The sequence below is a fragment of the Euphorbia lathyris genome, chromosome 1 (genome assembly GCF_963576675.1).
Source record: "Euphorbia lathyris chromosome 1, ddEupLath1.1, whole genome shotgun sequence".
NCBI classification, from domain to species: Eukaryota; Viridiplantae; Streptophyta; class Magnoliopsida; order Malpighiales; family Euphorbiaceae; genus Euphorbia; species Euphorbia lathyris.
Window position 1 is genome coordinate 113,083,105 of NC_088910.1, and position 59,448 is coordinate 113,142,552.

General features: G+C 33.6%; 4 protein-coding genes across 4 annotated transcripts; 1 reads left to right on the plus strand and 3 right to left on the minus strand.

Moving 5' to 3' along the window:
* Positions 1-10,470: 10,470 nt before the first annotated feature.
* Positions 10,471-13,411, minus strand: LOC136213627 (uncharacterized). The gene is made up of 2 exons (XM_066002838.1): positions 12,369-13,411; positions 10,471-10,870 (listed from the first exon to the last, which is right to left on the minus strand). Exons 1-2 carry the CDS (start codon positions 13,277-13,279, stop codon positions 10,801-10,803), a joined length of 981 nt encoding a protein of 326 aa, XP_065858910.1. The 5' UTR covers positions 13,280-13,411; the 3' UTR covers positions 10,471-10,800.
* Positions 13,412-19,461: 6,050 nt separating this feature from the next.
* LOC136219142 (expansin-A7) lies at positions 19,462-21,824 on the minus strand. The gene is made up of 3 exons (XM_066006408.1): positions 21,635-21,824; positions 21,230-21,545; positions 19,462-19,774 (listed from the first exon to the last, which is right to left on the minus strand). Exons 1-3 carry the CDS (start codon positions 21,822-21,824, stop codon positions 19,462-19,464), a joined length of 819 nt encoding a protein of 272 aa, XP_065862480.1.
* A 2,539-nt stretch (positions 21,825-24,363) lies between these two features.
* LOC136210673 (PGR5-like protein 1A, chloroplastic) lies at positions 24,364-27,536 on the minus strand. Its single transcript, XM_066002044.1, has 11 exons — positions 27,291-27,536; positions 26,436-26,551; positions 26,236-26,332; positions 26,014-26,114; positions 25,681-25,737; positions 25,468-25,544; positions 25,291-25,342; positions 24,994-25,104; positions 24,807-24,904; positions 24,663-24,739; positions 24,364-24,577 (listed from the first exon to the last, which is right to left on the minus strand). The coding sequence occupies exons 1-10, from the start codon at positions 27,472-27,474 to the stop codon at positions 24,670-24,672; spliced, it is 963 nt and encodes a 320-aa protein (XP_065858116.1). The 5' UTR covers positions 27,475-27,536; the 3' UTR covers positions 24,364-24,577; positions 24,663-24,669.
* A 22,830-nt stretch (positions 27,537-50,366) lies between these two features.
* Positions 50,367-53,232, plus strand: LOC136210674 (leucoanthocyanidin dioxygenase-like). The gene is made up of 2 exons (XM_066002045.1): positions 50,367-50,915; positions 52,572-53,232. The coding sequence occupies exons 1-2, from the start codon at positions 50,410-50,412 to the stop codon at positions 53,134-53,136; spliced, it is 1,071 nt and encodes a 356-aa protein (XP_065858117.1). The 5' UTR covers positions 50,367-50,409; the 3' UTR covers positions 53,137-53,232.
* Positions 53,233-59,448: the final 6,216 nt, after the last annotated feature.

Consider the following 59,448-nt stretch of genomic DNA (forward strand, 5'->3'; position numbering starts at 1 on the left):
TGAGAGATCGGGAATATTTTTTGAGATTAGAGCAGACATGATGACGGACAGAAATAATCGTTTTCAAATTATAAGTACAAAAGAGGGAATCGAAATAACTTATCGGAATGAAAAAGCTGGGTCGTGGACAGAACCACTGCGTTGAAAACGATTACGGCAGACTCTGGTGCAATCTGGAAGTCCGATCGTCAACCAAGGTTTACACAGCGAGCGACGCACTAGTGCACTCTAGGGCGAAGCTTTGGAATAGCAAAATAATTAATTTCCCAGAGAAGAAAGCGTAATGAAGATGAAAATTGTAATCGGAAAGTTTTCTGTATCTCTGAACTCTGTAGAGTTCGTGTTTTATTTTGTGTAAAACGAACGTTGTAGTGGACAACGTTTTAGGAGAGAAAAACGTAATGGGTTGAGTAAAATCAGGAATAGTGGAGATAGGATTTTAACTTGTTAAGAAATAGTAAAAAAGGTTTAAAATATTTAATGCCCAAATAAAAATCGGGCCCAGTCCAGTCGGGACGGGGGCGTCCCGCGAACGAGCGAGCGCGCGCGTGTGGTTTATTTTGTAAAACCCACTAAACACAATTTAATAACTCCTCAAGCCCAACCCAATATAAACTCTTCAACTATCTCAAAAGTTTCTCATGTGGGATACTTAAAGTCACAAAAGACAAACAAAGGCTAAAGAGCCATTTTACCAAAATCTCCAACAACCATCAGCTAGGGTTTTGAGATCAATATGAGCTTCTACGCTCTCAACTGGGTAATTCGTTCTTTTAGTTTCAGATAAATTATAATCTCACTTAACCTTATCATTTGCAGCTTGACAAAGACTAATTGGAGTTTGATTAGAGCATAGAAGCCGCATTCAAGTCAGAACTTTACTGTAAATTTTTAATTAACTTTATTTCTACATGCAGATGTTTTTATTCTTGTTTAACTATTTTATTTTTTATTTGTTTATTTTGGTATATGATGGTAGATTCCAGATTTGGACCATTATTGGATATTCTAGTTTGTGTTAATATTGGTAAAAATAAAAGCCCTTTTTGCAGGATTTGCTATTCTGAAGAATACAGTGGCAAAAGGAGCTGGTAAGTGTATAATAATCTACAATAAATGTCGTTTAATGTTTCTGATTTAATATACAATACATTTATTTTGTTCCTATCTGTTGAATGTCAGTCATTATAACCAATGTAAATTTCTTGACCTCAAATTAAAAATAAGGAGTAGAGTTCCTAGTTATTAATGGTATGATATGTGAAGGTTGCATCTAAATCTTGTAACTGCATTTTAATGTGCCATAATTGGAATGACAACAACTCAATCCCAGATACTTATTTGGAATGTATGAATTATTGCATACTTTTAAATGTAGGGCGTAGGTGTCCCTAATGCCATGCTTTTTAATTAAACACTTTTAACTCTATTGCATTGCATTTATATATATGGGAATTAAGTCAGCTACTTATCATATTAATTACTTTTCCAGGTTCGGTTTGCATGAGAGAAACTTGGTGAAGGAATTTGTAGAATGAGAATGGAAGCCCAAGGCCTCGCTGCTGAGGGTTCTATTGAGAACTTGGCTAAGGAAGCCTAACGCCTCACCACTAGTTCTGTTTATTAATTTCCCAAGTTGTATCCTGTGCATATTCATTGTATATAAGGCAGATGTTAAACTAAACTTGGTCTGTAGAATTCATTCCCAATTTCCCATCAATATAAAATGTATTTTTTTTCATTTTCTATTTGTCAAGTTTGCTAATTGAATTTTAGATAGTTACAAATCAACTTTGGATGTAAACCAGATGGTGTCTGTGATATGGAATTGCAAGCATGTGGTACTCAACCAAGTGTAATAGCACGTGTTGCCAAAGAATTCATTTTCTGGGAAAGGCTGGATAAACTCTGCATGTCATTTCTCTCTCTAAAGGTACGAGTTATCATATCGGTAGTCATGTTGTTCTAGTCATGTCAATTTTGGATATAATTTTGTTTCATTTTATAGTATGTATATGTCGTCTGATCATTATTGCATCCACTTTTTTTTATGTTTTTTTACAGCTTTGATGTTCTTTCTTGACTACACATTTTTTTAGTGTCATCTTTGTTAAAAAGTATAAATCAAAGTGATTAGTGTTATTATCTTATCTTTTTTAAGAGAGAATTATTATCTTGTCTTTTGTTGAGCTTTATTGCATAGAGATGCATTCTAATTCTTGTTCCGGTTAAGAGACAAGGATTTGTCTTTCTCTCCTGACAATGAAGATTTTTGAATTAATTGAATGGGAAAATTGAGATATCCTTCATTGGTAATATTTTCTACTACCTTGCTGACATGCTTCTTCATGAGTCGGAACTTGGCTTCAAGAAGGTTCCAACTTTGCAGAATTTGGCTTCAAAAGATAATATAATATTTTGGATTTTATATTAATGTGTTGTTTTCATATATTTAGCTCCCTTCAATCCAAATTATATTTATTCATTTATTACATTTATTATTATTTAACTTCATAATAAAATATATATTAATTAAATAACTACTGACGGAAATTTTGTCAATATACCGTCGAGGATATTGACAGTTTACCATCAATAAAAATGTCAATATATTTTGACGGAAAAGTCGATCAAGAAAAACGTTAGCATATTTTGACAGATTTTTCCGTCAATATTCCGTCAGCATGGATTTCCGTCATATTCCATCAATATTATTTACCCACGCATGTATATTTGACTGTTTCTGTTCCGTCAATATTTAGTCAGTAAGGCACTTTACTGGCGGAATTTTGTAGTTTACTGACGGAAATTTCCATCAGTAAACGGATATTTTCTTGTAGTGACGGCTGTAGGTGCATGCTTAGGTCAAAAAGTGGATAAAACTTGCCAACCCATTTTCTATGCTAGTAGAACTCTTAATGATACTCAATTAAATTACACTACCACAGAAAAAGAGCTATTAGCTGTGATTTTTGCACTTGACAAGTTTCATTCGTACTTGGTGCTGTCCAAAATTATTGTATACACTGAAGTATTTGGCAAGGAGTTCATGTTATACACCAACCACCAAGCCCTCAAATATTTGAGAGTCAAAAACAGCTCTGAAGTTCTATGCATCCTAGATGGTCCGCTTTTATAGATAAGTTCCCCTATAAGCTTTTCCACAAGGTGGGTCAACAAAACAAAGTGGCGGATACGCTAAGTAGGAGAGTTGCTATCCTCAAAATAGTAGCACTTGAGCTAGAAGACTTTGAACACATCAAAGGGGATTATCGAGAGGATTCAGATTTCGGGATTATTTGGGAGAAGTGTAGAGATCGAACCAGGGATGGCGAGTATCAATTGTTTGATGGTTATCTCACGAGGATTAGTCAATTATGCCTTCTAGGCATGTTGATCTGAGAGAGAGTGATCCAGGATCTTCATGAAGGAACTTTGGGTGGACACTTTGGTAGATAAGACTTTCGAGGTCGTGAGCTCCTGTTACTATTAGCCAAGGTTGAGGAGGGATGCGACTTATATTATGGAGCGATGTGGGGCTTGCCAAACTTCTAATAGGAACCCACTGATGTGGGGTTGCTTATGCCTTTGCCGGTGCCAGAATCTATATGGGAGGACCTCTCCATGGACTTTGTGTTGGGGCTACCTAGAACTCAACAAGTTATGGATTCTATCTTTGTGTTTGTAGACCGGTTTTCAAAAATGGCTCACTTTATCCCATGTCGTAAGACAAATGATGCTACAACAATTGCTAAGTTGTTCTTATGGGAGGTAGTGAGGTTGCATGGAGTTCCTAAGAGTATAGTATTGGATAGAGATACGAAGTTTGTTAGGGGTATTTTGGACGTACCTTATGGAAAATTCTTGGCAATACTTTGAAGTTTAGCACTACCGCTCACCTATAAACGGATGGGCAAACGAAGGTGGTTAATCAGACCTTAGGCAACCTATTGAGGAGTAAGTGTCGGGACAAGCCCAAGATATGGGATTATGTGATTGCAAAGCCGAGTTTGCATACAATTCCATCGTGAGTTCCACTACACCTTTTAATTGTGTATATAAAGACTCCCAACCACCTGTTTGATCTAGGAGACACTCCAAAGGGGAAAAGAAGAGTATAGCCGTGTAACACCTAGCCAACGAATACCACCAAATGCACCAAGAGGTGAAGTGGAGCATTGAAGAGAGGAATAGCAAAGTAAAAGCTAAGGTGGATGAGCATCGAAGGGACATTCAATTTGAAGTAGGGGATGAGGTCATGATATATCTAAGCAAAGATAGGCTTGCAAGTACCCCAAGTAGCAAGCTTAAACCAAGGAGGTACGGTCCGTATAATTTGATTATATTGATTTTCCTATCTGAGATTTTCATTTAGTTCTTCCATATCTTCACTCATTATAAATCAAGAAAAGAAAATAGATTTTCAAGATATATACCAATAAACATTCAAATAAATAAATTGCATTTCAATATGTAATTAAAAATAGGTGCAATTTCAATGGAAAAAAGTTACAAAACATCTAAAATTAATGACATTAAGAAAAATTTGCAATAAAATTGGCATAATTATTGAAGATAGAACATAAATTGAGAACATTAATGGAAGATATTGTTCAAGTCTTCTAACAAACAGGTGCACTCATTAAAAAAAAAGTTACAAAACACTAAAATTAATGAAATTTAAGAAAAAAAAAATGTTATAAAATTGGTTTAAATGATTATAGAACATAATTGAGACCTATTAATAGAAGATACTATTCAAATCTTGTAATTATTGCAATTTGTCCTTTTATATGTATAAAAAATCTTACAAATGAAAAACACATGGTAAAGATAAAAATTCAGAAATGCTAAAGCAATTAAATATATAAACATTAAAATAAAATAAACAATTTCAATTGCCTTATAGGACCATGGAAAATACTGTGTAAATTTTTGAGATGACAAAAAGCAAAATGCTTCAAAATTTCTTTGAATAGAGAAAAAGGGTGGCTGTTAGTTTCTTTAGGGAGTCTGCGTTTTATTTCTAATATTTAGGTTAAAGAGAGAAATTTTAGTGGTATTTTAAAAGACCATGTTTTTTAGTTAGAGACTATTAATTTTTTTATTAGTTTTATAAAGTTAATATGAGTTGTCAATTTCTTAGGTTAAAGAGAGAAATTTTAGTGGTATTTTAAAAGACCATGTTTTTTAGTTAGAGACTATTAATTTTTTTATTAGTTTTATAAAGTTAATATGAGTTGTCAATTTCAATTAGTGGCAGGGACGAATCTACAGTGGAGGTAATGGGGGCGTTTGCCCCCACTGAGTTCTGGAAAGTTTTTTTAACCCCTCTGGTATAGTTTGGAACATTGGAGATTTGCCCCCTTACCGCCAGCAGTGAACTGGGAACCAGAGGTTGAAGAAAGGAATGAAATAGTTTTAGGGTTTTGTTTTAATTTTTTTCCTTTTCCTCAAGCAAAACGACAACGTCCCGCTTAAGTCAGTCGAAACTACATCGTTTTATTTAAAGTGAAGTGACACATAAAAAGAAAATCATATTAATAAAAAAAGAAATAACTCGATCCCCAATCCCAAAACTAGAAGAGGGAAAAATTGAATTCTGAAAATGAGATTCTTCAAATCTGAAATCCCTAAACCAGTCACCGGTCTTTCCGTTCGGTTAGTCCTTCTGTCAGACCGACGCCGATCACTAATCACCTTCCGTTGGATTTGAGCGCAAGTTCTTTGAACTTCATGGTAATTCCAATTTCATAAGTTTTTTAATTTTTAGTTTTATTTTCTTATAAATGGAGATAAATTAGAGGTTTTGGTTTTGGTTGAAGATGATTCATGAAATATAAATTAAGGATTTTGGCCTTTTAGGTTGAAGAGCTGTTTTGATTTTGGTTTTAGGTTGAAGACGAAAGAGATATACAATAGCTGTTTTGATATTGGATTAAATTAAGTTGTTTTATTTTCTAGTTTATTTATATTTTGGGTTAAGGTGCAAAAATACCCCTAATGAAGCATTAATAGTTTGATGAATTATTTCTGATAAGATTCATGATCGAGAAGACAGTTTGATAAATTATTTCTGAAATTGACCCAATTTATCAACGTTAGGGGTAAAATTGCTCTTGGCTACAAACGTTAGGGGTAAAATTGCACCATTTTAGACGTTAGGGGTAAAATTGCTCCTGACCCAAAATGTTAGGGGTATTTTTGCACCTTGACCCTTATATTTTTGTTGGGTTTTTTTCTTTTGTGAATTTACTATTTTATCTAGGGATAAGGTGTACAAATACCCACTAACATTTAAAATAATGCAATTTTATCATTTACACTCTATATGTGACTCATTTTATATAATTAGACGTGATATTATTTAAAAAAAAATATATTGTTGTTTTTGTACGAGTTGGACAAAAAAAATCTAAAAAAAAATTCACCGAATTTATAAATATTAAACCATCAATTCTATTATTAAATTACAGAAAATATAAAATCTTTTTTAAAACAAGCTGATATGCAATTGATGCATAATAAGAAATAAAAATATCGGTATCTTATAATAATTTCTGAAATTAGTCCAAATTGACAACGCTTAGGAGTGAAATTGCACAATTTTAAACATTAATGGTAAAATTACCCCTAGCGGTAAACATTAAAAGTATTTTTGCACCTTTATCTCTTTTATTATATAATTTGCCTCCACTAATCAAAAATTCTGGATTCGTCCCTGATTAGTGGTGCTCTAAAATTCCAGTATTATTGCTCTTTAAGACCATATCCAACTATCATCTCTATTTTACATACTCTATCTTTATTTTCCTCTACTTCATCTTTAAATATAGAGTTGTTACAGTAAAACTTCTCCAACTATCTACTCTATTTTACCTACTCTTTAAATATTTTATTATTATTATATTCATTTTTTACATAACATTTATATTCTTTATATTATTAATCAAAATATATCGATTTATTAATTTTTATCATGTTTTATAATTTAGTATTTCTAATTCGTGTAATGTTTTTATAATTCGTATACTATTTAAATTTTTTTCTAATTCATGTAATATTTAGTGTTTTTATAATTATAATTTAATATTTAAATGTACAACACAATAAAAAATCAAATAACACTACAATTAAAAATTAAATAACATGAATACTTCTAAAAAAATATATAAATAATAAATATACATGTAAATGTACAAAAAAAAAAATATACATGAAATTAATATTTAAAATAAAAACAAACATTATATAAAACAAAACATTAAATGAATTAAGAAAACTAATAATTAGATTTAAATAAAATAAAATAATATTATCTTGCCTTGCAGCAAAGATGCCGCAAGGCAAGGTGGTACTGCATACTGCATATATGCCGTAAGCAAACCCAGCTCCATTGGAGCTGGATTTTTTAAGGGCTCTCTAAAAATAGAGAGCCTTTGGAGATGCCCTCATATTCACATGCCTAAAAAATGAAAAAAAAAAAAAAAGTAAGTAATCAGGACTATTATTCATTTTTTACTTGTTTCCCCTTTATATTGTCAGGTAATAGAAAATTATGCACAACCAAATTACGCTATTTATGAAATGGTCAAATGGTTTAATTGAAAGAAATATTATAGAATAATAGAATTTTGATGCTAGGAAGCTCCTTATTATGCTTTGAAATCAGCGCTTCTAATTTCTCATGAATTTGTTGTCCTCTCAAAGGGAAAATACTTCATTAATGCAGTTCATAGAAAATCTTCATATTAATTCAATGTAAACTGACTTCTTTACCCGGATCTAAAAGCAAGCCGAACAACCTACAAGAGTTCCAAATGAAACCGGCATGTGGTGGCAGCCGATGGAGGAGAAGGAATGGAAGTTGGAAAGGTTGTGCGACAAAAGAAATGGCAAATCAGTGAAAAGAAGAAAGATGAATGGAAAATATTAATTTTGGGGTTTTAAATTATCTATAACAGATGGTTTACCTTTGTTGGCCAAGGCATACTTAAAAATTTCTCTTCCTTATTATGGCAATTTCAGTTTTAGAAAAGGAAAAAAGTCTTATGCGCCCAAACATATTTATTTCATAACATATATAAAGAAAAAAAAATCATAGATATAGAAAACATGAAAAGATTTATTCCAAAAATATTCAAAAATTAGTCATATATTTCACTTTAAATTGATCTTTGTGGCTTATTCCTAAGCAAGTTAAGTAACATTAAATGCAAAGTATGATGAAGCCAAACATACGATTTGTTCTCTTCATTTCTTTTATCTCTCTAGTATGGGTATCAACTTTTGTTGATGGTCCGTCTTCTCATTTTTCTCTTAGAAATAACATTGATATATATGTGTGTCTCAATTATATAAAAAAGAAAGATGGAAAAATATGCAGAAGATGTGCAACATTTCCAAGACGTTGTGAAAATGATGGATCTCAAGTACAATGTTTAGGAGACATTATTAAACAATTCAGAGCAAAGATTATTCCAAGGGATTGTGAATGCAAAACTTCCACATTCCACCTTATCTCCATCCCAATCACTTAATAATCGATTTTACAAATGTCGAATTGATTGTAATCAAATCTAAATCTCGGTATACAAGTTCAATAAAATAATATATGCCTTTATTTTATTTTTTAGCCTAATTAATCTTTTACTATTATTACCGTTGGTTAGGTAACTCTCCCTTCTTCACCCTTCTTCAATTGTTGAATTTTTCGTAGTCATTTTTTTTTTTGTTAAAATTCTCGCTACTTATTATAGGCAGTTTTTGTTTATTACATGGCAGTTCCTCTTTTAGAAAAAGAAGAGTGTTGCTATTTACCATCCTCTTTTGCCTACTTACCGCCCATTTCTTACCATATTTGCCCTCAATTTTTCTGCCTAAAAAATTGAAAACCTTTCTCTCTTTCTCTTGAGCAAAACAAAAAGTAGACGGAGAATGGATCCGAGAAATCGAACCTAAAACTTTAAATATTTAAATTTTAAAAAAAAAACTCAGAAAATATTCAAATTTTTTTAAAAATTCCGGAAATTTTGCCTTGACGGGCCAAAAGGCCCATTACTAGATAAGGGATGGCGCCGCCATTCATAAAGAACTGGCGGGTCATTGACCCGCCACTCCTTTAGGGATGGCGGGTCAATGACCCGCCAAGTTAAAATTTCTGAAATTTTGAGGTGTGTGGAGGAAGGGGTTTGAAACTTTTTTTTCAAAATAAAGGGTAGGGGCTAACATGTCTTTTTAGGGGCGATAAGTAGGAAAAAGAGGCGGTAAATAACAACCAAAAAAAAAAAAATCTTATATGACTAAAGATATTTATTTCATCAAAGAATTGCTGGTCACGGGTAAGAGGCTAAGAATGTTGACTATAAGCAAACCACTTTGACCAAGTGACTTTTTTTTTCCAGGGCTGGGCAAAGAAGGGAATTATTATGAAGAAGGGAATTATTATGTGCTATAAATTTGTGCTAGTTGCCTATGTACAAAAAGTTAAATATCATATTAAAATCAATGTTATAAAACTCGAACCGATTGAACCGTGAACCAGTCAAATCTCTAATTTGAGTTAAACTACTTTATTACACTTGCAACAAACCAAACAAAATCAGAATCAGTCTAGTAACCGGTATGACTCCGGTTTAATAATAAAATAATTCAACAATAGCAGCTCTCACCGCTTTAATTTGGTCCCTGTACTTAAGCTTTATTTATAGCACTATCTTGAATTGTTTTTGTCCAATGCTTCCGATGTGGGATAGTTTTATTTTATAGAAATACCAACATTAACACAGTCAATGACTTTTTTTTTTTTTTTTGATAAAAGGCAGCAAAACTTTACCAATATATTATTATTAATATAATTATGTGCATACAATGCACTTGAATATAATATTATTATAGTCTAGATTATATATAATTTATATATGCCATGTTGATGTTTGGATTATATATAATTTATAAAAATAATTTTAAAATAATTATATATATATAATATATATATCAATATTATTTATTTATTACGTTATTCGGTCCGACCAAACGATCCGTAACTCATCTTTAAATCTGATTTAATGTTCGGTTGGATTTTGATAAGATTGATTGGAATGGTGAAGCTAGCATGAAATTCTATTCAAACGGATGCATTAGTCAGAGTTCAGATTTGAATGCTCCGCCACACTACAAAGTCTAAGAACAGAAGCATGATTCATGTTCATTTTCATTCTTGTTTATTTTAAAATGAGTATTATCAAACATTTTGAGGCTAAGCTTTATGGATTATGTGCAGAGATTTATAATTCATTGCAAAGGAGCACAATTTTATCTCTGGATTAGGAATGCAAGTTTTCTTTCTCTTCCATTCTTTTTTATTGCATGAAAGTGTTGAAGCAAAAAAGTTCTCATAAGACCAAATTATTAAAGTTGTTTAGAACCACATTTGCCATGGAACCACATTTTTTTTTATTGCATGGAAGTGTTGAAGGAAAAGAGCTCTCGACCATTTGTCCCATCTTGACTGAATTAGAATACAATAGACATATCACATACTATTTTTACAAAAAAATAGAAGTTGTAGAAGAAACAAGAGATATTGAATAACTCCAATTTTAGAGTGGTTTGAGGTGAGTTCCTACATGAGGAAGCAACCTTGTTGTGGACCCAGACAGACAGCAAAGTAGATACATTTTCTAAGGTTCTGCCTACCAATGCCATCATCAATTGCTATGATTGTGTTTTTCGTCCCCTGAATTCACACTTATTCTTCCTTCATTTTTTAACATTTGAGGGTTGCCAGCCAGCCAGCTTCTAACCACAAAAGTTTCTTCTTTTCCTTCTTTTGTCATTGTTGATGTTCCTTGTATCATGCTTACTCCTTCTGCCACAACATCACCGTACTTTCTTTTTTAAACAAAATCATTCTTTACTACCTTCATATCTCAACATAGTCAATAATAATATATTACTATTTTTTACTCTAATCACTTATTTAACAATAAAGATTGGATCTTTCATTTTTGGGTCTTTGCTATTATTGCATAAATAGAAATTAAAAGCATAACCAAGCAATGGGTATAATACAAAATGTTGGAATTCATAATCAAGATGGGCCTTTCAAAGTTTTGTCCAAAGATAAAAAAAAAAAAAAGGGAAAATTACATAGAAATTCATCTTTTAAAAACTATTTACAACTATGTCAAGTCATAGTTTTGGATTATTTCAAACTAGTTAAAATCAGTACTTTTAATATATTTAAGGATTAGAATTCATAAATTAGAAGTTTAGAATATATTTTTTACGGTTTATGATTTATGAATTGGAGTCTAGAATCTTTAAATTATGATGTAAAATCATAATATATAGAAAATAATGACATATTAAGAATTAAGTTTGGTGATATGACTTAGTTGTAATTTTGTACTTAATTATGATATTCATGTAATTGACCAAAAAAAAATCCATCATAATGAGCAAAAAAAAAAAAAAAAAAAAAAGAGAGAAGAAAGAGGGAGAGATTGAATACTCACCACTCAAGTACAATTGAATAAAAATGTTTGATATTCCAAATTACTCAACCCCATCCAATCCAAATCAATATTTGTTTAATTTTCTTTGTTGTAATGTTGAATTTAATTTAACTAAATACACTAAGTTTACCTTAAATTAGTTTATTTGCCAAAAAACTAACCAATTCAAAATCAACCTAATCATAAATTTGGTTGCTTCTTTATCAAGTAGGGACAAATGGTCAATTTGGCTCCTAATCTTTGTTTGCAAGTGATTTTGTCCAAAGTGAACCTTAGCTATCAATTTAACTCAATTTATATTTGAAAAATTAATTCAAAAATATAATTAATTTTGATATAACCATCTAAATTTTGATGGTTTTGTCACTCTAAGATATAATCACACGTCTAAACTTGTTAGTTTTTATCATTTGACATCCTGAATTTATATAGACATATCATGCATCTAAACTTATCAATGTTCAACCTTTGATACCATTATTTACTGACATGATATAAACCGTGTATAAATGAAAGTTTGACTTGACGTTACCATGTCAACTTCAAAGTATGTCAAATCAGTAAATAAGTGTGTTGAAAATTCAAAATTGACAAGTTTACGTATGTCAGTAAATTAGAAATTTAGAATGTCAAATGATGAAAAGTGACAAATTTAAACGTGTAGTTATTTATTAAACCAATTTTGTCTAAATATCAAATTATGCCTAAAATTAAGAAATGAGAAGTTTTGGACAATATACATCCTTGTATACCAGCACAAATTCCAATTTTTTTTCAATATTATTACAGAAAGAATGATTATATATATATAAAAAAGGAATTAATCAAGAAGAAAAATAAGGTATGTACTCATGTTCAATCGTAGTAGGCAATGTCCGAGTAACAGAAGCAGTAGGTGCTCTAACATGTCCAACCATTGATACTTGCAGAGCTTCTTCTTCATAAGCTCTTCTCTCCATCTCTTCCATTTTCGCTTTCTTTTTCACTTTCACAAACATCGCCACCAAAAGCAAACACAACAAAAACACACCCAATACACTTCCCACCGTACTCCCCACCACCACTTTCCACAGGCTGATCTTCCTTGTCACCGTCGCCGGAGTCACCACCTGCTCCGCCGATTTAACCACCAACCCATAATGCCCATTCCTTGTCGTCACACAAACATTATTAGAAACATCTTTTAATGTCACTTTCCCATTATCCTCAAAACTAGCACACTTTGCCCTAATTAAATTACTGGTAAAGTTAGTGAAATTGATTGAAATTGGCTTTTCTCCGGCGATGATTTGGAGCTCAAAAGGGTTGCTAAGATTGAAACTTTTATCAGTACCAGCATTATAAGCTAAAAGACCTAAAATTGGTGAGACAAGCTTATACCCTTTTAAATCATAATTAGAATAGTACTTAGAAGATAAATTAACCCCCAAATTTTGGCTAATTAACATTACTCTCTCCACACATGGTTGAATGATCACACCAATACCCAGATTGAATTCCTTGATCTGAGCTCCATATCTGCGTAGACTGCCGCACCGGAATCTTGCTGTGTTCACTTTGATCCCGGAGAAGTTTGCAGGCAAGTTTATAGCTTGTACAATGCCTGTTTTTAAGTGGAAATCATAGGACTTGAAAGTGTAATCTCTAATGAAAAGATCAAGATTGTGTGATTGGGAAGAAGAATTGATGGGGTGAGATTGAAGTGTGAAAATAGGTGAAAATGATAGAAGAATTATCAAAGAGAAGAGAGAAGAAGGCATGATTTGTAAATGAAGTTAAATTAGGGAAGGAAGAAGAAATGAGTGATGTAATTGTGTGGCTTAGAAGGTAAACTATGAAGAAGGGGGGAAAAGGGGGAAGTTAATGATTGAAATTGAGCCAAGAAAGTAAAGGAATTGGCATGCTTATGGGATGAAATTGGAATGAGGGTTTAGTTTAATTTTTGTGTCTTAATTGTGTTGATAACATGTTTCCCACTCCAATAGCTTTGTGGGTCTCATAGTAGCTTAGTTGTGTTGTTTAATTGTGTGCTTTTTTCCCCAACTAAATTCACATGGAAAAGAGTCAACCTTGTAAGCATATCTTAGCTTTCTTAATCATTAGTGCTAATGGCTCTTCTACTTTTATTGTAAAAGAGATAACGTTGTTCTTTGTGACAAAAGAATGCTCACTTTTGATCAATAAGTTAATAGAAAGGAAACCTTTTGTGGACATTGGACATTTGACTTGGGGGGTATGGTATTATTATTATTATCTCTTTTGCAATTACACACATGAGGCAACTCATTTCACTTCAAAACTATTAGCTTTTTTATAATAGATAATGGTTTTTAAAATACTTGAAGTTTGAAGTAAGGTATATATATAAATTTCTTATAATGTAGCACTAAAATGGATCTATTCGTTACTATTATGTGCTTTTAAAACGATAAGCTACTAACCAAACTTTTCTCTCATCCGGAATGATGTCATATTCGAAGAACTACTCTACTTCCGAGATCCAATCTAAGAACCCTTTAATATCAAGTTTCCCTCCAAACGAAGGCAAATCCATCTTTAATTTGAAAGCATCGTCCCGGTCAAAACTTCTATCATATCCACCCTAGCATACTCAACATTCACATGTGGATTTCTCCTAGCAATATCAACATTTCTATCATGTTTAACATGTCCAACACCATCATAATCATCGAAATTGCTATCTTCATTATGCACAATAACAAAATTCAGTCTCCTTACCTCGTGAGCCCTTAAGCTGCCTTGATGCAGGTCATGTGGTGTCGGATTCCTCCTTGGTAGAGGTGAACATGGTGGTGTGGGTTGTCTTTGTGATTAGGGTATCAGAATCTCTTCCTTTATTCGTTGATGACCCCTTACAAGTGGTTGGATCATATTTTGCACTTATATCTTGAAACTCTCCATAGATGCTTTCATCTCCTTCATTTGCTCATCTGTTACTCTACGCCCTTCCATTTTGAGCTCGAGTTTGGTCCCTTAGTATCTCCCTCATCTCAGCTTTGAAATCATCCCTTTTCTTGTCTACAATTTCCATTGATTCTTGTGGTAGCCTCGATTGGACTATTGCCAAAAAAGTATTGGGTTAGGAAAACGATCGGCTCTGATGCTAATCGATACAGATTCATGACGATAGTGATGATTTTAATCTTAAATAAACAAAGAATGATTTCTTCACTAGCTAAACTAGTAGGAGTTAATCCCAAAGAAAAGTTAGAAACCTTATTTCTAAGATGAAATTTGTATTTGATTCTAAAGTTGTTTCATCCTTACAAAAAGAAGCTTAAATACCTTCCAAAACTATGTAAGAAAAGACCTAGAAGTCCTTACCAGGGTTACAAGCTTGTATTGCATAATATGGAAAAAAGAGGAAGGAGCTAGAATAATGATAAATCAGCAAATAAGCCTAAATGGCAAAACAGTAACTAAACTAGAACAGAATGATGGCAGACTTGTCTTCCTTGGGCACGAAGTTGGGCCACAAGACGTGTGGCTTAGACTCGGGGGCTTCAATCCGACGTGTCGGGAGGTCCTCTCAAGATGCCTTCGATATGTGCCACATATCGTGTTAAGACAGCCACACGTCGTGTGAATTAGTAAAAAAACTCCCGAAACTTTAGCAAACATTTTACACGATGTGTGAAGATCTGGCACGTCGTGTGGTTCCTTCCTTATGCAATCCTCCTCCAGCTAAATGGCTCACACAGCATGTGGCTAAGATGACACGTTGTGTGAACTCCCTTTCATGCTTGGTTTGGCGTTTGAAAGGAGATGCCATCATAAAAAAGGAATGACTAAACTTCATCCCATATCATTGATTTAAAAATTTTGTTTATACTTTACAACTATTTCCCTAAGAATCGATTTAAACACATTTTCTCTTTTCATGTGATTTAATATTCCGATGTGGGATGTGGGAGTATTTATAAAAGCTGAAAAAGCAAGGGTATGGAAGAACATTTTATCCCGCATCAAAAATTTGAAGCGCAAAAAAGGAGGAGAGAGTGTGCTATAAATAAACAAGTGAATGAGAAATTATTACCACGAAGCCTCTTGGTGTTTACAATTTTCACACTAATGGCATATTCCATTCCTTCAGTGTCCTTCCAACATTTTTTATATTAAATTTTTGAATAACCAGGGTCAAGTCGGTTCACTAATTTTATGTCGGTTTATTGGTTTATCCCGGCTCTCTAGAGGTTTATCCTGGTTCTCTAGACGTTAATTATATGACCCATAATTTAAAAAATCGGACTGAAGGTACTACTGGTTACGATTGAACCGGGCGAACCACGATCCGGTTTTACAGTGCCAAAAAACCTCTCCAACAAATAAACGAGACAATAAATTAAATAAAATGCTTCCAAATAAAATTCCACCTAAAAATCCATTCCGAACATTTCCTCAATCGAGAATAAAAAAAAAGATAGGATAAAAAAATCAAATTTAAGACTAACCTTTTAAGAAGTGCATGCATGTATATAAAACGGTGCAAATTTAACTCTTACGTTTTCAAGCAAGATCAATTTTAGCCATACAATATCGAAAATTAGAAAAAATTGGTTTAGCTGATATTTAATTGTCACTTCACTTCAGACCTTCCAAAAATCAATTATGTCTAAAACATTTAGTGTAATTATTAATAAAATTGCAGAAATTCTATTAAAATGCTAAAACCTAAATCTGCTACATATAAGTAATCATAATTTTTTTTTGTCAAACTTTCTTAAATATTTACTTTGTTATTAATACAGTTACAAAAAAAAAAAAAACAAAACAGATTCAATTTATCGACAAACTTGTTTGGAATGTCTGATGTGACATTTAAATAACAGTCAAACCAGTCTTTTCAAATTTTTAATAGTACAGAGTTAAAATTGATATTACTTAAAAACATTGTGTTAAATTTACATCATTTCATACATTAGGATTAAATTCGTACTTCACTTAAAATATTAAGGTTAAATTTGACCCTTACAAAAATTGATGGAGAATTTACTACTTATGCAGGCAACTAAATACATAAATCCTCCTTATCGGAGCTCGATTTTTTTTTAAATACATTGAGAGTAATGCACTAACCAATTAATTAACGGATAATCTAACCTGTGCCTTATGGCACAGGTTTATGCATTAATTATTCCTTATGCATTAATTATTTTTATTCCCTTTTATGTATTAATTACTTTTTTTTTTGGCGGTAAGTAATTTAGGTTACTTCTTTTTGCTGTAAATGTAGGGTAAATTACACCCATGGCTACTGAATTTTATCCATTTTCGCATTATAACCATTCAACTTCATTTCTTCCCGGTATGACCATTGAACTTTACACTTTTTAACACCGGTGGCCACTTAACGCCTCAAAACGACCATTAAAGGCTAAAAATAAAAAATCCAAAGCCTTAATGATATTCTAAGGAATTTTAATTTTTGAAATTTTTTCGTTTTGAGGTTATTTAGGTGTTGTTTGGTTAGGAGAGAGAAAGTGAATTTTTAGAGAGAGAAAGCTCCAAAAAATGTGATTTTCGAAAATAAAAAATGTGGTTTCATGGTAAATGTCCTTCTGAACAACTTTAATTATGCCTTATCCTAACCGGACCCTTCTGATTTTTGTTTTTTCACTCTTAAAATATTTTATTTCGAAAATCACATTTTTTTTGGAACTTTCTCTCTCTAAAAATTCACTTTCTCTCTCCTAACCAAACAACACTTAAATAATCTCAAAACGAAAATTTTCGAGAATTAAAATTCCTTAGAATATCATTAAGGCTTTGGATATTTTATTTTTAGCCTTTAATGGTTATTTTGAGGCGTTAAGTGGCTACCGGTGTTAAAAAGTGTAAAGTTCAATGACTATACCGGGAAGAAATGAAGTTGAGTGGTCATAATGTTAAAATAAATAAAATTCAATAGCCATGGGTGTAATTTACCCTACATTTACAGCAAAAAGAAGTAACCTTAATTATTTACCGCCAAAAAAAGTAATTAATGCATAAAAGGAATAAAAGTAATTAATGCATAAAAGGAATAAAAATAATTAATGCATAAAAGGAAATAATTAATGCATAAACCTGTGCCATGAGGCACATGTTAGATTATCCGATTAATTAATACCAAATGTACATATATATATATATATATATATTTTGCTTTAATACATTAGGAAACTCCAAATTTCGTCCAAAAAATTGATTGGGCATTTACAAATTATCTTGTTAGCTCTATGAACTTAATTAAAGTAATATGATTAAAGTTCACGTGACAGAATAAAATTAGATTTTGATAAATTAAAATGTATATATCACTTTAAATAAATTTAAAAGGCTAATAGATAAAGTTATGGGATGACAATGTATCTTAAAGGCCAATTAACTTTTTAGACTAAATTCAAAGAGTTCCTTACAGCTCCGTCCCTAAACCTAGGAAAGAAGGGCGTCTGCCTAGGGCTCAGGGATAAAGGTGCCCAAATATGATAATTTTTTGTTCTTTTTTTTTTTCAAAAGTATGGTATGTTAATTCATTAGAGTTTTAAATTAGTTTTAATTTAAAACTAAAAAAATCAATGCATATTTTTTTAAATCAGATTATTATCTCTATATTAATAAAAACGTGGACATCAATTAGTCTTTCCAAATTCTCTAATTAATTTCATATTCTTTCCAAATTCTCTAATAAAAACGTTAGGCATCAATTCCCAATTTGAGAGTTTTTTTCCTAATTATCTATCTCACCTAACAATCCCAATAAAATTAATAATTTAGCTCTCATTTAATTACACTCCAATCCTAAAAAATATTATACGGTAATATTGTCCTTAATCTTTAATTCACCAACTATATAAATAATCAATTTTCTTCTCTATCAGATTCTGAATTAATTTGGTTTGGTGATTTGGAAAAACGCATCAAAATCTTCCAATTTTAGGAACTTAATCGCTACAGCACTTTAAGGGAGGTGATTTTCAGATTTAGTTTTTTTTTTTTTTTTTGAGGATTGAGATTTAGTTTTCTGTTATCATGATTTATAGAGAGCATAAAATCTATTAAAACTATTTCATAATTATTAAATTCGACAAAAAAAATTCTTAGATGCACTTCTACTTCACGTTGTTGCCCACCAAATTCAATAAAAAAAAGCTTAAGCAATTTGACTTAGAATGCAAACCTCCACTTGATCATATATCTGTAAAGGTAAGAATTAACTATATTTATTGCAGTAATTTCATATGTCAAAATATTGCAAAACTAAATTTTGGGTCATTAGTGTTTAAATTTTGGTTTCATTAAGCCCTTTAACTTTGAAGGTGATTAATATTTATTAGAACCCTTCGCCTCTGGACCTCCAAAATCTCAGGATCGGCTCTCGTTCCTTATCCATTAAGTCTATTTCTTTTTTATATATCAATCAGTTCCTATAGAATAATATACAAAACTATTTTAATAGGTTAGATACATTATAATTAATCAGCAAGTTTGGACTAATAGTTAATTTAGTTAGCATCATATCATATGGTATTAATCATTACTTTCATACTGTAGGTAGCACCAACACCTAATTAAATAAATAAGGTCTTAGCCATCAAAAATATAATGTATAGATTTCATCTACTTGAATAAGAAATTGTATACTCTAAACTGAATAGAATGAATTTCAACAATAAAAAAAGAAATGCTTTCTACTTATAGTATAGTGTAGGTAGAAAACTTTAATTGATAGAAAATCTATTTAAATGGTGTCTAACAGCTTCGAACAGAGTAATCAAAAAAAATTTATATATATATATAAAAAAAATGTCACCTTCTAATTGCTCTTAATTTCATTATCATAAAATAAGAGTAACATACAATACAGAGAAAATTGATTAAAAACTATAATATATAAGCCTTATATATAAATTTGGTAAGAAGTGAGAATTTTCAGAGTAAATCAGTGAAAATTGACATTAGCCTTATAAGTCAAACCCACATTCCAGTTAGCAGGAGCAAGATTCCAAGCAAAAATAGTTTCTTTAGAAGTGTAAGAAGTGAGCTTGAAGGATAAAGATTGGCCTTTTAAAGTAGCAAAAGCTTGGTAAGAAGCACCCCAGTTATGTGTCATACTTATCCAACCTGTTTTAGAACCTTTGACCCACATGTTTGCAATGTCACCACCTCCTCCTACGTTCATTACATAAACTAGTAACCAGTACCCATTTCCTTGGAATGCAAATCTTACCCCTCCAATTGGTTTGCATGGTACTCTGCATCCATAAAATTGACAAATTAGATCAATTTTAGAAATAATTAAAAAGCATATATTTTTATTCTCATATTCTCCATATTCTCCATCAATGGTATATTAGTTGATTTTTTTTTTACGTTTTTTAAATTTCATAATAAAATTGGATATTAATATTTTTAAATTCGATGAAATATTTAGATTTTTTTATCCACTCACAATTTTTTTAATTTTTTTACATAAAAAGATTCACATATGCACATATGTTTGTGATCTGTTGCTGATAAGGGATAAATATGTATATGTTAGAGATGACAAAATTGATGACTCAGAAAACACAAATTGATGAATTGTTTCTCAAATTGATCCAATTTATCAATGTTAGAGATAAAATTGTTCATGATTGCTAGAGATAGAGGTAAAATTGCGGCATTCTAAACGTTGTGGTAAAATTGCTATTGAAAGTAAACATTAGGGAGTTTTTGTATTTTATCCCTTTATATTTTGAACAAATTTTTACTTAAGTGTAGATTTAACTCAATTTTTCATTTGCTAACATTATGGTTACTCAAAATTCATTCAAACCTTGATCACTCTAACAACAAATAAGGCTTATATTATAGCACAACTTTTAAAAAAATAAATAAGGCTATATTATAGAGATTGTGGAAATGATATTTCTAGAAAATTTTAATTCTTCATAGGGGGCGTTTGGTTCAAACTTCGGAATCGGAATTGGAATCAGAATGTTACGGAATCGAAATCGGAATGCATATTTCTTTCTTTTGTTTGGTTTAATCCGGAATCGGAATCAAAATAAGAAGAAATCAAAATTTATTAGATAATAATATATCTAATGGATAAAAAAATTAGAAAAATCATTCATAATAAATAAACTAAAAAAAATAAAAAATCAATCTAATATCAAGAACATTAAAAATTTATGATGAATTTTTTTAATTAAAAACACACTATTTGTTGGTTCAAAAGAAATATCAATTCACCATAAATATAGGAACATCAAATTTTTTATAAAAAAATAACTAGAAGTTAACGTGGTAGTTAAAAGAGGGAAGAAAAAAAATAAAAATAAAAACAAACCAATAAAGTGTAGTGGGAATCAACTTGATTAACATGGGAGAGAGAGGGGGAATGGTTGATTCCAGGATTTATTGGAATCAATTCCCATTCCATGGTTAAAATTAATAAACCAAACATTACAAATGTGAATAATCACATTCCCATTCCCATTCCATGGTGTTTTTAATCCAACCAAACACCCCCTAAGTGTTTTTTAGAGAGAAAGTGACTCTTTAAAAATAGAAAGTTGTCAAAATGGTAATTTATATATAAAAAAAATAGTGTTAAACAAATTTAATTCTTGAACTTTCTCATTTTGAAGTGGTGAACCATCACTTTTCTTGAGTGAGAAATGGAGATAATAATATTAGTTAAGATAGGAAAGAGATGTAGGTACCTGCGGAACATGACAGGGATAATGCCAGCCTTCCATTGAGCAATTTTCATGAAAGCAGGTTTAGACATGTCGAAGTGAGTTCTTGGAGGATTGCACCATCCTCCATTGTTTGAGTCCTCATTCCAATTGGGAGGGCACAAGTTTGTAGCAGTAACTGTAGTGAAAGGTACATTATTAAAGCACCAAGGTGACTGCACACACTTTATTTGGTAACAAGTCCCACAACCATATCCATTGTTAAATAACGTTGTACTCAATGCTGCTGTGTCTGTTCCATATCCATTTTGCATCAAATTCCCATAACCACATGCTCCTCCTGCATTGCACAATTACCAATTATTAATATCATATCACTGAGTTTTAACTGTAACTAAACTCCGATCATGATTATCTTATCTTGCTTACCCGTAGTTTCTGAGGCGGACTCGTCACCGTAAAAAGTAGCATGAGCAAGAGCCCATTGAGTTGGGTGATATACAGGCGTTTTAATGCTAGTATAACCTGCACCCATGGCTGTGCCCATAAATGCAAATGTTATAATTGCTACCAAATACAAGAAGCTAAGGCTCCACCATGAATGCAAAATTGAAGGCATGTTCTTATTTTGGGGGGTATTTTATGTTTCTTCTATGCCTTAATTTGTATTGACTTGAAATTGTTAGCATTTTATAGTGTTCTATTTTGCACAAAATTAATGCCTTTCGTGGCAGCACGAACATATACATCCTTGTTCATTCAAGTCAAAATGCTTATTAATTTTATATTACATTTAGGAATGATTGTTGACCTACGTGCTGGCAGGTTTTATCTCATTATTTTTTCACTTACTTAAATAGAATGTATATTGAATGAAATTGGCAAAAATCATCTTCACGTTTCTAATTATTTCAATTTGGAATGTACATTGAATTGAATTATATGTTTTACTGTTTGAAATGAATGATTCAATCCATCAAAATAAGAATGATTAAAAATTAGGCTTGTTCAAAAGCCCACTGACCCGTCCAGTCCGCTCTTTAAAGACTGGACTTGGACGTATATGTTTCGTAATAGGTCCTGCCTAAACCCGCTTAGGCCCGCATATAAAGTAGGTTGGGCTTGAGATTTGTCTCAAAATCCAGGCCAGCCCGACCCGGCCCGAAATTTTAATAATAATTTTAATTTAATAACTTTTCTAATTTAATACTTTATATTCCAAAAATAAAAATTTTAAATTTTTTCAACATAAAAATTTTCAAACCATATATTTTTTTAGAATTGTTGAACATGTACATATTTTTATTACTATTTTATTTATTACTATAAAAAAAATATTTTTTATTTAGCATTGCATTAATTGATTTTTATTGAAATAATCTTCTAAAATTTAGTTTATTGTATTTTATTATTTATATTTATAGTATAATTTTTTAGTTTAATTTTAATTTTTAAAAAATATAAAGATATTATTAGTTGGGCCGGGTTGGGTTTGTTTATCAGCAAGTTATATTCATTTATTTATTCTTATCTTTTATCCATTAATTAGAATATCTATGTTCTTTAAAATAGGGGTATGTATCGATGTGCTTAACCCGTATACAGAATCGAACCGATTGAATTCGGTTTTTCGGTTCGTTTTTTAACATTTCGGTTCGGCGTTAGTTTCATTTTTTTATTTCAGTATTCGGTTTGACAAAAAAACGTAAAAAAATCAAACTGCACTGAATTACATACATTCTATATTATTTTATATATATATATACAAATATATTTGAATTTATAAGTTTAATTTTGTTCACTGTTGTTGAGAAAGTAAGCTAATATGAATATATTTTGAATGTATTTCAATTTTTTTAATTGTTGAGGTAAATCTAATGATGAAATATATAGTGATTTTTATTTATTGTTTTTATTTTTTAGTTAAATTCGGTTTTTTCGGTTTAAAACCGAATCGAACTGAATATTTCAGTTCGGTTATATTTTGCTTTTATATTTTATTCGGTTCGGTGTCAATGTGAATTATTTTGGTAATTTCGGTTTTTTCGGTTCAATTTTGAACCGATTCGCCCCTAGTTGAAAATTAGTGTGAATATGGAGGATGTGTTTAACGGTGACAAAAACGATTTTTGCACTACTTCCATCTGAGTTCGATTCCTGTTATCGTTGTTGGAGTCCCCATTGGTGTAAAGGATGGGCAACATTGACCGATACCATACTGAAATTATAATTTGGTTCAGCTAATGGTTAGGTTCTATTTTAAAATTTGGTTATGTTTCGGCTATTCCTAAAAAAAAAACTGAATTATGTATATAACATAAATATATATTTTATATGTGTATTATTGTTCATTTTGTTTACTTAGTTATTTAACATATTTACATTTTTTTTTTAAACATATGGTGAAAAAAACAAAATAAGCTTTATTTGTTAAAAACAAAGTAAACATAGAAAGCACCTTACATTTAATATATTATTATGTTTTTGTTTCATATTTATTATAGATTTGAAAAGAATTATAAATTTTAGCTTATTATAATAAAATTTGGCCGGTCATTAATTAGTAACCACACCGATAAAATTAGATTCGGTTATTAATCTTATTTGATTTGCTTCAGTTGGATTTTCATCTTGGGAGATATTTGAGTTTGGTTAAATGAAAACTCGGAAAGCAAACCGTCCACTAATTAGTGAAGTCATTTACTATTTGACTAAGCCATAATCTATTCTAATGACATTATGAAACCTACCTAAAATGTAATGTTATTTTATGCTACTTTATATAATATAGTTCTTCCAAGCCGTCCACTACCATAATTCATTTTTTTAAGCAGAAAAGGGTTCAACAACAAAAAGAAAAAATCTTTATTTTTATTTAGTAGAAAATTTTCAAAGAGTTTATCCTAACCGACCACAAGCACAACCCCTCTTACAAAATTATTCCAGTGGTGAATTAAGGGACTATTAAAACATCTCTAAAGTTTAAAAGTCAATAGGATAATTTCCCAAAATGCAAAGGATCTTTGATGTATTGAACCTTCTTTTTTCTAGCCACATATCTCGTTAAGATAATCATGTTCGAAGTTTAGTCGCAGTTAAAAACTTCATCGATCCTGGCGGCACTATACAATATAATTACATTTTGCTCTGGAATCCTCTTGAATAAGGCTGTATTAGATTGATGTATTAAGCATTTACATACTTACAATTTATAAAACTAACACAAAATAAAGATGCATTACAGACTACACATCTGAAAATTCCATCTCCCTCTCCTTCAACATAACAAGCTCACACTCTTGACTTGCAACTTTATGAGTTAGTAGCAGAAGTATTTTGTGTCCCATAAATTGGATTTTCATCCTGCATTCACTGAATCAAAGGAACTCTTATATCAAGGCTCTTGGGCTAGCTGAATCAGAGGAAAGACAAGGTACATACATACATACATACATACCTCAAAATCAAGCATTGCTTCCTTCTGGCAGCGTAATCAATCGCGTCTTCGAATCATATATCATTTCAGTTGCACAACTGCAGCAATGTAAACATTACAACAAATGTATACAAGTAATGTGGTTGATAAGCAAAATTGACTTACTTAGCACATTTGATATTGTTGGTAGTTCCACCGCTCGAAACTGACAAAATGGTTCCGAAAAACGAGAGGTTCTCAGTTCCACAGTTGGGGCAAGGACCCTGGAAAATGATCGGATTTTCGTTACGTGGTATTCATTCATTTTTAGTAGCTTTTTGCTTATGAACGTACTAAAAGAAGCAGATTTTACCTTCAAGATAAGGAAGTCTTTTACAATTGTGTTTGTAAAAGCCTGAGATAACCAAACTATGAGAGGCACAGCAGCAAACCAAGTGAAGATGAAGCTGAATGGTTCCGGAAGCTGCAATCAAACGAACAGAACTAAATCACGAACAAAGAAGTATATAGCCTCAACACAATTTGCTTTCTCAATGTATAATTGCAAGCACCATCCAAGCAAAAAAGAACTTCATTATCAAGTTTGGCATTTGCTTTTATGTCATAAGGTTTAGAACAACAACAATACTAGTGACTTTTTTTTCTGTACCTCCAGAAGATATGTTATTTCAAATCCAGTCACATCATCCAAGAAGAAAAACCTGTTAGAACAGCAGGATCGTTCCACAATTAGACCTATCACAACCAACTTTTAAAAGTCTCTCTTTTACTCAAGGAAGTAACAAGGATTGAAAGTAAAGTATGAGAAATTACAAAGGTTGCTTACAAGCCTAGTGCAACAACAGAGGCGGGGACGTTCAGCAGCAACATCTTTAAATAGTCGACAGATAGATCACTGTAAACCTATGCGCGGAAAGTAGAGCAGCATAAACTTATGCAGGAATACAAAAACCGAGCAGAATCCGAGAACTCATAAGATAGTATATGGTCAATGCTCAAAAATACAAGCATAACAGGAGAGAAATGTAGAGCAACACACCTTTTTACTACGCAGACTGCATCGCGGACCTTCAACTACTATTTCACTGCCTTCTTGCTGTAGAAGAATCATGTTCAAACATATCAGTTTCATCTATATAATATAACTTGAGGATAACAGCATTTTGCAACTATATTTTATAGAAGTAGATGGATACGTATGCAATATGTTGTACAGAAACTGAAACGGACACCGGAAATGTTATTTCCAAAACATAGTCTTCAAAACATAGCCAGGAAACAGAAACAAAGACACGAAACACGAAAACACTAATTAAGAGCAGTTTCCATGCAACATAGGTATGCAATTAGACACAAAAGGCCAATAAAAAACCTTTAGTCTCAGCTTCAAATTATCAAATTCTTGATCATTCAGAATTGGTTTCCCAGCCACATAAGCCATTGAGGCCTCCAGAAACTTCTGTTCATCAGAACCTGTCATGTATAAATACCTCATTTCAGAACTTCATATGATTCAAACACTGACAAAGAGAAATGTTATTAAAGATATAGATACAGGTTAAGCAGTGTTTAGATTCCATTAATGAGTCCTTACTTAGCATAACAACACTGCTTCCTTCCCACATTAGTTCTTCCTTGAGATTATCAAATTCTTCATTTGACATTATAGCTTTTCCCTCATAATAAAACGACTGTTGAAGGAAACAAAAACAAAATTTCATATCTCAATAACAGTAAAGAGAAGAGAAATTAAGAAAAAGATTTGACTATTTTCATGTTTTAACTTTCACATACTTGCAATGCTTGAAGAAAGTCCTGCTCCATTTCACCTATTGATTTCTTATCTTTCTGGTCTATGCTACAGTATTGTAGAATTTTACTATCAACAACCTCATCTTCTCCAACCTGACCTGAAAACAACATCTGGGTTAGGACATGAATTTTCTGTAATAAAGCCAGAAAAGGATTGCAAGAACAATTGCATCTTAGAAAGAACAAACAAGGGATAAAGGTTCAAATTTTCCTTGGCCTTATTTAGGGAATTGTAGATTCCCCCTAACGTGTGAAATAGTAAAAATTTACTCCTAACATTTCAAAACAATATCAATTTTAACTCTGCATATCAGAAAATTTGAACGAGATGGTTTAGCCGTAATTTGAAGCATGAACTTCCAAATATCAATTATGTCTAAAATGCTTATTGTGTTACTAACACGGTTATAAAACAATTTGCCAAAATGTTAATCACTAACTCAGCCACATATAATTCAATCACAAAAAAACTACCAAAATGTATAAAATGTTTATTGTACAACTAACAAGGTTACAAACAACTTATCATAATTCATAAGATCCCATATAGCACTCAAATATTGTGAAATCAATCCGTAAGAAGATAAAATTGATCTTGCTCATTATGTTAAGGGTATTTTTACAATTTTGCAGGTGAAGGGTAAATCTACAGAGGCAAATTTGGACCTTATCACTAGAAATAAATATCAAAAACTAATAAATTAGTTAAGCTTGATCATTTTTCCTAAGACTGTACAATACAATTGATCCATTTTACCAAAAATTAGCAATAGAGTTGAACAAACCCTGGATTAAATTGAGATGGGTTATAATTAGGAAAGAGCATAGAGTGCAAACCTTGTTGATCAGCGGTGGCCTTAACAGGTGGAAGTAGAAAAAGTCTGCGACGAAGGGATAAATGTTTTCCATTGAGCAGAATCGATTGAACATTAGTAGAAGGAGAAGAAGATTTGAATGGTTTGTGAATAGGAGCAGAGGAAACACGAGGGGAAGTGAGAGAGAAGGCTAATTTGCTAGCCATAGGAGGAAGAAGACTGAAACAACGGAATTTGGGGAATGGAATTGTGAATACATTTTGTTTGGAGGGAAAAAAAAGACAGAGAGAAATGATATTAGGGATAAGGCAATGAACAAATGTGTGGAGGGAAATGCAACCATTTTTTCAAAAAGATCAATTACTTTGCTGTTAGGGCTTTCCAAATCTGCCAACTCATCATTTTTATTTTTTATATTTATTTTACAAATTTTTTTTTTTTAATTCATTTATCTTTCCTTCCACATTTTCATTTTAACAAAATGTTAACTCACCTGAAAACTAAGAGTATCTTCATTCTGCAATTAGTTTGTTTGTGATTACATGATACGGGTTTATACTGTCATATAAATAAAATTGTGGATTACTAAAACCCAGCCATGAATTCCCACCCCTAGCCCCATGAAAAGACCAAACTACCCTTTACTCAAAATTTGAAAAAACACAAAACCTCTCAAATACCCTACACACTCTTTGATCAAATCCGGACTAATTTGTGAACCAAAACATGGAGTGTAACAACAACCGTAAAGGGAAAGCGAAAATAATAAGATTTACCGTTTTTTGTTTTTTGATTTAAGCTTAAAAATTGAATCTGTGGGTGATTTTTTAAAAACGCCGGAATCGCAGTCGGGCGTATGAACATCACGCCCGACCTACGGTTCCGGCGTATGAATATCACGCCCGACCTGTGGTTCGGGCGTGAGGCTATCACGCCCGACCTATGGTTCGGGCGTGATGTTCATACGCCCGCACCATAGGTCGGGCGTGATGTTCATACGCCCGACCTATGGTTCGGGCGTGATGTTCATACGCCCGAGGGGTTTTAATTAATTTAATTAATTTTTTGTAATTTTTAGTTTGTTTAATTTAGTTTAACTAAATTTTTATGTCGTAAATTTTAGTTGTTGTAAATTTTATTTTGTTTAATTTAGTTTAACTAAATCTTTATTTTGTTAATTTTAATTAAATTTTTATTTTGTTAATTCAGGTATTTACGGGTTAAATTCAATAGCGGACTAATTTTTTTACGGGTTTAATTCAACAGCGGACAAATTTTTTTTACGTAACAGGTATTTACGGATTTAATTCAATAGCGGATTAATTTTTTTACGGGTTTAATTCAACAGCGGACTAATTTTTTTTACGTAACAGGTATTTACGGATTTAATTCAATAGCGGACTAGCTATTTTTTTTGCTCTCCCGACACGCGGGCGTGTGCCTATCACGCCTCACCTTGTGGTCGGGCGTGATAGCCCCACGTCTCACCGTGTGGTCGGGCGTGTAGCGATCACGTCCGGCCACACGGTGAGGCGTGGGCCTATCACGCCCGACCACAAGGTGAGGCGTGATAGGCACACGCCCGCGTGTCGGGAGAACAAAAAAAATAGCTTTTTCCTCCCCAAAACCCATGAAAGGGTATTTTCGTCCTTTCCCGGGACTAGGGGTGGGAATTTGGGGTTGGGTTTAACAACACCCATAAAATTTCAATCTCACTTTGAAATATATTTTATTCTCCAATTGTTTGTAAACGAGACTTAATTAATATTTTAATATAACATCATAATATTTATTATGAAGGAACCAATTTTTTTAATAAATTATTTAAAATATTAAATTACTTAAACTAATTAAAATTAATAAATTAACATCATCTTTGGTCATCTTTGGTCATGTGTATACGGAGCATAATAGGGTGGCTGACCGCCTTGCTACTGAAGGCCATACAAAGATATTGGGAGTTTCAACCTTCTCTTCTCCTCCGGACTTTCTTGTTTCGATGTTGTCTGATGACCGGGTGGGGGTTAACTTCCCTAGGCTAATCCCGGACTAGTTTTTTGGTTGTTGTTTTTTTTTATTTCCCTTTCCTACCAAAAAAAAATAAAATTTATACAAAAAATATGAGAGTAATTATAATAAAAAAATTACAATAAAACTCAAATAAAATTCAACATTAAAAAATAAGAAACAGAAAATATTATATTAAACATCACTTTTTTCTTCCTTTCTTTTTCCTTGTAGTTTTTTCAAATCTCTTCCCTAATCGGCTTATATGATTCATTGACCTATTGTAAATTCGTACATGGTTTTGAACATAGTCCTATGAGGTATAAAACCGAGTTTGAGAAATTTTAAACATTGATATGTGTTGTGTAAACTTGTTTTTTATGTAATGTATTTCATTATTGTATTGTTCTTGTCCCAATTTCATTGGTTACATATTAATTATATTAATAATTGTATTTATAATGGGAGGACTTAATTAGAAGACCTAATGGTATTTACTCTTAAGGAAAAAAATTATATACTTATTATCAAATAGATTGAATATTTTTTTTAGAGAAAATTATAAAATTAGGTGAAATAGGATATTTATTTACATATTTAACCTATTTACCCAACTTACTATATATCTAGACTATTTTTGTGTGACTTTTCCAAAATACCCCAACATTTCATCTTCCCCCCTTCCTATTCTTTGCACGGTTTCTCTTCCCCTTCCCGTACCTTTTATCTTCCTCTATTCCTTTATATTGCGAAATTTGCACCATTTTCTTCATCACCATGTCTTTTTCTTCTTCCTCTCTTTATCTCTTGATTATTCGTCTTCCTATTGCTAGAAAATTAATCCATGGTTCTTCATCTTCCTGTTTCTTCTTGTCTCTTGGTTTATTTCTTCTTGTGTGGATCGAAGAAATCGTTATTCGACGTTATTTTAATTGTTTTTCTGCGTTTATCATATGGTTATTGACGATTTTAATTATAAAATGCAGAAAAAATGTAAGTATCTACTGTTTTCTCTTCGTTTTTTTCAAAAAATCATTTCGCGAAATGGGCGTTTGCGAGAAAAAAGAGGCTGAAACAGAAGATTTTACTTCGCGAAAGAAGCTTTCGCAAAGTCTGCAAAGAGAAATATGAATTACTTTTACCTTCGCAAACTTCATGTAATCTGGTTTCGCGAAGTAAAATCGTCTTTTTTCTGTTATATTTCTCTTCGCGGAATCTTATTTCGCGAAGCCAAATCGTCATTTTTTTTCCTAATACGATTTAATTTTTGTGAAGGTGGTTGAATACATAACATCCCTTTCAAGAATGCGGTTTGCTGGGATGTAAGGGAGGTGGAAACCTGCCGATTTTTCTTGGATTCTTTTCTGAAACAGGGAGAAATGTCCATCGAGATTGGTCACATTGACTTTGAAATGATAATATTATGATTTTAATGTTGTTATTGTTGCAATCTTGTTGTAAATTTTGATAATGTTATGATTTTAATATTGTTATTGTTGCAATCTTGTATTAAAGTTTGATAATGTTATGATTTTAATGTTAGAATTATTGTTGCACGTTATGCCTTTTTTGTTATAAACCACTTCGTAGATTTCACAATATGCGAAGTATGTGAAGATAATACTGCTTAAAAACACATCTTTTACTTCGTATATTGCGAAATCTGCGAAAATGAAAGTTATTCTGCGTCTTCGCATGCTTCGTATATTGCGAAATATGCGAATTAAAATCATCTTCTGAAACAAACATTATCTTCGCATACTTCGCATATTGTGAAATATGCGAAGTCAGACGGAAGGGAGAAAGAAGAAAGACTAAAAAATATTTAAGTGTTATATATATTAAGGGTATTTTGAAAAAGTCACACAAAAATAGTCTAGATATGTCGTAGGTTGGGTAAATGGGTTAAATATATAAATGAGTCTCCCATTTGATCCAATTTTGTAATTTCCCCTATTTTTTAAGTAATTAATATTTGATATTAATTAATTAAATTAAAATTGAACTTTATTATTAATTAAACACTACACACTTTAATCAATATTTTTTTAATTAAAAGCTAGGAGCGGGAGCGGCATGCAGGACATTCCAACTAGGTTGGTATCCCCAACAACCACCTAAATCTGAGCCTAAATATAATAAGTAACGAGAGAAAAATGTCAGTACAACGAGAAACAAGCCAAATGGCTAAGCAAACCGATATAAGTCTCGGTCGTTAATGTTATCACTAATATAACTAGAATAAAAATTAGGATGAGTATCCCACCAATAAACATATGCGCTAATTCATCCAAAATTGGCAAGTGTTTCTGCTACTTGGTTTCCTTTCTGATACACATGTGAAATGATGACTGCCATACTATCCAACATAATCAAACACCTTCGCCAGTCCTGCCGCATAGTCCATGGTACCATGCCCTCTCCAGACTTCAGCAAAGACACCATATATATAGAATCGCTCGCAATCCAAAGATGAAACCAATCCTTCATAGTCTAGTTGTGGAGTATGGGCTCATCTTCCCTCTCCCTTTCTTTGTAACGTTTTGCTTGGGAATTCTTACTAAAGTTTTATTTTTCCTTTTTCAAAACTACGAAATTGTTTTTTTAATGGAAAAGGATATAACAAATTCTTCAAAAAAAAATAAAATAATAACAATGAGTTAAAAAATATTACGAATAAAGAATTTTAAAACAACGATCTCTCACTTTAAAACAAACATTTTAACCAATTCAATCACTTCAAATTATTGAAATAATACTACATCGTTTAATTATAAACCAATATTTGGAAGTAACAAGAGATGAAACTGTCGATATTCAAGGATGGAGCCGGTGGCCGGGAGGGCCCGGCCCACCGGGCTCTGGACTGGCTCCGCCTTGACTATCAATTTAAAATTTCAGTTCAATTGGTTATGATAGTCTTTACCTGTAATTTTAAGTTTTTAGTTCAATCGGTTCTATAATATGGTATCAGAGCCTTTTAGACCAAGTGTTTAAAGGTTCAGATTTTAACAATCTTATTTGTTATCAGATATTAATATGAATTCAGCCTTTAACTATGAGGTTAACCTTTCAGTTCAATTAGTTCCTTGATAAATGGTCTCTTACTCCGCATAACATTGGGGTTAATCATGCCCTTCAAATAAATTTAAGGATCTAAATTGACATCTTTAAAGTTTAGAGGATAAATGTTTTTTTTTTCTTTTTCAAATTGAGAGAGGGTATTTAATTTGTTTGTTTTTGTTAGCGGAGGTTTTAAATTGAAAAGGATATGAAATCATATGATGTGTGGGAACAAGGACATATATAAATTTAGTGAAGACTACAGAGGTACAATTGTGTTGATGCAGACAGAATATGTATTGTTTTGGGCTTTCCTTATTTCCTGGGTTTGGGCCTTCTGGGCTTTCTGTTATTAGTTTTCTTCACAATCACATGGGTCCGAATGAATGGTTTATGGTAAATGTTTAAGTAAATTATTACAACTAAATTATATTACCAAAATTAATTTTTAATATGTCACTATTTTTTATATATCATAAAATTGATCATTCTAATTTTAATCATTATAAAATTATATTCCGTATAAACAAACAGATAAAAAATAATAGAGTAACATGTACATTTTGTACTGTATTATGGTTGTTCTGAAAATTAAGATATGTTTGGTTAAAAATCTAAAAAGATAGATTAAAAGACCAAAAGGTTATCGGTGACAAAAAAGGTAGAAACCTTACAATGTAATTTTTAAAATGAGGGACTAAATAGAACATTGCGTAAAAATACGAGAACTAATAAATTATTTATCCTAAGATATATTAAAAATAATAATTTGCTTAATTTTATTGAACTATTACTTGATATAATTTGCTATGTCCCCATCCCCGTCCCCCATTTTTATGCTTATTATCCATCCTCGTCGGTTTGGATATTCGCTATTTTCGGCTAATTCCCTTTCCATTACCAGCCCCACATCAAACTAATAAAATTATCATTTTAAATATATTTTAAGCATTAGAGTTTATAAATTAAAAGTCGATGATATATTTTATAGGATTTAGAATTTATGAATTGGAGTTTAAATTTTTTAAATTAGAATATAAAAGTATATTTTATTTTTATGTATAAAAAATAATGATATATTAAAAATAATTTTTTTATAAATATATTAAAAATAAATTTTGATTATATAATTTAATTGTAATTTTGTAACATGTCCTATCATTTTATATAAGGTTTAAAAGTTAAAGTAGGACATGGCACAATCATAAAAGTTAATATTGTATTTGTAAAACAATTAAATCAGTTAGATAGGACATGTCACAAACTCTGGTGTTGTTTGATAAAACTGAAAATTAAATACTGAAAAAATAAGTACTGAATTTTAAGTGATGAATATTATAAGTGTTGAAAACATTAATGATGTAACTGTTTGATAAATATTAAAAATAAGTATTGAATATAAAAAATATTAGTTATAATGTTTAACTTAAAATATTAAGCTAAATATTTTGACTTATCAAAATAAGTGATTTTTAACTTAATTGATTAATTTAAGTGGTGGAGAATAAACTCTTATCAAACACACTTAATATAAATAAGTGCTTAATATTTTAATTAAGTGATAAAACTTGTTATCAAACAAGGCCTTAGTATATTTAAATGTGCTTATTCTGATCAATTCTAGTATACTTAATAATAAAATTAGATATTAATATTTTTAAATTTGATGAAATATTTGAATTTTTTTATCTAACTCGTACAAAAAATATAATATACTTTTTAATTTTTTTCTATCTAATAATTTGTCTGCACTACCGTGTATTTCAGCTGAATCCACAGAACTGTCGCGATATTAGAAAACTTGAGATTAGCACGGGACAGACACTTCTTACAAATTAATGTGGAATCGGATGCTAAAGCAGTAATTTCTGCATTATCAGACGAATCAATCCCGCTCTCCTCACTGCACTTTTTATATTTAAATGTTTTAGATCTTGCTTCCTCTTTTACAGTCTGTACTTTTACTTTTATCAACCGGGAGGGGAATAATGTGGCACACTGTCTAGCAAAGTGGGTGCAGAATCTCCCTTCTACAATAATCACCCTAGGTGATGTTCTGATTCATGTTCGGCACACTCTGTGTAAGGATTCAATTATTGAGTAATCTATGAATTTTCTTTCAAAAAAAATTGATTTAGAGTATTAATTTATTGGGCTATATATTGAGTTAATATTATTGTATTATAAATTGAGTTAATATTGTTAAATAAGTCGTAATGATTTCGTTTTAACTCGTGGAGTGACAAAAAAAAAATTGTCCAATTCATAATGGTTGTGTTTGAAATTTTTACCCTAAGCCTTTGGTGATCTAGAATATTAGATGAATTAAGGATATTATATTTAGCTAAAGGTATTTTTCAACTAAAAATCACACTTTCTCTCAAACTAATTTTTCTAAAATGTATCATCTCGTACACAACCCAACATAGAGTAGTGGTGCTAGATTTTCGAAGTAGGAAATGTATAAGAAAACAAACACCTCAAGTAGAGACTAAGATTAAGTGGTGGAAATTGCAAGGGGAGAATCAACAAAAATTTGTGGATGAGATGACCAAAAAAGATATTTGGACTTGCAATATGGATTCAGATATAGATTCAATATGGAATAAGATGGAGCATAGTATAAGGGAAGTAGCGAAGGAAGTTCTAGGGGAATCTAAAGGTAGCATGCCACCGGGTAAGGACACATCTTGGTGGACAGAAGAAGTACGACAAGCAGTAAAGAGTAAGAGAGAATCCTATAAACTATTGGGGAAATGTAGGAGTGACGAGAACTACGAAAAATACAAAGAGGCTAAAAGGGAAGTAAAGAAGGTCATACGAGATGCTAGAGCAAAGGTGAATCGGGATCTGTATACAAGATTGGATACGAAAGAAGGGGAAAGAGACATATATAGAATTGCTCGGATGAGAGATAGGAAGACGCGAGATCTCGGAAAAGTTAAATGTGTGAAGGATGTGGACCAGAAAGTCCTAGTTGGAGATAAGGATATCAAGGAACGATGGAGGTCCTATTTTGATGACTTATTTAATAGAGATCGCCAACAAGATGTTGGAGATATAAGTATCCATCACGATATGATAAATCATGAATGCCTGCGGAGAATTCAAAAGGGTGAAGTCAAAATGGCATTAAGTAAGATGAAGTTGAAGAAAGCAGTAGGACCTGATGGCATCCCTATTGAGATTTGGAGATGTTTGGGAGAAAGAGGAATCGAATGGTTGACGACGTTCTTCAACAAAATTTGGAGAAACAATAAGATGCCATCAGAATGGAGGAAAAGTACCTTAATCCCTTTGTATAAGAACAAAGGCGATGTCCAAGATTGTGCCAACTATCGGGGAATCAAATTAATGAGTCACACTATGAAACTTTGGGAGCGAGTGATTGAACAAAGGCTAAGGAGGACGGTGAAGATCTCGGAAAACCAGTTTGGCTTTATGCCGGGAAGATCAACTATGGAAGCCATCCATCTAATGAGACAATTAATGGAGCACTATCGAAATAAGAAGAAAGACTTGCATATGGTTTTCATTGACTTGGAGAAAGCATATGATAAGGTACCAAGGGAAGTACTTTGGTGGGCCTTGATAAGGAAAGGCATTTCGCGGAAATATATTGACATCATAAAGGACATGTATGAGGGAGTATGCACGAGTGTACGTACTAGTGTTGGGAAAACTGAAGAGTTTCCTATTACGATTGGAGTGCATCAAGGTTCCGCACTAAGCCCATTTCTTTTTGCCATCGTTATGGATGAACTAACAAGTTCACTTCAAGATGGTATACCATGGTGCATGCTGTTTGCAGATGATATTGTGTTGGTTGATGAGACGAAAGAAGGAGTGGAGATGAAGTTGGAACTATGGAGGCAAACTCTAGAATCTAGAGGCTTTAAGTTGAGTCGAAGTAAGACAGAATATTTGGAGTGTAAGTTTAGCGGCCGTAGGAGTAGGGAGGCAGGGACAATCACCCTAGATGGGAGAGTTGTTCAGGCCTCGGATTGCTTCCGGTATTTAGGATCTATTATCCAAACGGATGGAGAAGTAGATGGAGATGTTGCCCATAGGATTAAAGCTGGTTGGTCGAAGTGGAAGAGTGCTACGGGTTTCCTTTGTGATCCCGGCATGCCTAATAGATTGAAGGGAAAATTCTACCGGACGGCAATTAGACCAGCATTGTTATATGGTACGGAGTGTTGGGCAGTGAAACACTGCCACATCCATAAGATGTCGGTGGCGGAGATGCGTATGTTGAGATGGATGTGTGGTCACACGAGAAAGGACCGGGTGCGTAATGAAATAATTAGGACAAAAGTAGGGGTTACATCTATTGAGAATAAAATGAGAGAAAACCGACTAAGGTGGTTTGGCCATGTGAGACGTAGAGCGCTTGATGCGCCGGTTAGGAGAACCGAAGAGTGGCAAAGGGATGTAGTGGTGAGGGGTAGGGGAAGACCTAAGCAAACTTGGAGGAGGGTGATCGAGAGTGATATGAGTTTATTGGGAATTGAGGAAAATATGGTAGTGGATAGGACGGAGTGGAGGGAGCGAATCTGTGTCGCTGACACGACTTGATTTTCACGGTTTTATATGATGGTTCATGTTAGCCGACCCCGAATCATTTCGGGACTAAGGCTTTGTTGTTGTTGTTGTTGTATCATCTCGTACGTTGCGATTGTTACATGTTAGATTTTTTTTTTGAGTACCTTCAATTGTTACATGTTAGATTTTTTTCTTGAGTACGTTACAATTATTACATGTTAGATTTTTTTTCTATATGTAGTGCAGCCCCATCGAGCTTTCGTTCCTGGCTCCGCTACTGGCCAATATTAAAGATAAAATTGCACCATTTTAAACGTTAGAGGTAAAATTATCCTTCACTATAAATGTTAGGTATTTTTCCATCTTATCTCATATTTTTTCTATTAACATAATTTTTAACAGTTAAAAATTTAAATAGACAAATACATAGGCTAGTTTTTATTTTATTTATTTATTTATTCATTTTGCATCTAAGACTAAAGAGACAGTAAAGAGACTTCTCTCCACTTTTTCTTCTCATTACTTTTTCTTCTTTTCAGATATGATCATTTCCACTACCATCACCGTGACCATCACCTTTTCAGATTTATTTAGAGGAAGAAGAAGGAAGATTGTCTTCCTTCTTTCTTCTCTCATTTATATTTTAATCTTCGTTTTTAGTTTTAGTTTTATCTTTTCTTATTAGTTTGATGTCTATATACCTTCTTAAACTTTTTTTTCGTTAGATTTACACATGTGGGCTATTTTTTTTTTTTGATAGGCACAGGAAAGAAAAAAAAAAACACAAAAAAACTAGCCTGGGATTAGCCTAGAGAAGCTAACCCCAATCCTATCATCTAACAGAAGAGACGAGAGAAAAGAAGGGGGGTCCGAAAGGGTAGTAACACCTAACGTCCCCTCATGACCAGCAGCAGCCATCCGATCTGCAACACGGTTCTGCTCTCTGAAAATATGAGTGAAATCTAAGGTCTCAAAGGAGGAGCGAAGCCTATTAATAGCTCTGATAAGGTTGCGGCTTCTGGTACCAATGGCATGATCATCAGAAATCAGTTTGATGGCCTCCATATTATCAGACTCCACAGAGAGCCTCTTAACGCCCAGCCTAATCGCAAGCTTGATACCAGAGAGAATACCCCAAAGCTCTGCAGAGAAGGAAGAACCCAACCCCAAATTCTGGGTGAACCCAGAAAGCCAGGCTCCCCATTCGAGAAGAACTCAGCACAGATTGGCAAGAACACAGTTTTATTACCAAAAATCTCCTCGTTTCTCCACTTCCAAACTTGGTGACAGACAATAGCAAAGAGAATGTCACCATGTTCCATGTAAGACAGTAACTTTCCACTAATACCATCAGAGAACCAGTCATTCACAGAGTGGGCCATGAAAGAAGAGAGGATATGGTGAGGAAGAATTTGTTTCCAAATCTCCTTACTTTTAGGGCAGTCCCTAAGGGCATGGCACAAAGTTTCAACATGGCCTCTACATCTACTGCAATCTCCAGAAACCGCCAGATGCCGTCTGTGCCTATCCGAATTAGTAAGCAATATGTCCTTAACCCCCAGCCACAGGAAGCTCCTAACACGGTAAGGGACTTTGAGGGCCCAGATAGACTTCCAAGTGTCCGAGGGAGGATCACACCTGTTAAGGGTAAGAGCTTCAAAGGCAGACTTGCAAGAATAAACTCCCTTATTAGTCAGCGCCCAGCAATGTCTATCCATGTCTTCCTCTTGATTGCTAACCTTCACTCCCTGAATTCTAAGGAGGGTCTCAAGGCTTAAGAAACTATCAAACTTAGGCCAGATCCAGTCCCCTTCAGAGTCAACCACATCGGCTATCCTCCAGTTACGGATGTCCCTAAGCGGGGGGTGAGAACACACATCTATTAAAGGTTTGTCCCCAATCCAGGTGTCAAACCAAAAACTAATGGATTTACCATTACCCACCTCCAGACCAACTCCCAGGCAGAACGCTGCAAAAACGGCGCTGAGACCTTTCCAGAGGAAAGAGCAATTGACGACTCTCTCCTTAGGGCCCCCGAAGATTTTGTCCTTCCGGTACTTACCACAAAGAAGGCGAACCCAAAGAGAGGAGGGGTCTTGCCACATACGCCAAAGGAGCTTCATTAATAAAACTTTGTTATTATCCTTAGCTTTCCTAATGCTCAGCCCACCAGAAGCTTTTGGCTGACACACCTCACTCCAAGGCACTAGATGAATCTTTCTTCCCTCCGCGGCTTCCCCCCACAGGAATCTACAGTTAATCTTATCAAGATCATTAAGCACAGGACCCGGAAGCTTACAAGCCTGCATGATGTGATTGGGAGCAGCACAATTAACTGATTGGATTAGCGTGAGGCGGCCCGCGAGAGACAGAGTCTTGGCTTTCCACGAGGCACACTTTGTATTGGGGGGCGATTTTTATGTATTAAATGCATAAAGAAATTAATTTGATTTTAAGCAATCCTAATTAGATTATGATTGTGAATTAAATTAATTAAAAGATAAATAAGTTAGGAGGTTTAATGAGATTAAATTGCTCATATTATTATCCTAAAAGGTTATTATTATTATTTTTATATTCAGATATAATTATAGATAATAAATCAGAATTATATTCCGAATTAAATTCTTATTCAGTAACCTAATTCTATCTAACTAGGGTTTAGATACAAGAGAGTATATATACCCCCTCTATATGTAAATTTTGGCCAACCCTAGTCTGCCATAGAGAGAGAATTTCGACCCCCATAGTTGAGGACGAGATCATTCATCGCTTCCTCCCGATTCAATTGATTTTCATCTCTTTCTCTTATTCCTTGATCTTGTGTTGATTTATTAGAGACAATCTATTCTTGATTGCTTTTACACGGTTGATATCTAACTTGATTTTGGATTGTGTTTTTGTCTTGTGCTTGGGAACTCGGAGTAAGAGTTGTAAGCACTTCGATTGCAACGGTAGATAGAACTTCAAAAGGTATTTCCTTCTATCCTTCTTTATATGAAATAACAATTAACGGATCTTGGGTTAATGGAAAAAGGTTAAATTTTTTATATTTCCGCTGTCATACGTTAGCCTATTTTCCTTCATTCATAGTATTCCATACAACCACTTCCAATAAGTTTATACGAAAAAATAAAGAAAATTATTTAGCTATTCAATTTTGCTTTACCATTCTGAAAGCTCTTTATATCTGTTTAATATGGACGGATGGGGAGAACACCTTACATTAGCTCGAATTTAAGTTCATTTTTCTTATTAAGACATGTACTTGTAGTTAGTTTGACAATGTCAAACTTATATTTTTGTGTTTGGTTTGGTCCGCCAGGTATAGTAATCAATCACATTTAGTCCCTAACATTTAACAACCAATCATATTTGGTCAAATTTAGACATAAGGAGATTTGTTAATCATGCGTGAGATGATTTCTAATCGGTTGGAGAAGAACTAGTTCGGATGTCTATTGATAGCTCTCTGTCCCAACCTTTAATTAAAAAAAAAGCAAATTGATGAATATTATAACAATTGCCTTGTGATTAACAATCATCAAATGCAAACATTTAATGAGTCTTTTATATACTCGTTAATTTTCATTTCAATTGAACTAATTGATTACTACACCGGGAATAATGTCACACACAAATTTTTGATAAGTTAGGGGCTAAATAGTGTTTCAACCCTATAGGGAAGTGGTTCTACACTAGTGGAAAAAGGGCCAGTTGCATTGGCCATAGCGTGATGCAAAAGCCCTCGATGCAAATGCATTTCCACTGGCCATTTAGGGCCATCATGTAGGCCATGATGCAAAAGTCCTATACGCAAATGGAGAGAGATATGGTAAAAGGCGAGGTGTAAGAGTGAGATTGGGTAAAAAAAATTCTTAAAAAAATAAATAAAATGACAAAAAAAACCTTATGACCATTTGACTAAAACTTGCCATGTCATCATTTTCTTACGGTGTTAGTTTTTTTCCCTGTTTGCTAACGGAATGAATCTCATTGTATCTGTTTGCAAACTTTTAAACCATATAGTTTATATTTGAAAATAGCCCAAACCACATGGTTTATTTTTATACTTTTCCCTTAAATAAAATATGATATATTTTATTTAATGAATATTAATTTTGAGCATAGGCTTCCAAAGTATTTTTAGGGAGAGGCTGTTAACACAGCATGCTACATTCTTAATAGGGCTCTAGTTAGACCTATTCTCAAGAAAACCCCCTATGAACTTTGGAAAGCACGAAAGCCAAATATTGGATACTTTCATGCCTTTGGCTGTAGATGTTTTATTTTAAATACCAAAGATAGCTTAGCAAAGTTTGATTCAAAAGCTGATGAGGCTATCTTTTTGGGCTACTCAACAAACAGCAAAGCATACAGAGTTTTTAATAAGCGAACTCAAGTTTTAGAAGAGTCAATACATGTAGAGTTCGATGAAACTGACCCTGCAGGTAGATACCAGCCGCTGACCGAAGATCATCCAAACTCAGTAACCATCGCTGACCCAGAACCAGCTACTAAGTCATTCACGAAAAGGCTGACCAAGAGTAAGAGTGAACCTAAGATTACTTTTACTGACCCATCTACTTCTGCAGAGATTGTTGAAACAGGAACAGCACAAGACATAAATCTACCCAAAGAAATAAGGATTCCAAGAGGGTACTCTGAAAGTGCAATCCTTGATTCTGCTGGGAATACCCTGATGACAAGGAATCAACTCAGGAAGTACCTCAGCAATGTTGCTTTCGTCTCAGTACAAGAACCGAAGAATTTCGCTGAAGCTGAGTACGATGAATTCTGGATGAACGCAATGCAAGAGGAGCTCGATCAATTTCGAAGAAATGATGTATGGGAGTTAGTGCCTCATCCAAAGAGTCAAAAGACCATCGGAACAAGATGGGTCTTCAGGAATAAGATGGACGAACAAGGAAACATAGTCAGGAACAAAGCAAGGATTGTAGCTCAGGGCTACAGTCAGCAAGAAGGTATAGACTACGGTGAGACCTTTGCCCCAGTGGCAAGGCTAGAGGCAATTAGAATATTATGTGCATATGCATCTTACATGAATTTTAAATTATTCCAAATGGATGTCAAAAGTGCATTTCTTAATGGAGTTATAAACGAGGAGGTTTATGTAAATCAACCTCCAGGTTTTGAGGACCCTAAGTTCCCAAACCATGTTTACAAACTCAAAAAGGCTCTGTACGGCCTCAAGCAAGCACCACGTGCTTGGTATGAGAGACTGACCAGTTTCCTGCTGACTAGAAATTACGTCAGGGGTAAAGCTGATACAACCTTATTCATTAAGAAAAAGGGTAAAGATACCCAGCTGGCCCAGATTTATGTTGATGATATAATATTTGGTGCAACTAACGAATCAATGTGCAAGGAGTTTAGCAAACAAATGCAGACTGAGTTTGAAATGTCTATGATGGGAGAACTCAACTTCTTCTTCGGTCTTCAAATTAAACAAGGAAAGAATGGCATCTTCATCAGTCAAGCCAAATATGCCAAGGAGATCTTAAAGAAATATGACTTGGAAAATTGCAAGCCAATATCCACTCCTATGGGCACTGACACTGTCCTCTACGCTGATAAGAATGGTAAGTCAGTAGACAGCAAGTTATATCGAGGTATGATAGGCTCTCTACTTTACTTAACAGCCAGTAGACCGGACATTCAGTTTTCAGTATGCTACTGTGCTAGATATCAATCTAACCCTAAGGAATCTCATTACATTGCTGTAAAAAGAATCCTTAGATATTTGCAAAGCTCAGTGAACGCAGGTTTGTGGTATACAAATACTCATGATTTTACACTCATCGGATACACTGACGCTGACTATGGACGAGATAAGCTGGAACGAAAAAGCACCTCTGGAGGATGCCACTTCTTAGGAAGCTGTTTTGTATCCTGGTTCAGCAAAAAGCAGGCGTCAGTAGCCTTGTCCACCACTGAAGCTGAGTACATTGCTGCTGGTCATTGTGTTGCTTAAGTCCTATGGATCAAGCAACAACTTGAAGATTATGGTGTTCAAACGAAGACAATTGAAGTCAAATGTGACAACAAAAGTGCAATTGATCTTTCCAAGAACCCAATTCAACACAGCAGAATGAAGCATGTCAGCATCAGACATCACTTCATTAGAGACCATGTACTCAAGGGTGAGATCAAGCTGACCTTTGTCCCAACGGACGAACAGCTTGCAGATATCTTCACGAAGCCACTCGCCCGTGAGCAGTTCAGCATACTAAGAGAAGCAATTGGTATGTTTAATCCTCTTCAGTAAATTCCTGTGCTAAATGAATATGAATGCTGAGTGAATTACATGCTGAATGATTTATTGTTTGCTGAGTAACTCATCGAAACTGACTGGATATACAATACTGAGTAAACTTGCACGCTGAGTAAATTAGTTTAGAACTTGAACTTAAAATCATCCTTAAATACTGCACTGACCACTCAGAATATCAAACACTTGACATTCTAAATACTGAGTGATTAATCCGTTAGCATAAATGCAAAGCACGCGTATAGCCTAGGATGACGTATTCGCCGTAATGTGTCATAAATGCCAAGATCGTTGTCGGTACATGATCCCAAGGCAAAACTGACACATGGATTCGATTAAGATCCACACCGTTCATTTCGTCTATAAATTATGGGTATTTCCCCATCTTTTACTCTTTACGCTTAATCATTCTAAGGCAAAGAATACTCTCTCTCTCTCTTAAATCTTTCTAAAACCTTTCCCATCTTCGAACTATGACTAAGATTTCCTGCAATGTCTCCGGTTCCGGCCACCAAAAGTCCAGCTCCGATGAACCTTCACGAAACCCTTCTACACCGAGCAAGGGTAAAACTGGCCAAACTTCTGGCCAAGGGAAAGTTGTTAAGATCAGGACCTATTCCAAGGTCTTCGAAAATGTCCGCGAATGGAAGGTTGAGCCCTCCAGATGGGTCTCTGAGCATTTCGTACAACATGAACAACCATTTGCCGAATGGATTTCCAAGAACGAATGGACTGGGTTGTTCTCAGTTCGGGATGAAACCTATCCTGACTTAGTGAGGGAATTCTACCACAACCTCAAAGTAGCCAGTGATACCACCGACTATCTCTGCACTGAGGTAAAAGGGAAAACCATCTTCATCAACCCCCTCTACATAGGAAATCTCCTCCAGCTGAAAACTGAGGGAGCAAGGCTGAGGAAGTCAGGAGATCAGGACAAGACTGATTATGTCCATTCCTTCTGCAAACCTAAGGGTTACTCAGGAGAGGTCTCAGCATCTTCAATGGGTCATCACCAGAAGATGGCTCACTACCTGCTGAGCTATTTTATTTACCCAAAGATCAACTGCACTACATCAGCAACAAACTTTGAATAGTGCTTCATATGGCACATGCTGACGTACACCCCCATCAACATGCCGGTCTTCTTAGTTGCTAGGTTTCTACGCAGCACGGGTACGCTGAGGTTTGGGTCACTCATAACTCGAATTCTTCTTGACCATAAGATTGATCTCGAAGGCGAGGAATCCTTCAAAGGAACTGAGATCACAGCTGCCTCGCTAAGGGCACTGAAATTTGGGCAGCCCTTGAAGAAAGGAAAAGCTGCTGCTGCTGCTGCTGGCCAAACTGAGGAAACTGTTGCTGAGCCTAAGAAAGGGAGAAGAACTAAGGCTCCAGCTTCTCACAAGAGAAAATCTACTGAGTCACCAAATGTTGAGTCTCTTGCAAAGAGGCAGAGGTTAGCTGGAAAGTCAGCTGAAAAGAGAACCAGGCAAGATGAGCCTGGAACTGAGGAAGCTGCTGAGCTACCTCAGAAGAAGCAAAAGACTTCAACACTAGCACCTCTGGACGTTATACCGACCCACTTTATTGTACCGGGTGATTCTCATTTCACTCAATGCCAAGGTACTGATGCTACGGAAACTGAGGTCCAGTTAGATGACCACTTCATCTCCCAAGTTGAGGAAGAACTTGACGGAGATAGTTCTGAGGAGGAAGAGGAAGAAGAAGAAACCAGCGGTCAGGATGGCGCTGAGGATTCAGAAGAAACTGCCAGCGAAATTGAAGCTAAGGATGCTAACACTAGGTTAGCTGGTGAAAATGTGCAAACTGACACCGAGTTAGCTGCTGGAGTTGAGCAAGTTGAGGAAGCTGACCAGACCCATACTGAGCAAAAGGAACCTTCTCCTACTCACTCAAAAGAACCTGCTCATCATACCACTCCACCACGTAGAAGGCAAAAGATGGTTAAGGCTAGTGAGGTGATGGTCAGTGAACTTCCTGTGCAATCACCATCTATTCCTGAACTTGTCCTCTCTAAGATAACAAAGGACCCTTCTACTGTTCAACTAAAGTTTTTCAAACGGCCATCAACTTCCTCTACTACAACCCCGTTGGAAAAACAAGCCTCTGTTTCTTCTCAACAGGAACATGCCGACCATAACACTTCAACCACTTCAACAAGTCAGGTTGAACCAACCACTGTCCATGCTGTCTCCTCAAGCATGGTGCTGACTCCCCATCTTTCTGCTGTCAGCACAAACAGTGTTCGGGTTATGTCTTCCATCAACAACCTCTTTGCTGATCAATCAACAATTCCTTCAACTCAAGTGCAGATTGAGCCAACTCATCCAGTCACTGACCAGGGTACTCCTTTCACTCCACTTTCTTCTGGTCATACTGATGTACATGGGGATGCCACTGAGTCCGGAAAAAAGCTCATTGACTCAGTGCAAGCACTCATCCACGATCTTCAACATTCCGCTTCGCCTGCTGCTGGATCTTCAATTCCTGAGACAACTCAGCTCTCCCAGGTCACTCTACTTCTCAACGAAGTCAAGGGACTCAAGGATCTGCTGAATGTCGTCTTGTCATTCCAAGCCCAGCAAGCTAAGCAGGATTCACTTGCCAAGTTGGCAGAGATACAGCTGTCAACAATTCAACATCTGAACTCTCTCTATCAGCAAGTTCAGAAGTTGTCTGCTATGAACACTGACTACGCCACTTCCTCAGAACTCAAGATGCTTTTTGCTCAGCTTCATACTGAGCAACTTAAGACAAATGAGCAAATGGTGTCCTATAGTCAGTGCTCAGTCGAGCAAATCGGTGAGGCCATCAGGCTACTTAACCTCAACAAACAAGAGATGGATACTGACGCGTTGAAGCAGAATGAGTTGCTATCTCTCGCACAGCAATCCTTCAATCACATCCGTCATAATAATATCCAGCGTCATCATTATGACTCAGCTCTCTTGAAAACTTTCCACCAAGTCTTTGCTGGCCTCTCTGAAGCTCTCATCTGGCAAGCCAAAGCTCAAGCTTTCAGTGTAAATATGCTCAGTGCTGCTGATCTTCGCGTACCCGTCGAAGTATCAGCTGATGGAGTTGCCATTTTTGATGGCGTAAATGAGAGTGCTGACAAACTAAAAGAGCTTTCACAAGAACTTTCTCGTGCTGTCTTAACCGATGCGTTCAAGCTCCCTGAAGTTGACAAAACGGGGGAGAAAGCGCAAGCTGCTAGAGCTCAGCATGAGCAACGTCAGTACGAGAGAAGTCAGTCACAGGGCAAGAGAAAGAAATAGATAGGCTAGGTCTTAACATTTGTAATCTATGTGCTATGTTTATTTCTTTTGCTGTGTAACTGCTGACTTCTATCAATATATCATACTTACTTTTCTTATTCAAATCCTGAGTTATGATATATGCTTTTAAGTACTGAGTCATTATGTATCTTCAATTAAATCAGATATGTTTAAAACTTGTAATATTGACTAAATGATATGCTGATAACATGTTTGACATGAACCTATATACTTATGAAATATTCTGATAAGAACTCATTGAACAAATTACTCAGCACGCGCTCTATATGTTTAAACCTTCCGCTTACCACTGAGTAAATAGAATATGTGATATAGCTGACCTATACCTAAAAACTGACCTTAGACTTACTCATTTAAATCCTTAAATGTTTTAAGTAAAACTAAGTCAGTAGCTCAACCCTTACGGGGGAGTTTGCTAAAGTATATTAGGTCAACTATCATGGGGGAGCTCATACTGAGTTCCTTGCTGAATAGTTTTGCCAACATCAAAATGAGGGAGTTTGTTGAAACACCTTTCCACATAATTTTGATTTGACAAAATTGTTTAAGTATAATATATATACATATTCTAAACACACTAAGTTTAAATGCTTTGATTTAATTCTACTAATGTGTTTGTTCAATGTTGAGTTAAAATATTATAAGACATAAGAATCGAAAGGCCCAAGCCCACTACGGAAGCCAAGGCCCAAGTCAAACAACTCAGTACACTCGGCCCGCGTATGTCAAGACGTTGCCGTTTTTGTTCAAAACGCAACTCAGCAATCGGAAGGATCTAGAAGACCTTCGGGAACAACTTCAAGATGAAGCTGCTGAGTAGTCTCGACAAAGCGTACAAGACAGCAGCTGGCAAAGGAAAACTTCCAGACAAAGTGTTTCCTCTTTTAGCAAAGTTCAGACGACACAGTATGCTGTCCAGTTGACTTTACCATAAAAAGAGAGACCATCTGCTGAGCTGACCGAGGACAAAAGATACACGATTGTGATTGGCCGAGAGCTCTGTACAAGTCAGGATGACAATGACACATAGCCGTTTCCCTCCAACGGTTAATTCGAAATTCGAAATGACCGACGACCCAGACGTCTCTATAAATAGTGCCATCACAAGCTTCACAATATATAGAACTTGATCAAGCAGTTACGCTGACCAAATCTCTACACAAGTTCTGCAAGCAAGAAGCAAAGCAAATTCTTACACTACATTTCTCATATCTGTGTAAAAGTCTAGAGTGATTGTTAAATCGTCTAAAGTGTCTTAGCACATCTTTGTATTAGGACAAAACACTTATCATTTCTAGAGATAGAAAGGAGAGGCTGAGTACTCGGTTTTAAGTACTCAGCGAGAGATTAGGATTGAGTAGAAGTATACAGGAAGGTACTCTTGTCATACTCAATTGCTGATATTGTAAAGGGTTTGAGGCTCTACCTTTAAAGAGCTCAGTAGAGTATTTGAAATCTCGGAACGTGTTCCGGGGACAGGACGTAGGCTTAGAAGAAGCCGAACCTGGATAAATCTGCTGAGTGAAGTATTTCTTACCTTAACTCCTTATTTATATTGCTTGCTTTAAATAATCAAAACTGACCAAGCAAAGAGGTCAAGTTGAGTTGTGCGCGTTGAACGTCTGAGCTCAGGAATAGACTCTAAGTGCTATCTCCTGACTCAAGCTAAGAAACTGACCTAGTCACCTGTTGACTAAGCCAGTATCTTACTGTTTACTCAGCGTCGCTGTTCAAACATTTTTCTTTAGAAAAAGAAGTGTGCCTAAATTATAAAAAAGTTTAAATAGTTCCTAACCTCCCCTTAGAACTATACTTGCAACTAAACAAGGGACCAACAAATAGGACATTCGATGAGTTGAGGGGGTAAAATGAACAATTTGGACAAGTTAAGGGGTTGGGGAAGCATTAGGCATTTTCTAAACCAGCTTTATCTTACACGCATGCATGCATGCTCTTAACTGTTTAACAATGACACCGCTTTTTCATTCTTTTATTTTTTAAGATAAGCTACAAAATAAATATTCATAACATTCATGAGTTTTTTAAGATGAATTTTATTTTATTTTTACGTTTAAAATGGTATAATTTTATTCTTAATATTAGTATCCAAAAATAATTTTACCTTTAACGTTGATAAATTGGATTAAATCAAATTGTGTCTTCTCAATCTTAAATCTTATCACCTGAATTACAGTTTATTTGATCACATACCAGTAACAGATTACAAACATATATATATATATATATATATATATATATATATATATACACATATATATGGAAAAAAATTGAAAAAAAAATAATAATCATTTTATACGAGTTGGATAAAAAAAATCAAGATATTTCGTCGAATTAAAAATATTAATCTCTAATTATATATATTTTTTTTAAATTTGCGCAATGCGCTTACATTACAGAAGAAAGAAAAATCTCCACCAGACCCGGATGTGATTCGAACCCATGACCTCCCAAGGCATAGGTAAGCTCTCAACCACTAGGCTAAGAGCTTCACTACTTAATCTCTAATTCTATTATGAAATTTAAAAATATAAAAAATAGAACCAATTAATATGCAACTGATGCTGAATACGAGAATAAAATATCTATACTAGTAAGATCTGAAATTGATCAAATTTTCCAACTTATATATAAAATTGGCCTTGATTCTCAACGTTAAACGTAAAATTGCATCAATTTAGAAATAAGGTTACTCTTGACTTTAATCTTAGAGCAATTGTTTTGCCTCAGCCATTCACTTTTTCTATTAATGCATATACACGTATTCTTCAATTTCATATCAAACACATAAATTTTACATGCATATATATGTCCTAATACATTTCTAGCTTGTTGTACATGTCTAAAAAAATTCAATAGTCCCTTTATACTTTCAAAACACCATATTTATCATTTGAACGGGTTTAAAGTGATATATTGATTCTTTAAAATTTTTAAAGTAACCTTTTGTCGTCCTAAACTTACTAACAATTTCATTCGCCTCATGAACTTGTTTAAAGTGTAAACATTGCAATTTTACCAAATTGGCCATTTACTCTACTACATGAATTTTAGTGAGTTAATAAGTCATTTAACCAAGTTTAGAAGGTAAATGAGATATTTTCAAAGTATAGGAAACTGTTGAATTTTCTAAACAAGTAGAAGACGCTAGTAACTTATTAGTTTTATACTGTATACAGTAATTTTCATCTAGCCAGTGCCTATAGTTATTTTTTTCAAAAAACCAAATGTGGTGAATTGGTCAGTGGGAGAAAAAGTACGGAACAAAATCAGGGAAAACTACAACGTTTTTATAAAACGTGATTGTAATCAAAGACCAATTCAAATTAATAAAAACACCTAATTAAATAATTTAACTATTAAATATCATCACCACACCAGTCCGGTTCAATTAGATGGTGGTGCACGCATATATAAGATGAAAACATCATATAGATACTCACTCTTTCATAAAAGTAGAGCCCCTTAGACCACAACCAAATAAGTAAGACATCTCAATATAAACACTTCCATAAAATGAGAAACTTAATGCGTATCACCAATTAAATCCCAATGTAGAGCCCTTTGCCGATAAATATTGATGTGCCATTATTATTATTATTATTATTATTATTATCATAACAAAGAATATTGAATTTGAATATTTGAGAGTTGGTTTAGACATAGGGAGATGGAAATCCCTCGTGCTTACCCTCCATTCAAATATACTTGTTTCATCCACCACTACTATTATCACGTGTACACTTGCCCTACCAAATAAAATAAAAAAACAAGAAAAAATAGCAACATCTTAATTCATTTTCTATTAACTATTTAAACCCCCAAATTATTCTTATAAAAATACACAAAAAGCTTCCACTTAAGAACATATACCATACCATATTTGAGTAATAAGAATGGTGATTCCAATTTCTTCTTCTAGGGTTGAAAGCTTATCAGGCAGTGGAATTCAATCAATCCCAAAAGAATACATTCGCTCAAAAGAAGAACTAGCAAACATAGGAAATATATTTGAAGAAGAAAAGAAAGAAGAAGGTCCTCAAGTTCCAATCATTGATTTGGAAAAAATTCATTCAGAAGATCAAATTGTGAGAGAAAAATGCAGGGACGAATTTCTGAGGGCTGCAAAAGAATGGGGTGTTATGCATCTTGTTAACCATGGAATTTCTGAAGATCTTATTAATGGTGTCAAGAAAGCTGGACAGGGTTTCTTTGAACTCCCTGTTGACGAAAAAGAAAAGTATGCAAATGATCAAGCTTCTGGCAAGATTCAAGGCTATGGAAGCAAACTTGCTAATAATGTTTCTGGCCAGCTTGAGTGGGAGGATTATTTCTTTCATCTTATATTCCCCGAAGAGAAGCGCGACTTGTCGATTTGGCCGAAAACTCCGGCCGAGTACACGTAAGTATTCGTTTGGATTACGTCTTTTTGTTTTATCTCGAAGCGATTAATCGGATCTAATTATATATTAAAAAAAGTGTTTTGGTGGATATTCTAGGTTATATTAAAAAAAAAATCAATTTTTGAACTTAAGATGATAGGGAACTATAAAAATAATTACTTGGTTTGAGTCATTTTGAAATATAAACTGTGGTTTAAAAGTTGATAAATAAGTACTGTGAGGTTGATTCTGGTAGCAAACATAATACAAACTGACTAACAGTGTTAAAAAATTGTGAAATGAACTTCAATAGATGCTTGAGATTTGAATTGAAGATGTGAGCTTGGAATGTATGGAATATGTGGAAGATGAGAACTTTAGGAGTGAGTGAGAAATGAGGTGTAAGATAGTGATTTGGTAGGAAAAAGAAAATAAAAATACTCATTTGTCCTTTGTTTGCTAACAGAATCGTTTAATTATTTAATAAAGTGTTTTTTTTGAAATGAAAATGTTAGAAGTTTGCGCCGTCGACAGGGATCAAACTCGGATCACCCGCGTAACAGACTGGAATTCCTTTTTTTGGTTTATACTTTATAGTAAATGAAAATGATTTTATATATGAGGTCATTTTTTCTCCTTAACAATATATTGAAAGTTATACATGACATAATTAAGTCGGTATAGATGGTGTGCTCGTTAATAATAAAGGGATTCTTGTGATATTCTCACTTATACTTGTTCGTAAGCTTGTGGATCTATTCAAACCCGTTTCTAATGGATTGAATTTGAACATATCTATTTAAGAATTAGTCCTATCCGATTTGAACCCGCTTAAACTCGCACATAAAATGAATAATGGTTATATAAAATTATTTTTGTTGAGTTTATTAAATTAATTAACTAAATTTTGTAAGTTGTTGTATGTTTATTGTTCATGTTTATAGTTTAATATTAATTTTAAATAAACTTTTTTAATATACTAGTTTGGCCGGCTGTGTTGGGGTTGGAAATCAGTTTTCCTACTTTACTCAAGCTCCATGTAAATATTAATGCGAGCTGGATTGAGTTTGAAATTCTTATCTTAATCGAACCCGCAAGGCCGGCCCTGGGCATAGGTCCAGGGTGCGCCGGCCTAGGATCCAGGACTGGAAGAGACCAAAAAAAAAAAAATTTAGTCTTTATATATATATATATATATGAAATTTAATTTTTTTTTAATATAAATAGTGATAAAATTATATATGGGTCTATTTCTTTCCGAAACCCCGTTGATAAAAAAATTAAAAGACCTATTTTGTTATGTATAAATTTTTTTATTGTTAAATGAACCCTTATTACTTATTTTGCCTAGGACCGGCCCTAGTCCGAAATCGATCCAGATGTAATACGAGTTGAGCAGGTTTAGTGTAAAATCCAATTAGGGTTGACCCAAGCACAGCCTAGCCTAGTCAAGCCCATAAACATGTCTACAGTCTCACTTGAGTTCGATTCTCGCTATTATTATTATTATTATTATTATTGAAATTTTTTATAGGTAAAATGATAAGTAGGCCTCATCAAATTTTTTTGCCCTAAGCTGCAAATACCCCCTAATCCCTAAACTTTTTTTCCCCTTTAAATTTAAGTAGACAAATATGCAATCTCTAAATTAAAGAATCTGAATTCCAAATTTGCAGTGAAGTAACAAGTGAGTATGCAAAGCAACTGAGATCCCTAGCATCAAAAATCTTATCAATACTATCACTTGGCTTGGGAGTAGAAGAAGACAGACTAGAAAAAGAAGTTGGAGGGCTTGAAGAATTGCTGCTACAACTAAAAATAAACTACTACCCAAAATGCCCTCAACCAGAACTGGCCTTAGGAGTTGAAGCACACACAGACATAAGTGCCCTAACATTCATCCTCCACAACATGGTACCAGGGCTCCAACTCTTCTATGAAAACAAATGGGTGACAGCAAAATGTGTCCCTAATTCCATCATTATGCACATTGGTGACACAATTGAGATCTTAAGCAATGGCAAGTATAAGAGCATTCTTCATAGAGGAGTTGTTAATAAGGAAAAAGTTAGGATTTCTTGGGCTGTTTTTTGTGAGCCTCCTAAGGATAAAATCGTCCTTAAACCTTTGCCGGAGATTGTTACTCAGGCTGAACCACCACTCTTTCCTCCTCGTACTTTTGCTCAACATATTGAGTATAAGTTGTTTGGGAAGAATCAAGAGACTATTATATCTAAATGATGTTCTAGCTAAAATATTAATGTTTGTGGTTTTCTATTTGGTTTGTATTATGTGATTCTCCAATCTTATTATTGATAATAAAAATTGATCTTATGTGTTATATGGTTTCATTTTACTTATTGATTTTGTATCATATCTAAATGTTTATTATGCTAATTAATTGATTACTCTTAAAAAAAATTATTAAAAAAACTAAATAAAATGATGAAAAAACCCTATGACCATTTGACTAAAACTTACCACATCATCATTTTCTTACGGTGTTAGTAATTTTTTTTCCTTGGTTGTTAACAGAATGAACCTCATTATATCTGTTTGCAAACTTTTAAAGAGATATGGTTTCATGACTATATAAAGACAACCTCTTTTAAGAACTAAATAAAGTCTAATAAAAAGAAATCTCTAAGTTTGTTTAAAGTGATTATAAAGTGTTCATACAAGCATGAAGTGAGACGAAACTTTATAATAAACTAACAAATTTAAAAACCACCCCAAGTCAAGTAATATATTTAGGATTGACATATCACTGCTGAGACTTGCATGTAACAATGTCTTCTGTCGAGACAGAAAGCTGATCTCACAAGCTTCAGATATGCAGATATCTGGACAGTTATGTGGATCCAATGAAAGGGAGTTCATTAGGATTGGGGACCCGACTTGAGATAACAGGATGGGTAGATTCATCATTGTCACATGTTCATCTCATTGGTATTAATAGGTATAAGTAATCATCAGACTCAAAGAAATGTTAATTGGTGATTCTGGATTATGGAATGTGATGCTTTGATCCTGTTGTAACACGATTCATAACAGAGATGACTCTGGGATGTGAACGACAGACGTTGGGTATCACAGGAAGTAATTGCAAGATAATTATACATTGGATTGAGCATTTGTCACTCCCGATAAACGGGAGATACGTTCAAGGATCGCTTGTGGAAGACTTGACTCTAAATCCTTGCAAGGTGATAGCTTAAGACTTGAAATACAGATTTCACTTAACCTATCTAATTGGAGTTAACTCGGCCTGTACAAGTAAAACGAACGTCTCGCTATATGTGACTTGACATTATCCATAGTCATAAGATTCAGTTCAAGGATGTAGTTGATAAAGGATCGAATTATACTGTAACTAATATGGAAAGGTCAACGACAGAATCAACCTGTCTTCTTATAGCTCTGGGGGAATGTTTCGGATTTGCTAATCACATTTCGCGTACTCATTCCGTTATGCAAAGATTAAATATAATTTTGAGAAAATTAATTTAATAGTTGCATACGGCTAGAAGCAATAAGAACCTAATGGGTCACACATAAGACTTTTGAGCCCAAAAGAGAAACATATGTTAATTAATTGATGGAATCCCAACTGAGTCCACCAAGGCCCAGTAAATAGAGGGGGGCGATTTTTATGTATTAAATGCATAAAGAAATTAATTTGATTTTAAGCAATCCTAATTAGATTATGATTGTGAATTAAATTAATTAAAAGATAAATAAGTTAGGAGGTTTAATGAGATTAAACTGCTCATATTATTATCCTAAAAGGTTATTATTATTATTTTTATATTCAGATATAATTATAGATAATAAATCAGAATTATATTCCGAATTAAATTCTTATTCAGTAACCTAATTCTATCTAACTAGGGTTTAGATATAAGAGAGTATATATACCCCCTCTATATGTAAATTTTGGCCAACCCTAGTCTGCCATAGAGAGAGAATTTCGACCCCCATAGTTGAGGACGAGATCATTCATCGCTTCCTCCCGATTCAATTGATTTTCATCTCTTTCTCTTATTCCTTGATCTTGTGTTGATTTATTAGAGACAATCTATTCTTGATTGCTTTTACACGGTTGATATCTAACTTGATTTTGGATTGTGTTTTTGTCTTGTGCTTGGGAACTCGGAGTAAGAGTTGTAAGCACTTCGATTGCAACGGTAGATAGAACTTCAAAAGGTATTTCCTTCTATCCTTCTTTATATGAAATAACAATTAACGGATCTTGGGTTAATGGAAAAAGGTTAAATTTTTTATATTTCCGCTGTCATACGTTAGCCTATTTTCCTTCATTCATAGTATTCCATACAACCACTTCCAATAAGTTTATACGAAAAAATAAAGAAAATTATTTAGCTATTCAATTTTGCTTTACCATTCTGAAAGCTCTTTATATCTGTTTAATATGGACGGATGGGGAGAACACCTTACATTAGCTCGAATTTAAGTTCATTTTTCTTATTAAGACATGTACTTGTAGTTAGTTTGACAATGTCAAACTTATATTTTTGTGTTTGGTTTGGTCCGCCAGGTATAGTAATCAATCACATTTAGTCCCTAACATTTAACAACCAATCATATTTGGTCAAATTTAGACATAAGGAGATTTGTTAATCATGCGTGAGATGATTTCTAATCGGTTGGAGAAGAACTAGTTCGGATGTCTATTGATAGCTCTCTGTCCCAACCTTTAATTAAAAAAAAAAGCAAATTGATGAATATTATAACAATTGCCTTGTGATTAACAATCATCAAATGCAAACATTTAATGAGTCTTTTATATACTCGTTAATTTTCATTTCAATTGAACTAATTGATTACTACACCGGGAATAATGTCACACACAAATTTTTGATAAGTTAGGGGCTAAATAGTGTTTCAACCCTATAGGGAAGTGGTTCTACACTAGTGGAAAAAGGGCCAGTTGCATTGGCCATAGCGTGATGCAAAAGCCCTCGATGCAAATGCATTTCCACTGGCCATTTAGGGCCATCATGTAGGCCATGATGCAAAAGTCCTATACGCAAATGGAGAGAGATATGGTAAAAGGCGAGGTGTAAGAGTGAGATTGGGTAAAAAAAATTCTTAAAAAAATAAATAAAATGACAAAAAAAACCTTATGACCATTTGACTAAAACTTGCCATGTCATCATTTTCTTACGGTGTTAGTTTTTTTCCCTGTTTGCTAACGGAATGAATCTTATTGTATCTGTTTGCAAACTTTTAAACCATATAGTTTATATTTGAAAATAGCCCAAACCACATGGTTTATTTTTATACTTTTCCCTTAAATAAAATATGATATATTTTATTTAATGAATATTAATTTTGAATTGGCATCCTAATTAGATTAGAAATTGAAATAATAATAAATAAAATCATAAATATTTATTTATTCTTATTTTAGCCGATATATATCGATGATACAGTGGATGCTAGGGTTTACTGAATATATCAAACAATAGCCATTTTTTCGCAAAACCCGAAACAATCATATGCATATTTTCGAGTTGGGGGTTCATTGGTGTTTACTTAGTTATAGCACGTCAATCTGTATGTTGGATCATGTGGATCCCATAAAGAGTGTTTGTTTGTCAAACAAGCAGCACTAGCTCCATTCATATCTCTGATCTACAAATTTGAGACTGCACTTCAGTTGGGCTTGGTGATTTAACCTTCCTTTCATTTTAATTAAACGCATGTATTCTTCTTTGGTTTTTGGTTTATTAGTTTTTTGTTGCATTTTATGCATTACCAAAACCCAAGAACTTCCACTTATGCAATCCAGTCTTACCGGCACTCTGCAAACATTAACATGCCTAAAACCGTCGGCGTTGGTCATTTGATTAATGTGAGGCTGTTTGCCGAGCTTGTCAGAAACGGCCTTTGATATTCAGACCATTTAGGGAAATTCCATTGAACTATACATGAATTTGGTTTTTAGCTTCGACTGCTTGCCCATTTTAAAGCATTGTTATAGTTTAGTTCAATGTGTTTACCGTAAATTGACTCACAAACTCCAGTTATTCACTGTTGAGTACCATTCTTCGTTATATCTCTGGTTACACCTTCATCGTTAATGACCATCCTATGAAAGGAACATCCATCTTTCCATGAATGGGTTTAGGCTCTAATAGGTTGATTTTATACTATCTCTTTGAAATCAGTTTAATGCGCACCCTACATCTGGCACTTTACTTTCATCTACATTATATATACAACTAGATTTGCTTCTTTGGACCTCGATAAGAAAAGTGTATATTATGCCTTCATGGTATTCCATACATCCACTTCCACTAAGTTTATACAAAAAAAAAAAAAAAAGAAAACTATTTAGCTATTCAATTTTGCTTTACCATTCCGAAAGCTCTTTATATCTATTTAATATGGATGGATGGGGAGAACACCTTACATTAGCTCGAATGTAAGTTCATTTTCTTTATTACGACATGTACTTGTAGTTAGTTTGACAAGGTCAAACTTATATTTTTGTGTTTGGTTTGGTGCGCCAGGTGTAGGAATCAATCACATTTAGTCCCTGACATTTAACAACCAATCATATTTGGTCAAATTTAGACATACGGAGATCCGTTAAATCATGCGTGAGATGATTTCTAATCGGTTGGAGAATAACTAGTTGGGATGTCCACTGATAGCTCTCTATCCCAACCTTTAATTAAAAAAAATAGATTGACGAATATTATAACAATTGCATTGTGATTAACAATCATCAAATGCAAACATTTAATGAGTATTTTATATACTCGTTAATTTTCGTTTAAATTGAACTAATTGATTGCTACATCGGGAATAATGTCCCACACAAATTTTTGATAAGTTAGGGGCTAAATAGTGCTTCAACCCTATAGGCAAGTGGTTCTAATACATCTAACCCATTAAACAAAAGCTTATACTGTAGATTGAATGTAATTGTTAGGGTTAAATGTAATTTTTACATTTATTCATATTTTTACCATAGGTTATAATTATAACCTATAGTTTGTTATTTTTATTATTTTTGTTATAAAAAAATCAAAAGAAAAAAAAAATATAAAAGAATAAGAAATATAAAATATAAAATCAAAAAAGAAATAGTCAAAAGGGAGCAAGACATTGGTTAGTGGGTGACAAAGTGGCAATATGCCATTTAATTAACTAAAATATGCAGAAAAATCTGAAATGATCACTGGCCGCTTTTGATTAAATTATTCGGGAAGCTAAACGTTCAAGAACATCAGAAGTAAGCTCGGATTCAGAAACTAGACATCATCAGCTTTCTGGATCTATCTTCAGCATCATCACAGGACAAGCACACAGAGAGCAAGAATTTTCCAAAGTCAGCTGCAGAAACACAAAACAATTGTGGGTCAAAGCCAAGCAAGTCAAGTTGAGGCCTATAATTAAGGAAGCACAATCAGATTTTATTCAAGGTGGAAGCATGACATGAGTAGTGGGTAAGTGTGTGTTTAGTGGACACAAATTTCACCTATAAATAGTCAATTTCATCTTCATTCCAAACCCCCACTTCAAACACCCAACAAAAAAATTAATACAAATCAAAACCAAAATACACAACATTTTTTCTCTCAAATATTTCGGCCTATTCATCTATTTTTCCAGCCAAATTCGTCCCTTTTTAGTCCAAATTCATTCCAAAATTCGGTTTTTCAAGCTTACAATTCAATTCCAATCACTAATCCTTCGTTCTTATCCACAATCCTTACAATTTCAAGCTTTTGTTCATCATTTTGAATATTATTTTCCAGCAGCCCCTTTTGTCGATTTTCTTCGTCAAAATCGTCCTTTTAATTCCTCAATTCGGTACAAATTACTCTTTTTCCAATCAGGCACAAATCCGATCAATTTTCCTATCCGAATTCACGCCTAAAAACTCAATTTCCTAGCCGAAATATCAGTTTTATTACGTCAATTTCCGATTTCCCTACACTCATATCCAATTAATTAAGCTTACTATACACGCATTTCACTCAAGTCAAGCATCGGTCTCGGGATAACGACCTCAGACAGACACGACGTTTCAACGCGACGCTTCGACGCAGCCACTCACCGCTTCGGTTAATTCAATTCAATTGTTCATTTCAATTTTAATTTCAATTATTATTATTGCTTTTGACATTATGAATATTAATTTGCTATTGTCTTGGTTGTAATTATTTCTATTCGGTTGATTGTAACCCAAAACTCTCATTTTAAAGTAAATATAAAAGAAAAAATTCAAAAAACTCTTGTGTTTGCTTTACTATTCTCATATTTTAATCATCGAAAACTATTGGTCCACTTCTAGTTAAAGTTGTGCTGACAGCAATTAGGAACCCAGGGAAACTTTTTCACAATCCTTGCTTTTCCCGTATAATTGTTTGATTATTAGTCATTTTCCATTAGATATAGCCGCATATCTACAAAAAAAAAAACCGTTTTCATAAACATAGATTGAGAACCTAATTCTCTGGCACGCCCGCATTTTCCCGCATTTTCCCGCACGAGTCAAGGTTGTAAAGGGAATAT

Excerpts from the sequence above, each read along its gene's own strand:
- LOC136213627 (XM_066002838.1), bottom strand. The coding sequence starts at position 13,279 with ATGCCTTCTTCTCTCTTCTCTTTGATAATTCTTCTATCATTTTCACCT. Across the intron at positions 10,871-12,368 it reads CCTACTACGATTGAACATGA|AAGGAGTAAGCATGATACAA; the intron begins GTACATACCTTA and ends ATGTTGTGGCAG.
- LOC136219142 (XM_066006408.1), bottom strand. The coding sequence starts at position 21,824 with ATGCCTTCAATTTTGCATTCATGGTGGAGCCTTAGCTTCTTGTATTTG. Across the intron at positions 21,546-21,634 it reads GTCCGCCTCAGAAACTACGG|GAGGAGCATGTGGTTATGGG; the intron begins GTAAGCAAGATA and ends TGTGCAATGCAG. Across the intron at positions 19,775-21,229 it reads ATCCCTGTCATGTTCCGCAG|AGTACCATGCAAACCAATTG; the intron begins GTACCTACATCT and ends TTATGGATGCAG.
- LOC136210673 (XM_066002044.1), bottom strand. The coding sequence starts at position 27,474 with ATGGCTAGCAAATTAGCCTTCTCTCTCACTTCCCCTCGTGTTTCCTCT. Across the intron at positions 26,115-26,235 it reads AAGCAGTGTTGTTATGCTAA|GTTCTGATGAACAGAAGTTT; the intron begins GTAAGGACTCAT and ends TATACATGACAG. Across the intron at positions 24,905-24,993 it reads AAGACTTCCTTATCTTGAAG|GGTCCTTGCCCCAACTGTGG; the intron begins GTAAAATCTGCT and ends ATCATTTTCCAG.
- LOC136210674 (XM_066002045.1), top strand. The coding sequence starts at position 50,410 with ATGGTGATTCCAATTTCTTCTTCTAGGGTTGAAAGCTTATCAGGCAGT. Across the intron at positions 50,916-52,571 it reads AAAACTCCGGCCGAGTACAC|TGAAGTAACAAGTGAGTATG; the intron begins GTAAGTATTCGT and ends CCAAATTTGCAG.